Genomic DNA, 72,089 nt, shown 5'->3' on the forward strand with positions numbered 1-72,089 from the left:
ATATAAAAAACTTTACATTAAAGGAATTGCTTAATTAATAACTTTGAATGAACAATTATACAATGTAGTAATAAATAATGTAACAGGTTAAGGTCATCATTGTCTGAGTAGGGATAAGAAATCAATTAACTATATGATTATTACGTAAACTTGTAATCACATGATTAAAACTTGTAACCATATGAACTATATGATTGATGATGAAAATTGTACACTCCTGTAACCAAGGAAATGATCTCAGCTTGCTTGAAACATACATGATTCTGAAGTTAGAAAAATAAATCCAAGCAGCTGACAGTCAACCTGCTCCTGCCCATACCCACTTGTTGACTCAACTCATTTCACAGACTCTGTCCCTCCTGTCAGGTTGCAAGAACCCCGCGGAGGCTGGACCCCGGCAACCAAGATGTCAAGAACTGCCAGCGAGACTATTTTCTGGTGTTCTTTGGTCTATCTTTTTTGCTTTTATTTTTCTTCCAATTACCTGAGAAATGGTAATTATCAAAATCAATGACTTCATTTTTTTAATTTCACCTATTTCCTATTTTTTTTTTTTAGGATTTTCCAAGGCAAATGGGGTTAAGTGGCTTGCCCAAGGCCACACAGCTAGGTCATTATGCAGTGTCTGAGACCGGATTGGAACCCTGGTACTCTTGACTCCAGGGCTGGTGCTTTATCCACTACGCCACCTAGCCACCCCTATTTCCTCTTTCTTTCTTTCAGAAGAAGAAGATTATGTTAAAAAGTCTGATTAGAACTTTTGCATTATGCAGTTATCTTCTCATTTTTTTCTCCTTGTTCATGTGGTTTTGCTGATTAATTTCTATCTAGTTCATCAATTATCTCACTTCGTATCCATTCTTTTCCTAACTTTGCAGCTGACTCTTTGGACTTAGCTAGCATGTTTCAGCTTCTTTCTCAGCATGGAACAGCTCTCAGTCCTGGGGAATTTCTCACTTTGAAATATCTATCTGTACCGATGCCCTGTATTAGGAAATTCCACAATTCTTTTAGGACTGCCTTTTATGCAAGGATCAGGACAACAATCCTTCAGTAATCTCCAAACTCTGCTTCTAACTTTTTTAGACTGCATTTACCCTGGAACTTCTCTCAGGAATCTGTCCTTCTCATCCACCTTTAAGACTCCCTTTTCCTATTGTCAATACCCTGACCATGCCTTCATTTTAGGGAAAGAAATGGGTCCTTTTCTTCATCCCCTTTATGACTCTACCACTAAATCTCTGGACTTTATCACCATGTCCTCTCATGGACATCTTCTCTCTCTCCCCAATTTTCAGTTTTGTTCTCTCATGAGAGTTTAAACTCCTTGAGGGCATGAGTGGCCTTAATTTTGCATGCAGTAGTATTCTCAGAACCTACCATCCTGTTTGGCATACAGGAAGTGCCTAATACATTTTATTGTGTGGCTACCTAAACAGGTTATTAAGTAAATAATATAAATATAAATAATATAAAGTAAAAATTATATAATGATTCCTATGCTGCTTCCTGGTTGTTGCCTATATTTTGGAATACAAATTTCATTTTTTTCTGTTGTCATTCAATGCTAGTGACAGCCAATCCTTTATGAATCCCTTCCAAATAATATATTAGTAACTTACAGATATAAGATTTATAAGTAATTTACTGGACTTTGCCTTTTTTCATTTACTAACTGTATTTTCCACTATCTCTTTGATCATGGTACCCAGTAACCATGATCACATTGAAGTCCCTAAATCTGACAAAGCTGCAATCAAATGATTGTACATTTGTAATATGGAAGAAAAATTAGCTTTTTTTTCTCATTTGATCTATAGGAAAGAAATGGGTACAATGTCTGGAAATTGAGGAGAAAGTTTTGAGCTAAACTTCAACAAATGTTTCTAATACTTAGAAAGCCTTACAAACAAAGTGGACTAGGGGAACAGGTGGTACAGTGGATAGAGCACTGGTACTGAAGTCAGGAGGATCTGAGTTCAAATCCAGCCTCAGACACTTAATTGCCTATCTGTTTGACCTTAGACAAGTCACTTAAACCCCATTGTCTTGCAAAAAAAATGAAGTGGACTTCCTCAGAACTTGTCATAGAAAGAAATGATTTTCCCAAAATTGCTACATGCCTAAAAGAAATTACCAAAAAATTATCATTAAAGAGTACAATATTTATTGATACATATGCTTTAAGGGCTTACTAGAAATGTATTAGCCAAATATCTAGAAATACATGGTCAGGTTACCAAAAAATTAAGCAAGAGTAATACTTAAACTAAATAATATTAAATCCCTGCACTGCAAACATATATGTTTATGTTAGAATTTGCAAAAAAAAAAATTTAGCAGAAGCAGTGCAACAATTAAAGGCATAAATAATGCCCATGGGCAGCTAGGGGGCATAGTGGATAAAGCACCAGCCTTGAAGTCAGTAGTACCTGGGTTCAAATTCAGTTTCAGACACTTAATAATTACCTAGCTGTGTGGCCTTGGGCAAGCCACATAACCCCCACTGCCTTGAAAAAACCTAAAAAGAAAAAAAGGTTAAAATAAAAGAAATTAAAAGGGGAAATTAAGGAAGAGCAATAAACCTAGCCATATCTAACACCTATATAGGGCTTTGATGTTTGAAGCATAATTAATATTTAGGCTATCCTGAGGATTCTTTCATTATGAAACTCCCGCTTTCCCTTTTCTCAAACCATTTTGAGTTCTTATTCATGAAGTTTTCATTAAGTATTCACATTCTACAGTAGATTATGTTTGTAACTGAACCTAATGGAATGTTAAGAACAGTGATTTAGACTGCCAGTGAAGGAACAGTTGAGAAATGTCTATCAATTGCTTCTACCTATGAAGTCATGGAGAACTTTTATGTTTTACCTGCTATCTACAAGGTTTCATAACCAATTTGTGGAGAAGCCTGTGCAAAGCACTATTTTGTGAAACTTTCCCTTCATCAGGACTGTTCTAAGGAATGCATTATGTCATAAGTAAAATGTAATAAAAGGGTAAACTGTCACAATTCTCAGATAAAGATAGCATTTATCAATAGGGTATGCTGCCTATTAAATAGATGCATCCGTGTATTGCTTCCATTCCTGTCAAAGTTCCAAAGCCAAAGTTTTGTTTCTTTTACATAGATCTTGGACAATATATAACAAAGAACAGAGCAGGGGAGCTGACATTATTTGGTTGTGGGTAAGAGGACTGAGTGCAGAGCTGTGGTCCAGGTAACAGCATAGAGGCTAGTAACACCCCTTCTTCTCTCCTCAGATTCCATATGCAAGGTAACCAACCAGATATCCTTAAAAGTTAGAAGTTAAAAGGAGTAGTTCATGTCCATGTTTCAACATTAAAGATATGAGTAAAGATCATTAAAAATGAGTTTCATGGATGAACTTCCTGTTGTGAAGTAAAAAAAAGTCATTGTCCCCTGTCTCTAGTCCAGAACTCTCATCCACTTTCATGCCGCAAGTAGAGGAACATCACTTGGAGGTTTGGCCTATTAATAGGCACTCAAAGGTTAAAATAACCCCTCGTTTGACAAATGATTGACCTGCCTTCAAAATGGGAAATTCCTGTGTATTAAGCTCCATTCAGGCAATGAATGAAATTCCTTCCTAATCAGGGGGAGTTTGTCAATCTTTATATTGTCCAAATAAGAATGAATGACAAACTTCGATAATCACAATTCCCTTGCTATCCATTTCCACATCCATATCTATATTCACATCCATATTCATAAAAACAGTCAGTTGTTACCTGCATCACCCATTGATTGACTCCTCCTAAAAGTCTCTTCTTCCTCTGTCCCTTGGAATCTACTCAGGAACTATCAGATTTTAGGGCAGAGCTCTGGGCTTCTAGCCTGGATATGCAGAACAATCTGGGCCAGATTGTTGGTTGGAAATGAAAAAGCCTGGATGGCTAAGTTGGATGGCAAAGAAGCTGAATTAGAAGAATCTTTAGAGATTAAATTCATCTCCTCTGATCACACAATTCATAAAATACAGAGTAAATATTTAAACCCATCTGTGGTCATTCCAGACTAATGGACCATTCGACCTTTACTATGACATATCTCAGACAACCATCTTTAGCCAATTCTATTGAAAGTCAATTGAGACTTCAGCTAGATGCCTTAGTCAGTTTCAGGGCTGGAATTCAGAACTAAATTTTCAGACCATTGATCCTTCCAAATTCAGGAATCTTTCCATTGATGATGTCTCCATGAAAAGGAAAAATTGTTAGAGATGGAATGGCTTTCTTCTTCCTTTCACATCCTATAATCCAAGGTTTCATTTTGTTGGTGGTGCTTTTTTGGTATGTGTATGTGCAATAAGAGGTTCTGAAAACTGAGAAATTTGAGTCGAAATTTGCGTGGGCAGGTGACACCAGCATCTTTAATGACATTGACCCTATAAAGGTGGAACTAGCCAGTAACTAAACTGGGAGGACAGGGACTGACAAAAAGGCAGAAGCTCAGGAAAAGCGGAAAAATCCAGGCCAACCTCAGAGAAAGCCTGAAGTTCCGTAATTTGAACTTCAGAGATCCCCTCACCTTCATCCCTCAGAGATCTTGTACGTTTGTCATATTCACATCTCCCTTCAAACCTACAAAAGTTTCTCTCTCAAGCTGTTCCCAGATGTATTTTTGTAAATCTTTTTTTGTCCACATTCATTCATAACAAATAATTATGAATGGGTATTAACCATCTGCTACTAATTTTCACCTGGGATCAAGTTCAAACTTAGAGTGACACTTCTGAGATCCTATGTAGTAAATACCTTACAAGATAATTGTATCTCTGGAGACAAGGAGAATCTTGCATCTATAACTATCTCCCCCACCCCCCCACATACATAACCTGAGGGGCAGAGTCCAGACTGGTAAGTGTCTTCCCTGATTCTTTCCAAGGCAGGTACTGGGAGGCAGAGCATTATTTCTCCTCTTGGAAGTGGTGGTGCAGGGGTAGACAAATATTGTATCTGCTGATGAAGGTTCTGACATTTCCCCTCAAAATCCTGGTGTAGCAAGGTCTTTGAGGAAGTCTTCCTTGCTATTCAAGTCCCTGTTGCATCCCATGTAAGCTATTGCAGAGTGCCCAGTGAATTTTCCTGATTGGAAAGCCCCCTGTAGCCTCTTCTACCCATTCTATTAAGAACACTTTTAATTCCCAACCCAATTTTCTTCATAGCTGTGCCCTTTTATTTCATAGATTCATAGATCTTAGAGTCAGGAAGCAATCCTACTAGAAATTCTAGTTGCTTGATAGTTGTGGAATGGGATGTGATCTGAGAAGTCATCTAGCCAAACCCCCAGAAGGAAAACAAAAGCAATGCAGGTAGCCTCCATCACTTCAGTAAAATGCAATGGAAAATACCTTCTACCTTGCCATCCTTAGACTGCATCTATATGAATTTTAATTTTTAGAAGTTCACGTCCTTTTTCTTTCCTTGAACTTGCTTTTGTGAACTTTCCTTGTGTTATTTTCCAGTGCTATTGATTTTCTGAGGACTAATCATATGGCACAAATTCCTTCCTCTTCCTTCATTTTTCCTCCTTTGAAAAAGATTAATGTTGAAATAAATTCTCTGTATAATACTGCCCATTAACTGAGATCTAAAATTTACTTAGATACAGATTCTTGGACTGGAAAGCCACTTTCCAGGGAGTGGCATTCAAATTTGTTTCATATTCATTTAATCTCTAAAGTTATTTACTTTCTGTTAAGAGATGAAGCTATTGGGGGAGATTCCCATTGGAACCATGTTAACATTTCTCAATCAATTTAGAAATGAGATGAGTGCAACTCTTCTGAGGTCACAGAGAGATGGAAATGAAACCAGTATGTCAGAGGAAAACCACCTAGGTAAGATTTCTTATCCCTGTCAGACTTTCCTGCTTTTATTCAAAACTTTTTGTCTTCCTGAGTAGTTTTATTTTCTTTTATAATGTCTTGTTTTACATGCTGTTATGTTAATTTTTTAATTCAAAATGATATCCAACACATTAAAGAAAAAAATTTAAGAAATGTGCTCGAATAGGTGAGTATGGGACAGTGATTATTTACTGAAAGAATGTATCCAGGTACTTGGGAGAAAGTGTGGAGTTGATTTTCTTTTGGAATGCATTCTTTTGATCCTTTAAAGTGGCCCTGATATGGTGACTCCAGTCTGTATCAAAGATAGATTAGCCAGAGGTTAAGGTGGCTGTAAGAGACAAACACCTGACCAAGATCTCAGAACCCTCATAACTGAACCAAAAAAGGATCCTTTTATTAAAGCATCCTTAAGGATGGATTTCCATAATAGAAATGGACACATGTGTCAGAAGAAATCAGGGCTTTTTAATCTCCTGTCTAAATAAACACAAGTCCCTCCCAATTCCTTATTTGACTTGGTATTGCCAAGGTCAAAGGACTGTCTGAAGTACCCAATTCTCTCCCCATGTGAGTTCAAATTCCTTATCCAGTATTTGATAACCAATCTGATTATTTGGTCTGACTACCAGCTTCCCCATAATCTGGTAGTCAGACTTTGAAAGGGATAAAACAGATGTATGAATCTGGCTCGTATGCCCCACTGCTTTCACTAATTCTATGGTCCCTTGTTTTCTTCTTTCCTCTCCGTAGAGAGACTCCTTGTTCTCAGTAAGATGAAAATTAGCTTGCTTTATATCTGTTAACCAATATTCCTCTGATTCTATCACTATAGCTTCTTTTCTTCATCTTTCCTAGCAATTTTGCTCTAAGATATAAACTACTTTCCTCAGTTTCCCACAACTAATGTAGAAATGAAAACTAATCACATAACCCAATCCCTCCTTTTTTTTTCATATAAAATTTTATTTCTACACTTTTCTTCAATTTCTCAAATGTGGAAAACAATTTTTCACTTTCTTTCTTTCTCATACATGTCTATATTCTTTCTCTATATTTCATCAAGTAATAAAGCTTTTCTGCTTATACTGTTCTGGTAATGTGTAAATCACAAACATGAAGTCTATCATCTATCTATAGGGAGGAGCATAAGGATGAGTGACATATTTACAGAATCAAGGGGAAGGTTACAGAACTTAAAAGCGGACAGTGCCCAGTGATAAACTGTACTATTAAACACCAGATATGTTAAAATATAACATCAACTTCTGGTCCACTTTTCTTTCTTCTGGTGACTTCTGATGTCCTGCATTTTCTTAGTCTATTCCCAGGAAGTCTTCTCCAGTTCAGGCGTCTTGTTGAGACCTTCTTTTCTGATAAAGGAGCTTTTTAATATAATGTTTTAATCTGATCACTACTCATCTTTTCATCACTAGACACTAAGATTCTGGAGCTTATTAGAAGGGGACACTTTATATTTTGACATGTCCACTGTCATGCTGATAAACACAGAAAGTTTAATTACGAATGGGAGTTAACCTAGCTTTGCTTTATCATATTTCTTTTAATCTCCCATTTGGAGGATGCTACTTCACTCTAACAGAATAAACTTCCATAATTATTTCACTACACAAGCCAGATTAATTTGAGTTGGTAACATATACATTTGACAATCATCTTAATTCAAAAAGATATCCAGCAAGGGACTTACAAAAAAGAGTCTTAATTTTGCTCTCGTCACAATAATGACTCAAACATCCTTAGCCAAAATGAATTTTTTTCTCCCCAATTTCCAGATATACTATAGATGTTCCTTTTTCTAATATACTTAGTTAACTCCTATTGCTTTCCATAAGCTAGAACTTGAAACTATTGTACAGGAGCATCTCTCTCTGTCCTAAAACTTCCCATTCGTTTTACCTAAATATCCCCTCTAACATAAAAATTAAGGGATCTTAATCTTTATCTAAACATATAGCTGACAGCAGGTTCCAGAATAACCCATTTAATCTATTTTTCTATTATATCTAATTGACCTAAAACTTCTTTATCAAGTTTGCTAAAATTGCCTTATTATAAAGATCCAAGACATCAAAGAAAAATTCCTTTATAGATAAAATTTTTGAATGTCAATGTTCAGGCAGAGGTCATGTGGGTAATCAAATATCTTAAACCAGATTTAATCTACTAGGTGAGACATCCAAATGTCACATTTAGGAAATCAAGTCAGAAAGGGTCCAACCTCAGATCACACTGAAAAGCCACTGCCTCAATGTATCATCCCTGTCACTGGTAGCCTTAAGGCCTTCAGTGGGCTTCCTGGTTCCAGAAAGACATGGAAACACCAACAATTCCTTTTGCTGACCAGTCCTGGTATCAGAACAGGAAGCCAATTTTGAAAGCCCCATATAAAATAATAATTTTACTTAATTAGAACTTTATGAGAGTCCAGTTTACAAGGATTAAATATCAGTTATAATCATAATGGAGTTTCAATTAATAACCCCCAACCAAATGTTCATATCTGCTCTGAGTGTCCCTCCTGGGTCGTTGCTAAAACCAGGAATTCTAACTCTGATTAGCCCTACACTCCCTGTATCCCATCTCTGACCCAAGTCCTTTGATCTCCAGGTTTTGTTTTTTGTTTTCAGATCTTATGCAAAGAAAGTTCTTCCAGCATCTGGAGCATTAAAAACACCTCCCTTTCTCAGGCTTATGCCCAAAACGCAACCAAAAGGTCTGTATTTCTGCTGGCTCTAGCTTATGATCTCCAGACCCTCATCCATTTGTTTGAAAACTTATCTCTTCTGTGCCTTCCTCCTCTTTTCCTATACAAAGATGGTTAAAGACCCCCCTGCACAGGCTTTCTGTATTTGACAATAACAAAACACCTCCTTTGACTAGGAGATTGCCCATCATCTCCAGACTTCTCACATAGCAATTAGCTAGAGATTGCCACAGAGAAATTTCAAATTATCACCATTATTTTATCTTTCTCATATTACGTCGATGTTTTGACTTCATAGTAAGCAACCACAGTTTTAGGATATATATATATATATATGTGTGTGTATATATATATACACATATATATATATATATACACATACATATATATATGTGTGTGTGTTTGTGTGTGTTTGTACATCCAAAATAATCCCAGTTTACATACATAACTAGAAAACTTCTATAAAGACAACTTTCATTAAACCTCTTTAAACTACCAGCCATACTCACAATACAAATACTACTTTCAGAATTCTTTCCTTGAACCATTAGAATATTTTAGATGCCTTTACACCTTCAACTTGTGTATTAATTCCAATGTAACAAATCAGAAATGAGAATACCACATTAATCACTAGATTTTACAAAACAATCTTTCTATTATTTCATGATACATAACCCCACAGATCTATAACAAGTTCCAACATATAGATCCAACACATTGTTTAACAATTTCAAGGATCCCAGAAGAGATCATCATTTTTGATTCTCCACTTATTACCCATCCAAAGCATTAAATCGTCAATTCTATATTTTGACATATTAAATAATTCTAAGTATAATATCTCTGCTACAAAAGTCTATCACATAACTGATAAAGATTTCTCCACATTTTACTTATAGGAGGCTATATAATTTTTTTAATTACCCAATCATACTTCAGACTCCCTCCATACCAGCAGAAAGAATCCTCAGCTCAGGACATGTTTTCCAGTGTCCTGTTCACTAAACCTCTAAGTCTGCAGTTACCATGAGGGAAGGAGTCCACATTCTTATGCTAACATCTGATTCTCTTAGAAAAACAAACAATAAAAAGATTTCCTCTTCTTAAGGTAAACTTTATAACCTCAATATCTTTTTCATTTTGTTTTATATGGTTAATTGCCTCTATCCCAATTATACTTCTATTTTTCAAAAATAAATTGAGATTTTCCAAGAACACAATCTCATATATCTGATAATTTTTAAAAATCCAATTAATTCTTATTTGTGCTATGGATGCTAGGCAATGTTACATTTACATCAAACACGATTTCAAATTCACGTATTTTCTTATTTTTCAAATAGCAGGTGTTAAGTAGATTTTACTTTAGTCTTATGTATACATATTCCCTTCCATAAACATGTGATGAGGGACAAAATTATTACCAACTTTCTTCTTTCACCAACCAAAAATCCTTGTGAAACTGTTGACAATGTATTATCATTATTGGTTTAGCAAATTACGCCCAGCTTAGAAATTCCTAAATCCACTACGTAAATGCCTTTTACAACACCTTTTCTCTTCTAACAGAGTCGCTCTTCCCCCCCCAAAATCAGCAAATATTCCTGATAACCTAATAATTATTTTTCAATAGCATATAGTGATCCCCAATGTGATAAATGCCCATTCCCATAAAACTCCTGAGTCTCACTTCTCTTGAATGCAAGGTGGGTCCACAGGGACACAGTCTCAGTTATTTTCTTACTAAATTACTCTTCAATTTAGCAGGTTTCCCCTTAAACAGGAGCAAGAGGGGGTGTTGGTGGTGGTGCTGCTAGTGGTGGTACTTTTCCTTTCAAAAAGCCTCTAGTCCCATCTTTTCACAGAGGGGCTTCTAATATGGATGCAATGTGCTTTACTATGAGTGAAAGTAATCTGTGGGTGTTTGGGTTCCACAAGAATTTGAAGGGAGAATTGTTAGTTTACATTACAAATACTGGGCTCTGCCAATAATCCTGCCTATGGGCAGCCCCAATCTGATCCAAAAAATGAGATTAAGATGGGTGTGCCCCACCTTTCTTAGTTAATTTACCTTAGAAAGGAATGAACAAAGCTGACTGATAGTCCTCCAGTCCCAGAATCCTGAAAACCTTAGAAAGCTAAACTTGGTGAAGGAGAGCAGGTACTGATGATTTTAAATGCACCCACCCAACCCAGTCATCCCTTCAGGTATTCTTCCCTGCATCCTCCTTGCTTCTGAATTTTCTTTTTATCCTTTCCCTAGTGCATCTAGCACTAACTCCAAATCCTCAGGGGTTCCTTTTACCTTCCCCTGATGTCCTGGTACCAAACACTTTTCCCCATTCTGCCTTGGTAAAAGACTCCAAGTGCTCTTGTGGCCTCAAGACATTCACACCCTCAGTTTCTAATCCCTGTGGCATTCTTAATAATTCAGATAGTACTTGCCAGTCCACCTTGCCTTTCTTATCTTGAATTCTTAACCTACTAGGCAACACAAGGCAGCTCACTGATCTTACCATGGATTTTATGCACAAAGATTGCTTTTTTCCCCCCACTATTCCTTTGGTCAGCTCCTGGCAGTATTTACTCCATGTGGTCCTAGGATCTTTGACCAAGCAGGGAAACCCACTGGCAACATAGAGGACCTTGGAAATCATGGGTTGTGAATTCTGTCTTTGTCAGCTGTCCTCCCTGATTCAGGATGTCTGGATTCTGAATCAAACTCCAAACTGTAAGAAACAATTACCTCACCAAGAACTCATAATCACCATGAGTAGACCAAAGTGGATCCTTTTATTAAAGCATTCTTATAGAGGGTGTCCATTATAGAGACGGGCACACATGTCACTTGAAAGTAGTGCCTACTCTAGAAAAACAATTCCCTCCCAAATCCCCAGTTGGTTAGGTATTGCCAAGGTCAAAGTTTTAGCCAAAGGGTCCAAATTCCTTACCAAACCTCCCCTTGCCCACAATCTAGTAGTCAGACTTTGAAAGGGCTAACACAGATGTGTGAATCTGACAACTAGGTGCCCCTGCCTTAACTAATTCTAAGATCCCTAGTTTTCCTGGGCCCTTCATTCCCCCTTTCCTCTCTGTAGAAAAAAGAGATTCCTGACTCTCAGTAAGATGTAAATTAGCTGGATTTACATCTGTTAACTAACATTCCTCAGATGCTCTTACTATAGCTTCTTTTCCTCATCTTCCCTAGCAGGTTCTCTGTGTGATAAAGCTTCTTTCCTCAATTTCCCCATAACTAATGTAGAAAAGCAATCGAATCACTTATCACAGTGACCTTTTTAGAGACTGATTTTCTCTGAGGATAAATTCAACAGTGATCAAGCCAGAGAATAAGCCAAAGACTTAATAAGAATTATCTATAAGTATCTAATCTTTCATCCAATATACCCTGTTAAGAAATATGGTTGATGATTTCATTTAATCCTGGAAAGCTGTAAAAATTATTTGAATTGGATCAGTTGACCTATTGTTTTGTTTTGAAAGGAATGTGGTCAACCAAAAGACTCATAGTTAATTTAGAAGAAGAAACTGTTTCTCAGTTCACTATATTCCCTACTATATGATCCTAAACCAGAATCAGAAAACTTTTTTTTATAAAAGTTCCAGTATAACAAAGATTCATTGATGGATGCCACATTAAGTTGTACCCAATAGCTCAAGATTGGTATAAGCAAATGTACTGAATAAACATTTTAAACTGTACATGTCTAATAAATAATTTGCAACAATTTTTTTTATTTTACCTTTAGCCATGTTTAGAATGAACAAAATTTCCAAGTGAAGAATGGATCTTTCCTTTAAAGCAGTTAAAAATAGATCAAGGAGGCATTATTCTAATATAAGCAGCCATGTTGATATTACTTTTTCCTTAAGGGAACTTGTTTTGTTGTTGTATTTTGCAAGGCAGTGGGGTTAAGTGACTTGCCCAAGGCCAAAGAGCTAGGTCATTAAGTGTCTGAGACTAGATTTGAACTCAGGTACTCCTGACTCCAGGACTGGTGCTCTATCCACTGTACCACCTAGCCATGTCAAGGCAACTTGCTGCAATAAAGAATCAGATCCCATGTTAAATAAAATGCCAAGACTAAATACTTGCCAATTATTAAAGATTTAGCAGAAAAAGTTCCAGTGCCTCACTCTGATACTTATTTATACTGGCATGATTATGGCAATTTGCTATTAAAGAGCAGAGAGGGACACCAGGACATGTTCCCTTATGTATTATATGTCTTTTACAGGCAGAGGTTCCAGACAATCCTTTTCAGTGAGCCAGGTTCTGGGTCTGCCAGGTTAGTGCTTCCTTTACCAGAATTCTACCACAACCAAGGCTGAAATCATTCTCTCCAAAGGCCACTCACTCCCTCTGTAGTATTAAAGGCAAACCGCATAGGTTATTTGGCTTCACTGGCATGTTGTTGTCTTTCTGTTTTAACCCAGCTGATGTCAGTCAGATCAATTATCAATATATTATAATAACTGTAATATTGTAATTATAAATATATTATAAAATATTGTACTATCCATAACTAGATATTTAGGTGACTTGAGCACTAAAAAAATCAGAGTGTGCCAGGCTGTAATTTAGTTTACAAGATCCAGAGAAAAATCATAATTCATCTGTTGCTCATGTACCTAAGGACAGTGAAGTAAAGAAAATACAATAAGCAGAATTTGAGATGTAAAAATACAATAATCCTTATTGACATTTAGAACTGAACTTTTATATAGAAAGAAGTTTTGGCAATGAACCCACTTAGTTATTAACTGTGTTTAAAATGACAACATCTCCTTTGGCTAGGAGGTTGCCCATCATCTCCAAACTTCTCACATAATAATTAGTTAGAGATGACCACAGAGAAATCTCAAATTATCACTATTATTTTATCTTTTTCACATTATATTGATCCTCTTCCCTCAAAGAAAACAGCCACAGTTTTAGGGTATACATATATATATACATATATTATACATATTCAGAATAGTCCCAGTTTACATATATAACTAAAAACTTCTATAAAGACTACTGCATATTAATCTTGCTTAACTGCCAGCCGTATTCAAAATGTAAATTATTTCTTTCAGAATTTTTTAAAACCATTCGAACATCTTAGGTGACTTTAAATTTCCAACATGTCTTATTAATTCCCATGTAATATAACAATTATAAGAACAATCAGATATTCCAATCAATTAACTCATGTATTTCTCAATAAGAAAATTAAATTCTCTTAACAGATTCTCCACTAATTCTCCATTAATCGAATGTACCTTATTTCTTCCTCTTCGTGTTCATACTTGCCTTAAAATCAGCAGTTATGCTTCCACATAAAATCTTTGGAGATCTATTGATGAATTAAATGTTTTCCCTGTTTTTTCTGCTGACATGACTAGTCTCATCCACAACAGCATCAAGACCAGCAAAATCACCCCAACCAATAAAAGCAGCAAGCAACAGCTATGATAGTTATGCTGAAAATAGTAATAGTAGCAGGAGCATTACTAGCTGATGTAGAACACATAGTCATAGCAGTCACAGCATTGGCATTTTCTTTGATCTAAGTGCTGTTCTTTGTCTCAGTCTGAGATTTCTTTAGTATAAATGTGATGCTTCCTTTACCACCATAGAACAGAATTTTTTATGAAACTTTGAAGCTGAGTAACATGGCAAGCGTGTGAATGATTTGGCCCAGGATTACTGACACTATATCACAGGTCACATTCGAAGATAATTTGGTTTTGAGGCAGTCGCTAGTCACTGCCACCTATGTCCTTTTAATACATATTACTGAATGACATTTTTACAGGCTTAGTAAAAGATAGAGTGCTTACAGTTCCATTGTCTCTAAATTTTCTTTATATTATGTTCAGTTTTCATAGCAATTTTAATATGGCTTTATTGATCAAATAGATTAAAATTTTTTGAATACTCCTGAAGTCAATATACATAAATTAATCCAGGAACTTCATTAAGCTTTATCAATTTTAGGATTAGCTGGCAGATGTTATTTGCTTCTTGGAATAGTAATTTTCATATTTAGAAACTCTAAAACTATGAAATGGATTTAAACTCTCCAATTTCATGGAATAATTAGTGAAAATATTTATTGTTTTTCTTTTTGTTGTTTTTTGTAAGACAATGGGTTAAGTGACTTGTCCAAGATCACACAGCTAGGTAATTATTAAGTGTCTGAGGTTGGATTTGAACTCAGGTACTCCTGACTCCAGGGCGGGTGCTCTATCTACTGTGCCACCTAGCCACCACGAGTTCCCCTTTTTAAAATCAAAAAATTTTTATATTTACCTTTTATTTTATGCAGTTCTTTTCTTAAGCAGTTCATGTTTTCATTTTGTTTATCTTATTTATCTTATTTGCTTAATTTTTTGTCTTATCTATTCTCCATTTTCTGTGGGTACATCATCCTTTTTAACAACTAATTCATATTTAAGTTTTGTGTTAACATGGCTTTTCAATGTGATAAATTTTAATCAATTTTATATTTTAAAAAACAAAGATTTTCACCTATAGTAATGTGTTGCTGAAGTATGATGTGACATGATCCTTTTAATCATTCCACTTTTATCATCACATTTCTGTAGTGCGTTAAAAAATTTCAATATGAATATATTTTTATTAAATTGAATCACATAAATGATGGATCTAAGTTTGAACTAAAGGATAAGCATAGAATTCTTGTATTACTAAATATATTCACTTGCTTTTGTTCCAGCACATGAATAATGCATAATATTCTACCATGTCTACTTAACTCATTAAACTTTCATTTCCTAGAGTTTAAATTTGCTTTATTTAATAATGTATTCAGTTTTGTTATTTTCCTTTTTATTGAATTTTAGCTTATTTCAGTTTTGAATTGTCTTAACTCTCTTTGCATTGTGGATTTTTGCATTAAAATTGAGCATTCATTTTCCCAGACACGTCAATTCCTTTCACTGACTGAAAAGAACAATCCTGTTGGCCTGATGAAACTGTGGTGTTTCACTTATAGTACTTCCTAAAATTTGCGTTATCTACCATCTCCATTATCGGTGAAAAAATCAGAAATACAAATCAGGTTGAGGATTACATGCTTTATGCTTATCCTTAGTAAATGCTCTCTAGGAAAGTTTGGAAGCTGTATTCTTCCTCCCTCCTTTCCTCCTTTCCTCCTGTCCTACTTACTTACTTTTCTTTCTTTCTTTCTTTCTTTCTTTCTTTCTTTCTTTCTTTCTTTCTTTTTCTTCCTTCCTTCCTTCCTTCCTCTCTTTCTTTCTCTCTTTCTCTTTCTCTATTTCTTCTTTCATTCATTCTTGTTTGCTTGCTTTTCTTCCTTTCTCTCTCTCCTTTCTCTCTCCCCTTTTCTTTTTTTCTTTCTTTCTTTCTTTCTTTCTTTCTTTTTCTTTCTTTCCTTCCTTCCTTCCTTCCTTCCTTCCTTCCTTCCTTCCTTCCTTCCTTCCTTTCTTTCTTTCTTTCTTTCTTTCTTTCTTTCTTTCTTTCTTTCTTTCTTTCTCTCCTTCTCTTTCTTCCTCCCTACCTTTACTTCTCTCTTTCTTTCTTTTTTCTTTTTCTCTTTCTTCTTTCTTTCTTTCTTTCTTTCTTTCTTTCTTTCTTTCTTTCTTCATTTATCTATCTATCTCTCTCTTTCTTTCTCTTTCTCTTTCACTTTCTCTAATTTCTTTTTTTTTAGTTTAAATTTATTTTTATTAAAGATATTATTTGAGTTTTACATTTTCCCCCAATCTTGCTTCCCTCCCCCCTCCCCTCCCCCCACGGGAAGCACTCTGTCAATCTTTACTTTGTTTCCATGTTGTACCTTGATCCAAATTGGGTATGATGAGAGAGAAATCATATCCTTAAAGAGAAGTCTAAGAGGTAACAAGATCAGACAATAAGCTATTTGGGTTTTTTTTCTAAATTAAAGGGAATAGTCCTTGCACTTTGTTGAAACTCCACAGCTCCTTATCTGGATACAGATGGAACTCTCCTTTGCAGACAGCCCAAAACTGTTCCCGATTGTTGCCCTGATGGAATGAGCAAGTCCTTCAAGGTTGAACATCACTCCCATGTTGCTGTTAGGGTGTACAGTGTTTTTCTGGTTCTGCTCATCTCACTCAGCATCAGTACATGCAAATCCCTCCAGGTTTCCCTGAAATCCGGTCCCTCCTGGTTTCTAATAAAACAATAGTGTTCCATGACATACATATACCACAGTTTGCTAAGCCATTCCCCAATTGAAGGACATTTACTGGATTTCCAATTCTTTGCCACCACAAACAGGGCTGCTATAGATATTTTTGTACAAGTAATGTTTTTACCCTTTTTTCCTCATCTCTTCAGGGTATAGACCCAGTAGTGGTATTGCTGGGTCAAAGGGTATGCACATTTTTGTTGCCCTTTGGGCATAGTTCCAAATAGCTCTCCAGAAGGGTTGGATGAGTTCACAGCTCCACCAACAGTGTAATAGTGTCCCAGATTTCCCACATCCCTTCCAACAATGATCATTATCCTTCCTGGTCATACTGGCCAATCTGAGAGGTGTGAGGTGGTACCTCAGAGAAGCTTTAATTTGCATTTCTCTAATAATTAATGATTTAGAGCATTTTTTCATATGGATATAGATTACTTTGATCTCCTCATCTGTAAATTGCCTTTGCATATCCTTTGACCATTTGTCAATTGGGGAGTGCCTTTTTGCTTTAAAAATATGACTCAGTTCGATGTATATTTTAGAAATGAGTCCTTTGTCAGAATCATTAGTTGTAAAGATTGTTTCCCAATTTACTACATTTCTTTTGATCTTGGTTACATTGGTTTTATCTGTGAAAACGCTTTTTAATTTAATGTAATTGAAATCATCTAATTGGTTTTTAGTGATGTTCTCCAACTCTTCCTTAGTCATAAACTGTTCCCCTTTCCATAGATCTGACAGGTAGACTAGTCCTTGATCTTCTAATTTGCTTACAGTATTGTTTTTTATGTCTATGTCCTGTATCCATTAGGATCTTATCTTGGTAAAGGGTGTGAGGTGTTGGTCTAATCTATCACTTTCTCTAATTTCTTCTTTGCTTCATACTTGTTTGCTTGCTTGCTTGCTTGCTTTTCTTCTTTCCTTTCTCTCTCTCCTTCCTCCTGCTTTCTTTCTTCCTTTCTCTCTCTCCCTTTCTTTCTTTCTTTCTTTCTTTCTTTCTTTCTTTCTTCCTTTCTTTCTGCCTGTCTTTCTTTATCTCTCTTTCTCTTTCTTCCTTCCTGCCTTTCCTTCTCTCTTTCTTTTTATTTTTCTTTCTCTCTCTCTCTCTCTCTCTCTCTCTCTCTCTCTCTCTCTCTCTCTCTCTCTCCTTCCTTCCTTCCTTCCTTCCTTCCTTCCTTCCTTCCTGTTCTTTTTCTGATGTTGGGAACAAGCCCTAAGAGAATTTTTTTCCTTGACTAGTTTTAGGTATTGTCTTCTTCATACAGACAGGAGCTGGTCTACTGGGAAACATCTTCCTCCTTTGCCATTGTGCCTCCACTTCCCTAAGTAGGAGCAGGATGAGGGCCAAAGAGTCCATTTTTTTCCACTTGGCCTTGGCCAACTCCATAGTGCTTCTTGCCAAGGGGGTCCCTCATACATTGTTTGGGTTTGGACTGAAATATTTCCTGAGTCGTATTGGGTGTAGACTTACTGCTTTCTTCCACCGTGTGGGCCGGAGTATTTCTCTCAACAACACCTGTCTTCTGAGTGGTTTTCAGATAATCACTCTTAATTCTTTTACCAGTTCCACATTATCAGGACTCAAAACCCATGTCTCAGTGTACCTTTTCCGATTCTGTCTTTTCTGCTGGATTCTTCACATTCTGATAAATACCTATATGCTTGTGCATCTCAAGAACATTATATTCATTAACAACACAAGGATATGGAATCTAGGATTCTGTTATGACTATAGCCCAGCCTCGTTCAAAGACATACAATTTATAATTTTGTACTCTATTCCTGATTTCCTGTGTGTGGGATTTATGGTCATGGTCAATGGCTACCTGGTGCTTCTCCTTCATCGACATCATCAACAAGTCCAACATCTTCACAACTCCAGCCAATTGTCAAGAAAATCACCTGAGATTAGAGCCACCTACACCATCTTGGTGTTGGTGAGTAACTATGTCTTCTTCTATTCAGTCAGTTCCATTTTGGCACTGTATTTTGTTCAGGTTAGCACACACTATCAGTTATTGATGCCCACAGCAGCTTTCTTGGATGCATGTTACCCAAGCATCAGCCCATTTGTGCTGATCAGTTCTGATTCCCAAATTCTACATTTTGTAATCCATTCTGTCCAAAGAAAAGATCATAAGATTCTCTTTTCCCTGAATGTTTCACTGCCCCAATCTCTATTTCCAATTTTTCAAAAAGATATTTATCAGTAGCTGACGAGAGCAGGTCAGAAAACAAGAGAATTAAAGAATTTTAGGTCTTCGAAACTAGAAGACATTAGTTGTCACGGTAATTATCATATTGAGTATTTGAATAAAGTTTGAAAGTTTGAAAAAAAGACTTCACATTTAGCCTATCTAAATGTACTTTTATTCTTTATATACTTGTTTCCCTTTCTTAAGACCATTTTAAACTCTCAATCCTGAATTATTTCTTGAGTTTCTCATTCTGTGTTAGAATTTTGACATAGAATTGAATGAGATGCTGAGAACAGCATTCTGTAGGAAATGTCTCTCCATTGCTTCTATATATAATAAAAAAGGAGAAATGTTACATTTTGCCTTTGAATCTCAAGGACACAAATATATCTGTACAAAACAAAGATTTTTATAAAGCTTGCTATTCATAAGGACTGATATTAGTGATGTATTATGTTGTACCTGAAACTCAGCAAATTATTGATTTGAGGCAATTTGCAGAGAATGAAAACAGTTTTAAAGAGGTCCATCCACCCTGTCTGTAAAGATCCAGCATAAAAAGTAAATTCTGCTTTGTAGTTTTTAGAGGAGTACAGAAGAAGGAGAACATGATTGAAGACTTCATGTGACTGGGCGCAATATGATAGTGTTTTGGGCTGAAGCTCAAGGAACATGTTTGGTTGGTAGTTTGGTAATAGGAGCTAGAAACCACCCCTCCTTCCCTTCTGAGGGTCTAGGTACACGAAACCCAACCAAATATCTCTGAAGGACAATTTTATGCCTGACTTCCTTGCTGTTCATACTCAACTCCTAAGAACAACTAAGTATTTTGATGCAAGAATAGATGAATGAATGACAGTAAATAATTTGTCCATTATAAGCCAGCTGAATTCTGTTCAAAACTTAGAAACAGAGAACCATGACTTACAATGTTATGCAGCAAAAGCAGTTATAGAACAAAGTCAATAACTTCCTATTAGGATCAACAGGAAAATAACAGAGAATTACCTTGATCATTTTAATTTAATTTCCCCCCGGTGAACCACACTAGATACATGTGTCTCACAGAACATTTATATAGAGAGCCAAATTCTGTAAGAATCTTTAAAAGAATCATTAATATAGGGTGTACTTACACAATAATGTACTTTTATTTTCTAATAAATATTCAAAACCATTTTGAACAGTAAATCATGTTAAGTTTTTAAATCATCAAATTAGCTAAAATGCAAGCCATTAAAAATATCTAAAGCCATCAATTTGATTTAGAAGAGACATTTTCATCTCAAGGCAAGTGAGAAAACCTAAAGTAAAAGGCCAAAATTGTACAATAATGAACAACATTAAATCTTCTTGTATCCCAATAACACACTCCCAATATCCATTTAATCAGCATATTTGTTCTTGAGTTCCAGGTACCTCGTTAGGTGACTGTCTATTACAATTTTCTTGAAAATCTTCAAATTAGTCTCATCCTAAGTGTAACTTTGAAGACGTCTTCTTCACAAGAGTTGTTTCTCTGGTTCAATGTGTCTTACAGATTAATAGAAGTTCTGGCCACAGCCTTTTATCAAATAGCTCTCAGGGTAATTTAGCATATCCTCTTAAATCTCCCATAATAACCAGTTCAAATCAACTCAGATTTTGTGGTTTGGTGTTACCCATTTTAGAATTATAAGAAAATATTTGACTTGGTGAATTATAGTTCACCTGAACCTTCAGAGAATTTAAGTTCTCAAATACCCCTTTCTGTTTCTATCTTTTTCCAAACTCTTTGGTTGATATAAATGTGCTAAAAATGATAAAATATGAATACTAAAAAATAAAATCAACAAAAATAAAAACTATGAGAACCTAATGTGTAAAATGAATCCTTCTTTTTGCCTTGTTAAATTATCAGAGACTTCATTATAAGTTTCTTTCAGCAAAGTAAATTATCAAAATGTCATATTTTAAGAAATTTGAATAATATCCAAAGAATTCAATACTAAATGTTTTGAAATTCCAGAGAAATGACAACTCTGGAAAATATTTTAAATTACATATGATTGATATCTTTTGTTGTTTTCTTAAAATATTATATTTAATTTTTTGCTGCAATTATTTAGTACTCTAAATTTTTAAATAAATACAATGTTTTTTCTTTTCTTTTTGACCTCCAATTCATTCCCATATATTTGCCTTCTTATATTATTGTATAATTGCCTCAAAATTTACCTTCAGTGAAACATTCAAAGTTCCTTCAAACAAAGACTCCAACATGAATTCCGAAGAAAAAGAATGGGGAAGTCCATATTGATTAATAGTTTAATAATCAATCTGGGATACTTACATTGGATCTGTCTGAGGAGTCTGTGTCAACATATTGAATCCTCTTGCAAAAATCCACTTCCATCCTGTTGGGAGCCAGGGTCTCTAAGCTGTTTGACACAGTCGCAGCAAGAAGACAAGGCAGTCACACTGCCTGGTGGAACAACATTTCCTTCTTCAATATATATAGGGATTACATGCATACCAATATTTATAGGTTTATTATTGATTACAATATTTACTCACCCTAATACTAGAATGACTATAAAGGAAGGATTTCAGAAAAATTCCTTGAATAAAACATTGAAACTCTGTCTAAATTTAACAGGACTGCCTCTCCCTCTGAGGCATACAAAAGGCATCATCCTTATGAAATCTATGGAAAATCCAGCACTGGGAATTCCAAGTAGATACCAGAATATATAGAGGGAAAACAGATACGAGATGGGTCAGATAGAATTCCAGGGAAATTAATAGTTTTGCTTCCCTTGCATATACAGGAATATATGGAAAAGATGGTGAGAAAATAGTACAGGTGACTGATATGTGAACTCCAGCAGCCTTAGTTTCATGGGAAAGAATAAAAAAGTCACAAAAACTGGTTTCTACCAACTAGGGCAGAAAGAACAATTGGTTATTGTAAGAGTTAATGGATGGATGCACAAGCGTAAACACCCTCACTACAGACTGTTAAGGAAGTGTATCGAAAAACATTACCTACATGAAAAATATAAAAAACTTCCCATTAAAAGAATTGCTTAATTAATACTCCCAAATGAATTAACAATTATACAATGTAGTAATAAATATGGTAACAGACAGGTTAAGGTCATTGTGGTCCAAGTAGGGATAAGAAATTAATTAACTATATGATTATTACTTAAACTTGCAATCACATGATTAAAACTTGTAACCATATGAACTATATGATTGTTGATGAAATTTGTACACTCTTGTACCCAAGGAAATGATCTCAGCTTGCTTCCTTGCTTGAAACATACATGATTCTGAAACTATAAAAATAAATTCAAGCAGCTGACAGTCAGTCAACCTGCTCCTGCCTATATCCACTTGTTGACTCATTTTCCCGACTCTATCCCTCCTGTCAGGTTCCAAGAACCCCGTGGAGGCTGGACCTCCGCACCTTCCCAAACTATGTTAGGGTGACAGCACTGCATTTTTACCCCAGACACTTGCATTTTGTTATTGCCTTTTGGGCTAGAGACCCTGACATATGAGACTATTGACTGAAAATATAACAGTGATGCTCTGGTTTTTCTTGGTTAGTGTGATTTCTTTTAACTTTCATTAATCTTGGTTGAATAATATTATTCATGGTTTTCTTAGAGAAGGACACAATTTTATTTTTGATGGCTTTCACCAATAGAAACTTTTGCTAGGAAAAGCAAATAATTCATGACATTTATAGCTTAACGGTTTCACATTATGGTTTTTACTTGTAGGAAACCCAAAGGAGGAGTAGAAGTTGTTAAGGATCTAAGTCTTATATGAAAAACAAAAGCTTTTTATTTAAAAATGATATTTAATATACATTGAACAAGTTTAAAATTTCTAAATTGTTTTGCTTGTTTTCACAAGAGTCCAAATGACTAATTCCAAATTTATACAATTTATCAGTGTATGTATCTGTTAGCTGAATCTAAACTTCAGGACATGCCTTACAAATGGATGTTTATCTCACATTAGATAAAAAACCCAAACAAAAATGAACTTTTCCATCAAGGAAACATGTTTCATAAATTATTCTTCTCTATGAGAATATAGATTGCATTGAAATTCTTTTTATTAAGGGCAATCTGAAGAATTTCTGGTTTCAACTTGGAGTAATTAATGATTTAGATTTTGGTCCAACTAACTTTTGCATCATTGTGTCATGATGTAGCTGCTGATTTGTTTCTTGGGTTCAGTTCTGCCCTGTGAAGAATCTCAAATCAGACTCAGGAATGCAGGTGTGGGAAAGAAGATAGAGTATTATTACAGGAAGTGATAGCATATTAACAAATGGATAGAAAAGTTGGAAAGAGTTTAAGACAAGACCACATGGATTGCTGATTGAATTTTGGGCAGGTCAGCTGGCCAGGGTTCCACAAGAGACTGGAAGATCAAAGAGGCTGCCTCCTCCCTCAGACTTCCTTAAATTTTCTCCCACAGTTAATGTTTCCATATTTAAATTATCCACTTTCAAGGAATAATTATTGAACAATTTCCATTTTTAATCTCCCAAATTCCACTTTCAAGATTTGGATGTTTTGCATTTCCTTTTTTTAAAGAAAAAATATTTTTATAATATTTTGAAATTTATATGATTTTTGGAAATTCTTTACTTGATCATTTCATGCTTTTATTTAAATTACTTTATCATCTTATTTGCTTAATTACTATTGCTGACTTGTGTATTCTCTCCTGCATCATTCTTATTTGAAATGTTAAGAACAGGGGAGGATGCACAGTGGATAGAGCACCAGCCCTGGAGTCAGGAGTTCCTGAGTTCAAATCTGGCCTCAGATGCTTAATAATTACCTAGCTGTGTGGCCTTGGGCAAGCCACTTAACCCCATTTGCCTGGCAAAAACCTAAAAAAAAGTTAAGAACAGATTCATCTTTAAATTTGTTGTTGACATGGGTTTCCATTGTGAAAAATGTTATCCAATTTTACATTTTAACAGCATTCTAGAGATTTTTACATATGGTGTGTTGCTGAATTCTGATGAAATCCAATACTTTTTCCTCATTCACCTTTTATTGTGACATTTCTGTTGTACATTTAAAACATTTTAATATGAATTTATATTTATTATATTTAAATTCATTATTTGTTAAAAATTAAGCATAGGGTTACTCTGTTTCTAAATATATATACACATATTTTTGCATAGTATATGAGTAATGTATCAAATTTCCAGGTTTACTTGAATAATGAATTTTCTTTCCAGTAAGCTTTCTTTCTATAATTCCAAATTAAATCTGATTTATTTAATTAGTTTATTAAGCTCTATTATTTTCCATTTCATTGAATTTAACCTTATTTCATTAATGAATGGTCTTAACTCTCCTTGTATTCTGATGTTGTGGTGTTAAAATTGAGCATTCATTTTCCAGAATCATCAATCTCTCTCATTGACTGAAAAGTACACACCTGTTAGACTGGTGAAATTATGGTATTTCACTTATCTTTTCTTTGTAAAAATTGTATATCTGCCATCTGCACATTACCAATGGGGAAAAAAAATCAGAAAATAATGATCAGGTTGAACATCACATGCCTTATGCATATTATTACTAAATATTCTTTAGGAAAATTTGAAAATTACTTTCCTTCCTCCCTCCCTTCCTTCTCTCTCCTCTCTCTCTGTCTCTCTCTCTCTGTCTCTCTCTCCCTCCCTCCCTCCCTCCCTCCTCCCTCCCTCCCTCCCTCCTTCCTTCCTTCCTTCCTTCCTTCCTTCCTTTCATTGCATTTCTGATTCTGAGAACAGCTTCACTTCACTCAGTGAAATAGTATTTTTTCTTTGACAATGATAGGTATTGTCTTCTTCATGGAGACAGGAGCTGGTCTACTGGAAAATCCTTCCTTCTTTGCAATTATGCCTCCACTTTCCTAGGTGGCAGCAGGATGAGGCCCATAAACACTGTTTATTCCCACTTGGCCTGGGCCAGTCCGTAGTGCTTATTTCCAAGGGAGTCCCTCAGACATTGCTTGGTTTGGGGCTGCAAAATTTCCTGAATTGTGTTGGGTGTAGGCTTATTGCTTTCCTGCATCAAGTGAGTTGCAGTCTTTCTGTCAACAATACTTGCCTTCTGAGCGGTGTTCAGATTATCACGATCAGTCCCTTTACCTTTTCCATATTGTCAGAATTCGAAGCCCATGCCTCAATGTACATTTTCCCATTCTGTCTTTTCTGCTGGATTCTTCACATTCTAATACTTGTTCTTTTGCTTTTGAATATCAAGAACATTATTTTCATTAACAACACAAGGTTATGGAATCTAGGATTCTGTTATGACTATGGTTCAACCTCATTTAAACACTTGGCATTTATAATTGTGTACTCTATTCCTGATTTCCTGTGCGTGGGATTTATGGTCCTGGCCAGTGGCTACCTGATGCTTCTCCTGCATGGACACCATCAACAAGTCCAACATCTTCACAGCTCCAGCCAATTATCAAGAAATTCACTTGAGATTAGAGCCACCTACACCATCTTGGTCTTGGTGGGTATCTATATCTCCTATTCAGGCAATTCCATTTTCACACTTTATCCCTTTTCGGTTAGTAAACATTATTAGTGGTTGATACCCCCATCAGTTTTCTTGAATGCATGTTACCCAGCCATTAGCCTGTCTGTGCTGATCAGCTCTGATTCTCAAATTCTCCATTTCTTTTGTTCATTCTTTCAAAAGAATTGATCACAAGATTCTCTTTCCCTGGATTCACTGGCCAAATTCTATTTTCACATTTGCAAAAAAGATATTTTTCAGTAAGTGATGAAAAGAAGGTCAGAAAACAAAAGAATCATAGAATTCTAGGGCTCAAAAGCTAGAAGATCTATTAGTTATCACAGTAATCATCATATTGTGTTTGAATAGAGCATTAATGGTTGAAAAGACTATATATATTTACATTTAGCCTATCTGGATATTTTTTTATTCTGAACATCCTTGTCTCCCTTAAGACCACTTTGAACTCTCAATCCTGAAATGTTTATTTAGTTTTCTCTTTCTGTGTTAGAAAATGATTTTGTCATAGAATTAAATTGGAGACTAAGAACAGCATTCTCTCCTATCAGTGAAGAAAACAGTTGAGAAATCTCTATCAATTTCTTCTACAAGTAAATGAGAAAATTTATATTTTGCCTGTAATCTCCAAGGATGAATAGCGATATCTGTAGAAAACAGAGAAGTGTTTTGTAAAGCTTGCCTCTCATAAGAATGAAAAAAGTGATCCATTGTGTTGCAAGTGAAACTTAAAAACATGAATTGAGAACATTCTCAGAGAAAGGTAACATTTTTTTTAAAAGGGACATGCTGTCTGTTGAGAAGGATTCAGTAAAAAAGAAACCTTTGCTTTTGTTGATTTTGGAGCTGTACAGAAGAAAGAATGAGAGAGTCCAAAATAAGTTAGCACATGTATAATAATAAAACACACCTCAGGCCCATTTGATTTCTGATAAGAATGGAAAAGATAGTCAAGTTTATGACAGGACACTGTAAACTGGCTTAGAATTAAACAGGTGAAAATATTTCTTTTATGGGAAATGAAGTTAAGAGAATCTTCACCTAACCTTCCCCACTTCACCATCCCTACCTTTTCTTTGTGGACAAAGATCCACTGGTCCTTTTCCCATTAAGCTGTTGACATTTTTCTAGAAATGGTGAAACATTGACTCAAAGCCACAACAAACCTGAAAACAATATTCAGAATTTTAGATTAAAATTCCCTAAAATTTTTTTCTCTCATATTCATCAGTAAGCTTGAATGTACCTATTTTCAATATGCTAATGTAATTGTCATGAAATAGCTAGTAAATAAAAGCCATCCATTCTTATAAAATTGCAGGAAATACTTCCTTTTACTTGCCTTTTTTTTTATTATGTCACTGCCTCAAATACAGTTTCAAATGAATTCTGAGGTAAAATTCAGTCAAAAGAATTTAGCAAAGCAATTATTTTGCATAAATTCACAAAGTGAATATCTGGTGGTTTTCTAATCCTTTTAAAAACAAAAAAAGGTCCATTATGGATTCTATTCTATCATGACTAAGTTAAGCTCAATATGTAAATTCAGCACAGAATAATCCATAATTATCATAAACCCAAATCATCACATAAAACAATTTGAAGTGGGGGCAGCTAGGTGGCGCTCAAGTCCTGGAGTCGGGAGGACCTGAGTTCAAATTTGACCTCACACACTTAATAATTTCCTAGTTGTGTGGCCTTGGGCAAGCCACTTAAACCCATTTGCCTTGCAAAACAAAATCATTCAGGTTACAAATTTTCAGATTCATGAGTTTACCCAACCTTTAGCTATAACCAAATTGGACAACAAATTCTTATCTATTAGGAGAGACACATTTCACATAAAAAGAATGCCAGAATGAAATTTGTTATTCTTGGATCTATATTCCAAATGTTATAATATAATAGTTAAAATTATAACTTTAGTTATGTGATATTTTATATTCACGGGTCAATGATTACAAGCATTTTACATTATAGATTCCACTCTTTCTGGATCATTCACGGACAAAGAGGTAAAAGTAGCAGCCTTTGTTTAGGTTTTAAATTATTATTCCACTGAAAAATAATTTTAATTTAGTTGGAATCTGGGTTCTACAATCTCAGATGGAATTCATTGCTATCTGTTTGCTCATTATTCTCTATAAATTTTCTTTAGTAACTTTCAAATCAAGGTGCAACTGTTACTTCAGTTCCCATAAAGTAAACATACAAGGTTCATCACGTATTTCTCCTTTGAACAAAGTCAAAACTTTCCTCAAATATTTTTGTCAACACACGTAAGTCTTCAGTTCTTTTATACACATCTCTCAAGTGTTCTCAAAAACCATACTTTTTAATTTTCTTTCTTATCCTTTATTCCTAAGCTGTCATCAGCATCCATAGTTTTATTTTGGTCTCAAATACTCCATACTACCTCAGTTTCCTTATGTATAAGATGATGCTATCAGGCTATAAGACTAGAAAGATCCTTTCTATCTCCTACATTCTATGTCCCTATGATCATTGTTCTTTATGCATATATATCTACCTAATTTAACTCTTTTCTCTGACATCCATATGACTCAATTCTTCATCTATTCTCTTCAACTTCATTAGTTTCTCCTCTCTGTTACACTGCTTTGGGCCTTAGTTCTTTGCCAAATCAAATTGATTTGATTTGATATGCTGAAAAGCCTTAAAACTGTGTTAACCTTCTAACCCAACAATGCCACTATAAGGTCTATCACCCAAAGAGATCATAAAAAAGGGAAATTAACCTACATGCCCAAATATTTTTTGGGGGGTGTGGCAAAGAATCAGAAGCTGAAGGGATGCCTATCAATTGAGGAATGACTGAACAGTTTGTGGTATAAGAATGTTTTGAAATACTATTGTTATATAAGAAATCATGAGCAGGTAAATTACAGGAAAACCCTGGAACCACTTACAAGTAGTGATGCTGATTAAAGTGAGAAGAACCAGAACATTGTACCCAACAAAAGCAACATTCTGTGATTATCAACTATGATAGATTTAGCTCTTCACAAAAATACAGTGATCAAAGACAATTCCCAAACTTCTTGGGATGCAAATGTTATCCATATGCAGAGAAAGAACTTTGGAGTTTGATTACAGATCAAAGCATACAGCTTTTAATTTTGGGGGTTGTTTTTTTTCCTTTCTCATGCTTTTCCTTTTTTGCTCTGATGCTGATATGGAACTACGTTTGGCATGAATGTACATTAATAACTTATATCAGATCATATGTTTTCTTGGCAAGTGGGGATTAAATATAAGTAAGGAGAAAAATATGAGATTCAAAATCTTACAAAGAATGATTTGAAAGTTTTCTTTCATATAATTGGAAAAATGAATCAAACAAGAAAAGAAATGTTCTTATCTTCTATATTTTGACATTCTCTCATTTCTGAAATTTATTTGATTGAAATTAAATTGTGGTGGGGAGGCTAGGTAGAACAGTGGATAGAGCACTGGCCCTGGAGTCAGGAGGACGTGAGTTCAAATTTGGGCTCAGATACTTAATAATTACCTAGCTGTGTGGCTTTGGGCAAGCCACTTAACCCCATTTGCCTTACAAAAACCTTAAAAAAAGAAATTAAACAGGACCTTGAGGGGCAGCTAGGTGGAACAGTGGATAGAGCACTGGCTCTGTAGTCAGAAAGACCTGAGTTCAAATCAGTCATCAGATATTTAATAATTACCTAGCTATGTGACCTTGGGCAAGTCACTTAATCCCATTGCTCCTTAAATGATTTAGTTAAATGTATGTAAGATCTGTTTTTATGGCTAACCACGCAACAGTTGAATGCTTGTACTTTTCTCTGCTTATACTATATCTGAGTCTTTTCTTTTGCACCCCCAATGAATCCAGAAGAATTGTAGCATAAGTTGTTTCAGGTTTGGACTAATCAGATCTTTGAAAATCAGAAAAGCATTTAAAAATCATTTTCAATATTCTATTATGCATTGTAGACTGATACTATTGCTTTCTGTGGAGACTTTCAACATTAACTTTTGTGAAGAAAATAATGATTTATGTTAATGAAGGAAAATGAAATTAATGAAGGAAAATTCCATGTTCAGACATGTACATCATTTCTGGCTGAAGACCCAACCAGCTTCATGTTCTTTCAAATTCATTGACCAGTGAAAGAACTTCCCAGTTATTTTCATGAAGTTCTGGCCTGTGGACTTCTCTATAGACCACTTGAAAGTGGAATTCTTTATCAATTTACACACTATTCAATTCATTTAAGCCTTACATGAATTAAATATATATTTACATATCTCTCTATGTATATATCTATATACATATATACATATATATGTATATATATATATATATATTTATATGTATATATACACATATCTCTAATCACTGTGAGACCTTTCTCTGAAGTGTTTGATAATCTTCAATATAAATAATCTTGTTGTGTCATATGTGTTCCAGGCTAAGAGCTATGAAAGGTTAATACAAAAATAGTTATGTGCTTTAACGAGCAAGATGTACTTATATAAGGGAGTATCTGCATGTCTGAGCTAACAAGGTGTATTCCCAGGCTCATATAGATAGGGCATTCTGAGATAATTACCTTCTGCACTCTGTTTATCAAATCACTGTTTGGTTCTCAAAACAATCTTCACTCTGTTTATCAAAACACTGTTTGGTTCTCAAAACAATCACCTAAGACATACACAAGGTATGCATGTGAAAAAAAAAATGCTTGCTAAAATGCTTATGTAATTGGTTACGTAAATGTAGAGTATAAAAGTACTTATCCTGTAATCAAAAAACGAACCAGCTTATGCATCATATTGATGTCGGCCTGAGTTCCCTCCACGGGACTCAACATCTGGTGACCCCGACCTGATGGAAGTGAGTCGAATGGGTAGAAGACATCCTGGTATGGGTTGGTATGGAAGTGTTGGACACCCCCTCACTCGGCACTAGAAGAAAAGCAGATTTAAGTGGCCACAGCTGACCTGTGAGTCAGGGAATTTGGGATGGGAATGGCTGCATCAGCCACGGAGCGCATCCGCTCAATACCTTAGAGGACTTATTGAAAAAATATGACCTGCCTGTTAAGAGATCAAAAATTTCCTGGGTATTACACTGGGGAAGAGATAAGGGCATAATTACCAAGACTGAAGAACTCTTCTCCTTGGAAAAAATGGGATAAGCTGGGAAAAAGCTTATGGGAAGCAGTCCAAACTAAGAACAAGGAAGCCCAGAGACTGGTAGAACCATATGGCACACTGTGCAGAATTGTCTATGATGACATTAAAAGTTTGTGGGCTTGCCCTGCTGTGACTGATGCTGAAAGGACCGCTATTGGAGGAAGTTCGGATGTGCCTCCTCTAGCAGAAAAAGAGTTAATTAATCCCCGCTGCCACCTGGCCGGGAAGAGGGCGGGCGGGTGGGCAGCCCCAGAGCCTTCCCGCTGCCACCTTTGTCTCTCGCAGGCTTTTCAGATCAGGGGCCCGGTCCGCCTGCACCCCGGCCTGGGCAGGGGAGACCGAGGGGAGGAAAGCCGATCCTGTTCTCCCCCTCCGCCCTCCGGCAGTTGGGCGCTCATGCGAGCACAGAGCCCCGCCTGCTTCCCGAGGCTTCCAGCCTGCCGTGCCCACTCCCTCCCGCTGCTGCACCCTGCTCATCTCAGCCAAGGCTTTGGAGAAAACCTTCAACCTGCCCCTGACACAGACGAGAATGATTGTTGCCTCCTGCCCTGACTGCAGTACAACGACTCTCCTGCTTAATGAGGATTTGACTCGGCAGCCGCTGTGAATCATCCCTGGGCTGGCAGAGGAGGGAGGAGGATTCAACCCCCTCCCGCCCTGCTTCATGTCTGTGTCTCATTCACCTCGGTCTGCCTGGCAGGACCGCCGATGACAGGGCTCGTCAGGATGTTAAGAAATACTTAGCCTTGTTTTTAAAAGAAAAGAGGGAGGTTGGGGGATCACCGCATAACATAGTGAGCAAAGTGATTTATGTTTTGAACTGGCTTAACCCTAAGCACTCCATCTCAGATAACAAGCCTCTTTACTTTCACTTTTCAAAGAACGCAGAACACTTTGCCGATGTTGACATTTCTGTCTCTGTTTTTGATCCTAAGACTGACCAATGGGACAATTCCTATCAGTTACTAACCTGTGGGCAAGGGTAAGCATGTGTTGTTTCAGGTTCATCGAAACCACAGTGGGTTCCTGCAAAGTGGGTAAAACCTCACCTGAAAAATGATACTTCTGCTGGCGCTTGCATCCTGCCCTGCCACGGCTCTTGTGACTCATCTGATTTCTAAGTATCTACAGCATCAAATGTGTATCTCCCTGAAATCAGCTGGTGATCCCTTCAAGACATGCTTCATAGGGATCCCCCTGGAACCAGAGAACATCAAACAGAGACTGAAAGGGTACTATGGACAGTTAAGGGGAACATGTAGGATTTTTCAGCAGTATAGGTCTTGTGCATGTTATGTGTGATAAGCAGCTAAATTATACCTGGCCATCCCTGAAAAATAGTTGTAGATTAAGAGATATATTGGAGGCTTTAAATAAACCAACTACACAGGAACCACAGGAAATAAATCTCTTGTAGAGTGTTCCCCCTGGAATAAAAGAGAATATCACTCATCTCCCAAATTGTAGTCTTGTGAGCTCCCCACAACTTTATAATGCTACAGGAGCTTTTATATTTAGAGGTTTAGAGTATTTTAAAGAAAACGCACTTTGGGATTCCCCTAAGTGGGAACGATTCACTAATGTATCAGGGCATTCTCATTATTGGAATTTATCAAAAACAGAATGGGGGCCCCTTGAAGTACAAATTGAGTGAGCAAAGTCATTACCCCCTGGAGTAGTCTTGATATGTGAAGACAAAGATACAGCTCTATCCCATGGCATCCTATAGGAGGACCTTGTTACCTAGGCCAATTAGCACTAGTGTCCACACCATACCTTAATTTCTCCAGAAACCCTAGGAAAACAAGGAGCATTCCTCTGGCTTCCAACTGTAATAAAAATGTTAATTTTCTATCACTATCAGAAACAGTAGCCACATCCCTTTTTCACACCAGGGGTAATGGCATCTATTAATTATAATACCAAAAAAAAATCTTGCATGTTGGGCAAAAGCTCAGGCTGACATTATGTCCATGGCTTTAATGGATATAATTACAGATGTACAGAGCATTCGCAAGGCTACACTACAAAATAGAGCTGCAATAGATTTCTTGCTTTTATTACATAATCATGGTTGTGAGGAATTTGAAGGCATGTGTTACTTTAATATTTCATATAATAGTGCTTCAATCTACGCTAAAATCAAAAAGTTACAAGAAAATCTTGATAAAATAACTGTATATGAAGATTTCTTTAAGGATTGGTTAAAATCTTTAGGATTACCTGCTTGGCTTTTGGCAATTGTAAAACCTATAATTGTAATTTGCTTAATACTTGTTATATTCTTGTTATTTGGACCATGCATCCTTTTGTGTTGTCAGAGTTCTCTAGAAAACATGCTCTCCCAGGCCTTTAAATGAAAAGGGGGAGATGTTGTGTCATATGTGTTCGAGGCTAAGAGCTATAAAGGGTTAATACAGAAATAGTTATGTGCTTTAACGAGCAAGATGTACTTCAGAGCTTAGATAAGGGAGTAGCTGCATGTATGAGCTAACAAGGTGTATTCCCAGGCTCAGATAGATAGCGCATTCTGAGATAATTACCTTCTGCACTCTGTTTATCAAATCACTGTTTGGTTCTCAAAACAATCACCTAAGACATACACAAGGTATACATGTGAAAAAAATGCTTGCTAAAACGCTTATGTAATTAGTTACGTAAATGTAGAGTATAAAAGTACTTATCCTGTAATCAATAAACGAACCAGTTTATGCATCATATTGATGTCGGCCTGAGTTCCCTCCACCAGACTCAACATAATCTGGCACAAAAAAGGAGGATATAGTGAATAGATCTACATTTTTATTTTTTGTTAGGTGAGAACCTAGTTTGGAATGAAACTTCTTGAACTTCAGTGTCTTCAGTTGAGCTTGTTATTCAAGTCCTCATTCATTAGCCTCTCTCAGTAGAGGATTGATTAAACTCTTATCCTGATGTGGTTGTTGTTGATGATGATGATGATGATGATGATGATGATGATGATGTTTGTCCTTCTTTCTAGAAGATGACCATGATATTGAGGAGGTGAGGCCATGACAATCACATGAATTGGAATTGAATGAACAGGGCTATGCTAAGGTCACCAACCTCACTGGCTCCTCCAGATTCATCTGGGTCCTGTGGCCAGATAAGAATCAGGAAGACTGGAGATGGCCCTGGATGCAAGGCAGTCAGGGTTAAGTGACTTGCCCAAGGGCACACAGCTAGTAGTTTCAAATATCTAAGATTGAATTCGCACTCCTGTCATCCCGATTGTAAGGCCAATGATCTATTCACTGTTCTTGTCATTGCCATTTTCTGCACTTCTCATACCTAAAACTATTCACTAATTCTTCCTGACTAACAAGAATACATGATCTGGGGGAGGGATTATTTTTCACTATAATCCTCAGAAAAGGTTTGGAGACTAGAAGATAATTTCTCTATTTTCTTCAGAGAAGCCACCATGCTGCAGAATGTCTTAATTAACATTTGATGGAGGAAACGGAGGGATGAGACAGGATCTGGTTTGGTCTATAGTAAATTCTCTTTCCCAGATGCATTATATCAACATACTCTCCTTTACTGCCCTTATAAATTCAGTTCTTTGGCCATTCAATGTTCTCACAGTGAGATGCTGATACATGAGATTATGGAAATTTGTAACAAGTAGAAAACAGTAGTGAGTGAGACGAACTATGAGTTACTTTAAAGAGGCCATTTCGACAGAAACATAAGGACTGTACATTCTCAAGAGTAGAATGTGGGATTTTTAACCTGAGAGAGATGATGAACTAACACAAATATCTCACTATTGACTGTTTTATTTATTATTAGGTATCAATGGATGTTCAGATCAGTCCTGCCTATCACAATTGGCACCCCTTGAATATGGATTAACATGAACCTTTACTATAAGGCAGTCAGGTTCCTGAGATCGAATTCCTACTTCCCTGTGATTGACATCCTAAAGGAGCTTCAAATAAACTCCTTCAGTTAGTCTTTGAAATTATTCACTTCCTTAGCAGATTGACTCAATGAGTGAGATTCACCTTTCTTTATAATTGACCTATAGTTACAATTTGCCCCACAAATTATTTATTTCTATATAGCCCTTTTGTACCTTTATTAAGAGCTCTACCTTTATTTTCAAAGATGATCAATTAAGTACTTTCTATAAAACAAGGGCTGGGTTAAACTCCAGTAGTAGAAACAAATATAAAACACAGGTCCTGCCATAAACTTAAAAAGGGATAATTGCAGCACCTTTGAGGACTCATATAGATGAAAATGAACCCAGGCCATTAGAGGTGAATCACATAGATAAGGTTTCTTATCCCTGCCAGACTTCCCTGTTTCAGTTCAAGTCTTTTTTGTCCTTTAGAGTATAAAATATCATTTTCTTTAAATCTCTTTTCTTGCTTAATGCTTCACAATTTTTAGAAGAAAATTAAAGAAAAATGATTAAGGGAAAATTATAGAAATGTGCACAAATGAGTGGATGGGAGAGGTGAGTATTTACTGGAAGCATCCTACCATGTTCCTTGGGAGAAAGTCTAAGGATAGAGATTTTAGGGGAACTTATTTTCATGCCTTCAAGATGATGCTGACATGGTGGTTCCCAGATACATGAAGGTTAGATCAGACTAAGGTTAAAGTAAGATTTCAATACAGAACCTCTGGTTTAGTCTCAGAACAAGTAGACCTGGAGCAAACTCCACAAGAAGCTCACCACTGAGAACACGTTGAACTTGTGCTGAATTATTTTATGGTTTGCCTGGGTGGAACAATCGGGATTGCCTATAAAATTCTAAATTGTTTTTTTCTGTCCTATATGATTTAAGAATACTGTGAATTGCATCACTTAGCAATAGAAAGGTAAAGGGTCATTTGAGTTGGATAAATTGACCTTTGACAGGACTTTTAAAATGATGATGGCAAGTCACAGAGATGGATAGTTCATTTAGAGAGATCTCTTGTTTTGAGGTAAATATTTCTCCATTTACTGTTATCGTTTTGTTGTTTTAGTTTTTTTTTCTCTTTGGTTTATATCGAAATTTCCATACTGGACAAAGGAATTTAGGAACTTATCACATGATCACATGATCTCTATCATGAATCTCTAGGAAGAGAGAAAGAAATCAAGACTTTGATGCTCTTTCATTTGTATTTTTTTTGAATTAGTATAAGATACCAATGATATCTAATTATATTGTATATTGGTAATGATGGCAGGCATCCTTCCACTTGTATTCCAAACGTCATTCAAACACAAAAAGGTGGAAAGAATGCCACAAGTAGTAAGTGTTAAGTGTCTGAGGTTGGATTTGAACTCAGTTTCTTCTGACTTCAGAGTCAGTGCTCTTTGTCTGTGATACCTACCTAGTTGCTGTAAAATGCCATATTACTCATGTTGTGAAAGAAGAAATTGAACAAAAAGGGAAAATGATGACAGAGAGAAAAATAAAATATAAAACAAATTTTAAAACTTGAAAATAATATATGCTGGTGCTCTATCCATGGCACCTCTTAATTGCCCCACCAGTTACTTTAAATGCAATTTCTCTTTCTACCTCTTGCTGTTGGGTTTTATGGGTATTATATAGAAATTCTGATGATGTATGGGGATTTATTTTATATCCTGTAGCTTTCCTTAAATTGCTCATTGTTTGAAATAATTTTTAAGTTGATTTTCTAGGGTTCTATATGTATAACATCATATCATCTACAAAGAATGAGTTTTCCTCCATCGTTGCCTATCCCATTCCTTCAATTTCATGCCCTATACCAAAATAAGGTCAGAATGAGTATCGGATTTAGACATAAAAGGTAATATCAAAGATCAATTATCAGGTCAGGGAATGCACTATCAGTCAGATTTGTGCAAAGGAGAGAAATTTATGATCAAGAAAGAACCAGAGTACATTATACAGTTGCAAAATGGATGATTTGGACTCTATTAAATTAACAGGATTTTGTGCTAATCAAACCAATTCTGCTAAGATTAGAAGGAAAGTAGAAAACCAGGGAAAAAATTTCACAGATAAGGGATCTGATAAAAGTCTCATTTCTAAAATATATAGAGAACTGAATGAAATTTATAAGATTTCAAGTCATTCCCCAACTGATAAATGGTCAAAGGATATGAATGAAGAGATTAAAGCTATATATATAATCAAATGAAAAAAGTGCTCCAAATGATCACCGATTAGAGAAATGCAAATTAAAACAACTATGAGGCATTATTTCATACCTATCAGATTGATTAAGATGACACAAGGGAAAATAATCAACGTTGTGGGAGAATTGGGACATTAATGCTCTCTTGGTGGTGTTAGGACCTGATCCATACCATTCTGGAGAGTATTATGGAATTATGCCCAAAGGGCAATAAAACTGATCATACCCTTTGATCCAGCATTACCAATGCCAGAAGAAATCATAAAAAAATCGGAAAAGTCCTTCATGTTCCAAAATATTCATGTAATGTAGTTTTTATGGAAAGATTGTTGAATTTTTGGTTGCTAGACTTTTTATCCTGGTTCTTTAATAGTTATGTGATTTTTAGGGATAGACCTGTTAGTGTCTCCACAGGATTTAACCTATCTCAAATTGTCTTTTATAATTCTACAATCTTCCTGCCCAGAATGAACCAGGCATCAAGATACCAGGAACTCTTACTGACTTCCCTGACCCTATGTAAAAGGGTATAAAGGACAACCACATTACCAGTGTCTCTCATTTTAACTCTTAATTTCATGACCTACAGTGGAAAAAGTCATATGGGCCAGTCAAAGCATAGAATGTAAAACCAGAGGTTTGTGTTTAGAGAAAAGCAGCTCAATTAGAAAATCCTTAGGAATATTTAAAAAGCAGTTCCCAAACATTCCTGCTGAGCTTAGATGAACAACCAGAGTCAAAGCAAAGTCAAAAATGTTAAGACAACAAAATTTAATATCTAAGGCCAGGGAAGCTACCCCTAAGCTAATAAAAGGCAAGAGAATGAATCCACTCTATTCCAAAAACTGTCACAGATAAACACTGAGGTGAAAGGGAGCAGAGAAGTCCAAAACATCAAAGTTAGAAAATCCTAGGGGTGGCTAGGTGGTACAGTGGATAAAGCACAGGCCTTGGAGTCAGGAGTACCTGGGTTCAAATCAGTCTCAGACACTTAATAATGACCTAGCTGTGAGGCCTTGGGCAAGCCACTTAACCCCATTTGCCTTTCCAAAAACCTAAAAAAAATATCCCTTCAGGCTTCCCTGAATTCCTGTCTCTCCTGGTTTCTAATAGAACATAGTGTTTGATGACATACACATACCACAGTTTGCTAAGCCATTCCCCAATTGAAGGACATTGACTTGATTTCCATTTCTTTGCCAACACAAACAGGGCTGCTATGGATATTTTTGTACAAGTGATGTTTTTACCCTTTTTCATCATCTCTTCAGGGTACAGACCCAGTAGTGGTATTTGCTGGGTCAAAGAGTATGCTCATTTTTGTTGCCCTTTGAATGTAGTTCCAAATTTCTCTCCAGAAAGGTTGGATGAGTTCGAAGCTCCACCAACAGTGTACTAGTGTCCCAGATTTCCCACAACCCTTCCAACAATGATCATTATCCTTTCTGATCATATTGGCCAATCTGAGAGGTGTGAGGTGGTACCTCAGAGAAATTTTGATTCGCATTTCTCTAATAATTAATGAGTTAGAGCAATTTTTTCATGTGGCTATGGATTGCTTTGATCTCCTCATTTGTAAATTGCATTTGCATATCATTTGTCAATTGAGGAATGGCTTTTCTTTTTTAAAAAAATACGACTCAATTCTCTGTATATTTTAGAAATGAGTCCTTTGTCAGATTCATTAGTTGTAAAGATTGTTTCCCAATTTACTACATTTCTTTTGATCTTGGTTACAGTGGTTTTATCTGTGCAAAAGCTTTTTAATTTAATGTAATAGAAATCATCTAGTTTGTTTTTAGTGATGTTCTCCATCTCTTCCTTCATCATAAACCGTTCCCGTTTCCATAGATCTGACAGGTAAATTAGTCCTTGATCTTCTAATTTGCTTATAGTATTGTTTTTTATGTCTAAATCCTGTAACCATTTGGATCTTATCTGGGTAAAGGGTGTGAGGTGTTGGTCTAATCTAAGTTTCTTCCATACTAACTTCCAATTTTCCCAGCAGTTTTTATCAAGGAGAGAATTTTAATCCCAATAGCTGAACTCTTTGGGTTTATCAAACAGTAGATTACTATAATCATTTCCTGCTATTGCACTTAATCTATTCCACTGGTCCACCACTCTGTTTCTTAGCCAATACCAAACAGTTTTGATGACTGATGCTTTATAATATAATTTTAGATCAGGTAGGGCTAAGCCCCCTTCTTTTGTAGTTTATTCATTAAATTCCTGGAAATTCTTGACTTTTTATTTCTCCATATGCATTTACTTACAATTTTTTCTAACTCATTAAAGTAATGTTTTGGAATTTTGATCGCTAGGGCACTAAACAGGGAGTTTGGCTTTGGTAGAATTGTCATTTTTATTCTATTAGCTCTACATATCTGTGAGCAGTTGATATTTGCCCAGTTATTTAAATCTGATTTAATTTGTGTGAGAAGTGTTTTATATTTGTTTTCATAAAGTTTCTGAGTCTGTCTTGGCAAATAGACTCCCAGGTATTTTATATTGTCTGAGGTTACTTTGAATGGGATTTCTCTTTCTAGCTCTTCCTGCTGTATCTTGCTAGTCATATATAGAAAAGTTGAGGATTTATCAGGTTTTATTTTATAACCTGCAACTTTGCTAATTGTCTCCAGTAGTTTTTTGGATGATTTCTTGGGATTCTCTAGGCAGACCATCATGTCATGTACAAAATCTACAAAGAGTTAGTTTTGTCTCTTCCTTTTGAAGGCAAGATCCTCCACAGGTAAAGTTCAAGGATTGAATTTCTAGGTCAATTCAAGAAAAACCTGAAGGTGCCCTCACATAAGCATAGTGTAGGTATAATGTTCCTCTCATCTCCATCTTTCATTAACCTTGTTGAACTTTGACATTCCTCTTTCTTTGGGAACCTGCAAAAAGTTTCTCTTTGAAGCTGCTCCCAGCTATTTTTTTTTAATGACTGCAATCATAATTAATGAGTTCATTGGTGATAGGTGAATTATCATTAATCAGCAAAATTAATTGATACTGATTTTCACCTGGGACAAAATTCAGGCCTTTGGTGGCCCTTCTGAGATCCCATGAAATCAATCCTCTTTTTCTTGCAGCTGACAAGATAATCGCATCTCTGGAGGCTGAGAGGATCTTGAGTCTATAACTAATTTCTCCTACTCCCTGCCCTCCCATCTCCATCTTCTGAGTTACAAGGTCAGGTCTACACCACAGCAGGAGAAACCAGCTTTGTGAGTGTCTCACTGCATCTGATCCTTAAAGGCCTTAGAAGGAGAACACACCTCTCTCCCTGTAAGTAAAAAGGGAGGCAGGGTGGGGCAAATCATTTATTTGCTGGTACTAAGGAAGGCATTCTGAAGATGCTTATGGCATTTCAGCTCAAAATACCAAGGAGACTTGTCTTTTTGTAGGCCTTTTCTCCTAATTCAAGTCCCCATTGCATTCAGTCTTAACCAGTGTTCCTCAGATTAGTCTTGTCAGCTCTTGTAAATATTCTGAATGTATATTTTGGATCCCCAAACCCCCTTCATCCTATGCCCTTTTATTTCATAGATCTAAAATTCATAAGTTTAGGAAGAAATGTTTCTTATAACTATTTGTAATTCTTCTTCATTAGAAACTATAGAGTGGCAATTGATCTGAGAAGTCATCTACCCCAACCCTCAAAAGTGACAAAAGAGACAATTAGCATCTATCTTTTTGAAATGACTGCATCTGCAGTAGGTGAGTTGGACCCACCTGTTCTAAAGGTTCAAATTTTCTTTTCTGTCCTTGAACTTACATTGCTTTACTTCTCATTTAAATTTGTTTTCCTTGCTAAATACCAAATGGCAGACTAAGATTCTGCCTTTTCCTTTAGGGATCCAGGTCCTTTTATTTATTTAAGGTTTTGGTTTCTTTTTGTTTGTTTGTTTCTTTGTTGCAAGGCAATGGGGTTAAGTGGCTTGCCCAAGGCCACACAGCTAGGTAATTATGAAGTGTCTGAGGCTGGATTTGAACTCAGATACTCCTGACTCCAGGGCCGGTGCTCTATCCACTGCGCCACCTAGCCTCCCCGATCCAGGTCCTTTTAATATTTTGCTACAATCTTTGAATAATACTTCACATGGCCTGTGTATTTTTTCCAGAAAGGGATGGATATTGGGATCCAAATTCTTGGATTGAAGAGTCACTTTACAGAGGGTGGCAACCTAAAGCTCAAATGAACTCGTATCCTTTTCAATTAGTTTCTGAGATTATTCACTTTCAATACAGAAATCAGGTAGGTAGCTGAGATTCCTTCTGGAGTCTCCTGGCACTTATGTTAAAACTTCCTCAAAACTTTAGAAATTATATGACTGCCACTCCTCTGAGCCCACATAGGAATGAAAATGAAACTGGCACATTGGAAGGGAACCATCTAGGTAAGATTTCTTAAACTTACCAGCTCTCCCTGCTTCAGTTCAAGCCTTTTTGTCCTCTCAATAAGTTATCATTTTTCCCTTTAAAATCTCTTTATTTGAATGTTGCTGCTTCAAAAATCCAAAATTATATCAAAAGTGATGAAGACAAAATTATAAAAATCTATCTGAAGTGAGTTGGTGGGTATGAACAATGATTATTTACAGGAAAAAAGTCTTCCAGATTCGTAGGGAGAAGCCTAGTGATCGGTTTTCTACTGGGACTTTTTCTTTTGTTCTTTTCAAGGTCACTCTATAATCTGGTGGCTCTAGTCAATAGCAAGGGTGGACTAGGCTAAGCTTAAGGTGACCCTTTCAGATAGAGATTCTGAGAATAAACTAGACAATGGGCAATACATAGAATAACCACAGTCCTGGTAATACTTTGAAATTTATACTGAAACATTCTACGATCAGTCTGAATGAGTCAATTAGGATTATTTATAAAAATCTTAATCCTTGGTCATATTTGGCTTAGGAATACATGTATGTCTTCATTTAGTAATAAAACGTTGTTGGGTCATTTGAATCATATAACTGATTTATTTCCAGAATTTTTTAAATGAGGATGGCCAACCAAAGAGATGAATTATTCATTTGGAGATATGTTTTATTTGAAGCACTGACTCTATTCACTATTATCTCCTTTCCCCCTTAAATTCCTTTTAGTACCTTAATAAAATACTTTCCAGCAGAGCATCTAGGAAGAGTGAAAGAGATGAAAACTTTGTTTCTTTTCAATTAATTTAATTTAATTTAGCATACAGTATATTCTTTCAGCTATACATATACATATTAAATATATATTTATATATAATATGCATATATATAATATATTTGTATTTTGAATTGATCACATTGACAGTCTTCCTAAATGAAAACTCTTCTAATGAAAGGTTTAAGGATTTTAAAAGATATAATTATATCTCTATTTTTACTTCTGAGAGTGAGAAGACAGAGAGACATAAACAGTGCAATTATGTGGTGAAGTGGATAGAGCCCTGGAGTCAGGAGGGTATGTGTTCAAAGCCAACTTTGGACACTTAATAATTACCTAGCTGTGTGAACTTGGGCAAGTCACTTAACTCCATTGTCTTAAAAATAAAAATAAAAAAGAGAGAGAGAGAGAGATACAAGCAGAGAAAGTCTCTTTTCCCTTCTACAGAAATTTCTGACAATATAAACTAGTGACTCTGTGATTCAAAGTATTATTTATTCCATATGAGTTTTCAAATTATAACTCTGATTACATTTTGACTGTTCTCACAAACAAAAATATATTATTATATTTTTAATTCAGCAATTCTTTTTTCTAGTAATATAAAAAAACCAAGAGTGTGGAATAAATACACACATACAAATAGAAACGCAAATACATACAGATATGTGAGTATGTACAAATATCTATAGAGATTTTATTCTTTTTGTCCTCTATCTTGCTTCATACATTTAGGAATTTGATAGATCAACTATATCACTATTTATATGAGTATATTTGCACACAATTTTAAAAAATTAAATGCTATTTTTCTGAAACTTTGGTGTTTGATAAATAAGATGATTTCCCCCATGAAACTAACTAAATCAAGTATATTATAGGCATAATGGAAACAGCAAAGCCCTTCATATTTTATTCTCTAAGCTATCTACTTTCCCCATCACTTATAATTTAATAATAATTTTGAGTTAGATTAACAAGACTATCTTAGAGATAGTCTAATTAGATTGTTACATTAATCTAACATGATTAATATGACTATCTATGAGAATAGTCACATCCACCTTTCCTGGTGGTTTCTACATAAAATATACTGAAATGCCCTGTCTGGCTTCATTCCAATAACTAGAAGACTGGAGGGGGTGGCTAGGTGGCACAATGGATAGAGCACTGGCCCTGGAGTCAGGAGTACCTGAGTTCAAATCCAGCCTCAGACACTTAATAATGACCTAACAGTGTGGCCTTGGGCAACCCACTTAACCCCATTGCCTGGCAAAAAAACAAAACAAAAAAGTAGTAGAAGCAACAGCAGTATAGTCTTAATAACAGTAATCATTGTAGTAGTTGTAGTAGAAATCATAGTAGTGCTATTTGTCTCTACAAATTTTTGGTATCAGGAATTCCCTGGGAAGAATTGGATTTTTACCACCACAGTACCTTCCCTGGACCTTTGAGTCCAAGAGTCTAGGAAGGTGAGAAGGTGAGTGCCTTGCTTAGTGTCAGAGAGCCAGAATGTTAGAAGTAAAATTGAATTTATTCTGTTCCCAATGCCTACAGAGGCATTCTTTACAGGACGTCTTATTATGCCAGGAATTGTTTTATTACATGCTGTTGTGTTACATTTTTGCAGACTTGGGAAAACAAATATTGCCTCTCAATTTCCATGTTATCTGTACTTTATTAATATTTTTGTGCATTTTATAGGAATATTAATATAATGTCTGAATGTTATGAAAGTTATTGCTTTTAATCATAATTGCTTTATGATCAATTAGCTTTATGTAATCTATTTCTTGTCATGCAAATTTTGGCATGCTAAATTTCTAAAAGTCATATTTATTTAAATTCTGAAATTTTATGGAATCTTTATTTGATCATTTTCATTTTAACTGCTCTAACATCCATTATTTGTTCCATTTTATTAAAGAAAATATTTTTGAAATGATTGCCTTTCATTTCATTTTTTTGTTTTCTTAATCGGCTCTAGCTTTCATTTGCAATGTTTTATTATTTTGTTTTTACTTAATTTCCATTGTTGTCAGGTCTTTTGCTTATATTTTCTTTTGGTCCTTCATTCTGTCTAACATTTAAACATACTCATTATTAAATTTCCTATTTTTATAGATTTTCAGTTATTCAAAAAATACAAATCAGGTTGAGCAAAATATATTAATTCAATTAATGTATTTGTAAATGAAAGAAAACACATTAACACAATAACACAATAATCACAATAACAAATGGCATCCAGGAGTGTTGAAAAGTTTTCCTTCTTTCTTTTTTCCTCTTCTCTATTTCTGGTTGCAAGAATAATTACACTTCCATCAGGGAAAGACTTATTTTTCTTGATTTAGTTCTAGGTATTATCTTCTTCGTGCAAACAGGAGCTGGTGTCCTGGGAAACGTCTTCCTCCTTTGCCATTGTACCTTTACTTTCCTAATGGGCAGAAGACTGAAACCCATAGAAATGATTTTTTCCCACTTGGTCTTGGCCAATTCCATAGTTCTTATTTCCAAGGGATTTCCTCAAACAATGGCTAGTCTGGGGATGAAAATGTTCCTGAACCAAGCTGGGTGTAGACTTACTGCTTTTCTCCACAGAGTTGCCCGTAGTCTTTCCATCAGCATCACTTGCCTTCTGAGTGGTTTTCAGGTTATCACCATCAGTTCCTTTAACTGTTCCCAGTGGTCAAAACTTATTGCCTCAAGGTACATTTTCTCCTTCTGTCATTTCTTCTGGATCTTACACATCCTGATAAATATCACTATGTTTATGAAGAATGTTATGAAAGGTAGAAATAATACAAAAATATGGAATATGGGATTCTGTTCTGATGTTTCTTCTGCCACATTCAAAGTCTCTTTATTTGTAATTATCTATGCTATTTATGATTTTCTGTGTGTGGTATTTATGGTAATGACCAGTGGTTACCTGATACTTTTCTTACAAAGGCATCACCACCAAGTGCAGCATATTCACAGTTCCAGACTTTTGTCAAGGACTTCTGCTGAAATTAGAGCCACCTACACCATCTTGGTGTTGGTTAGCACATACGTCTTCTTCTACTCCGTCAATTCCATTTTGTCATTATATCACGTCCAATTTGATAAATATTATCATTGGTTAATGCCCACATCAACTCTCTTAGTGGCATGCTACCCAACCATTAGCCCATTTGTGCTTATTAGCTCTGATTCCCAAATTCTCCATTTGTTCTATTCCCTCTGGCACAAAAAGTGATCCATGAAGCTTTCTTCTCTATGTGTTTGTATTGTGATTTTAGAAATGACACTCTCGCTGACACTCATGAGAATGAAAATATTTTAATTACACAACACAAGGAATAGATTGATTACATTAACATCCAATAGAGCAACTAATACATTAAAGACAATGGGTTAGTAATACTATAATCAAAGTAGAAAAAAAAAGATAAAGATAACATCACCAATTCAGAGGAGCACCAACTCTGAACAATCCCTGGCTGGGGGAATCCCATGTTCTTTTCAGACTTTCTGTTAAGGCCCGATTGGGAAAGAGAGGAAGAATGAAAAGAAAGAGAAAAAGAAAGAAAGAAAGAAAAAGAGAGAGAGAGAGAGAGAGAGAGAGAGAGAGAGAAAGAGAGAAAGAGAGAAAGAGAAAGAGAGAAAGAGAGAAAGAGAGAAAGAAAGAAAGAAAGAAAGAAAGAAAGAAAGAAAGAAAGAAAGAAAGAAAGAAAGAAAGAAAGAAAGAAAGAAAGAAAGAAGAGTCCCAGGCAGAATCAATTCTCCATGGGTGAGATTCCCACCAATGCTTGGAGCTCAGAGTATTTATCAGTGGAGAACAAAGAAGGCTAGTTGCTAATTTAGTTGGGAGGGATTCCTGAATTCCTTTAACAGAAATATGGGAAAAGTCTACAAGTCTAGCAGTTTGAAGATTTCAAGTAAATGCCATAGGGGGCCGGAAGATTTTACTTTGAATAAGGTCAATACTGTGAGAATAGCCAGTTCTCCCCAGTACTACCTGTGTATTCCAAGGAGTGGCTGGCTCCTGGAGTCTTTGGAATGCGGCCAAATCACCTACGGAATGTCCAGAGAGGGGGGGAAGGTAAATTCACGAGGAAGGCACATCCTCATATAGGCTCCAGAGAACTTACTTACGAGAAAACTTCATTTTCTTATTCAGTAGTCCATTGACCGACATTCTAGTTTTACCCTTACTAAAATATATCTTTAAGAAGTGGGTTGGGTGGCGGGGTGGCTAGGTTGCACAATGGATAGAGCACTGGCCCTGGAGTTCAAATCTGACTTCAGACACTTAATAAGTACCTAGTTGTGTGGCCTTGGGCAAGCCACTTAACCCCATTGCCTTGCAAAAAGTATAAAAAATAAGAAGTGGGTCAACAAACAAAGGAATCTAAAAATCTAGAATTTAACAACTTTAAAGAATTTTAATGTTTGTAATTATAATATCTAGTTTTTGGTTAGAGCTTCAATGTTTGAAAAAATTTTATATACACTTTACATTTAGCCTATCCTAGTGTTCTTTTCTTCCGAATTTTCCTATCTCATTTTAAGAATATTTTGAGCTCCAATTCCAAAAATAATTATGAAATTTTCTCATTCTACATTAGAGTTTTGTCATAGAATAGGAGTTCAAAAATTTCATTCTGTACGGACAGTCAAGCACAGTGGAGAAATATCCAGCAATTGCTTCTACATAGGAAGTAATGGGAAAAAAGTGTATGTTTTACCTGTGATTTGCAAAGTAGATAAATTATGTCTGAGAATATAGAAAAAGAAAAAAAGTTTTGTGAAACTTGTCCCTCATCAAGAATGGTATAAAGAGCTCTTTATGTTATAAGTGAAATTTATTAAAAGGATTCATTGAAACAATTCTCTGAGCAATATATTATTTATTCATAGGGTCAATGAATGGCCTCTATGTGAAAGACCCAGAGCAATAGGAGAATTTGGGGTCTTTTTTTGCTTGTTTATGTATTTTTATGGGGTTGGAAGATTCCAGAACAAAGAACAGAATAGGTTAGGTCACAACCTAAGGTTGAAGGCAACATGATCGCTTATAGTTATAAGAGGAGGAAACAAGATTCGGTGGAATTTAGACCCGCAACAACCTTCTTCTTCGCTCCTGAGAGCCCAGCTGCAAGCCAGCTCAGACATCCAAGCAGGGTAGATTGGTGGTATACAGACACTAGAGCCTACTTCTTTGTGTATCCACAAATCCCCTAAGTGATTAGCAGACCAGATTTGCTATTGTATTTCTACAAAGAATCCATTATAGACCAGCTGAACTTTCATGACAAAGAACCAAAAATTTTAAGAGTTACAGAACAAAAGCAACTGTAAGACAAAATTGTTTACACAATCTTCGTCATGAGAGTCAGAGCCAACATGTCTTTGGGTGTCACCTCTATCTTGATTTGAAGGCATCAGATGTGTCCAAGGAAAGGAAGGATGTGTCCAACGAAAGCATTTCCTTTTTAACACTTGGGGAGAGAACTCAATTTTAAATTGCATTTTGGGCATGACTGGCCACATTTTGTCAAGTAACCTTCCAACATTATTCTAATCCTTATATCATCTTAGAGAGCTAGAATTCACTGCAAGTCAAGTTCCAAATTTTGCTAGTATTTATATTCTCCAAGTAACTAGCCTGAGATCCTGATTGTTTTCTTTCACATATGAGCACATTTCAAATTATTTGGCCTTCATCTGCTTAGTAAAACCTATTTCCTATGAACACTAGATTCTTTTCTTAAACTACTATTCCAAAGTTATCACGCAGAACTTCATGCGAAGTGACAGTTATAACTTAGGTGAAACCAACTGCTTACTGGATTTTTGAGGGAGAATCATTTACAATCCTCTACTGTGGACTCCCAACATGAAATTAAAAAAAATAGCAAAATTACTATGGAAACAGAATAATGTTCATGGTAGACAATATATAATCTTTTCCCTCAATATTGGGAAGTTATTGGCTTAATTCAAACCCCAATACGAGTTTGTAAAACCATTAGTTTTCATGGATTCATAGGAATGTCTACACTGATGATTCTCTAATATATTTTTCCATCCTAACCAATCATCTGACTGCTAATCATGATTCTCTAATTGCCTGTTTGACATTACTAGCTCAATGTTCTGTATGTTTGTTCAATTTAATAGGTACACAATAAAATTATTTTTGACCCCCAAACCCTCTTCCTCACTTTCTTCTTCCTATTGAAGGTATTACCATCTACTTCTTTTCTTTTCACAATTAAGATGTCCTGCTCCACTATATATTCTCAATTTTCATTTCCAATTTGATACTAAGGCTTCTCTATTTTATTTTCATGCCTTCCGCTATCAGGTTTCATTGCTGTTGTCCTCAGACAGATCTTATTAGCTCAACCATGAGCCATTCTAGTAGGATATTGGCTAATCTTGCCAGAGATCTCTCCTTTCTCCATCCATCATTCCTTAAGTGCTCAACTTGATCTTCCAAAAAGCCGCTTCTGGCCATTTCACTCTTTTGCAGAGTGAAATCTAATGGTTTCCTGACACTTGCAGAATCAAACATAAATTCATCTTTGTGTTTCATTGATCTGCATAAACTACTCCCTTTTCTGGTCTTAGTTATTACATCCCTTTCCACACACTCTGGCCTTAAATGCAGGAGGATGGGAATTTGAATCCAGCCTCAGTCCCTCGCCACTTACTTAACTAGGTCACTTTGGATAAGTCTGGTATTGACTCTGAGGTCTAACATTTCAGAAAACAAAAATGAATGACATGATGGCACAGACACAGAGTGGGATATTTCTTTGTTTTAAACAATGATTTATGTGATGAAAACAAAGAATCATGCAAAATAGCATATTTACAATGGTTTTCATAATGACCATTGCAAAAAAAAAAGTCCAGCAAAAACAATCAAATATAATTTTAAAAAAGAAAGTGTTGAAATTTCAAATGATAAGTACATGGCCCAAATAAATAGATATGAGAAGAAATTCACAACCTGCTTTTTTGGCAGAGAGAGGACTTCAAACATTTTCTGATTTATTATTTTGGTATTGGTTTTATTGAATTTTCTTTTTATTATTTTTTCATTAGTTGAGTATATTATTGTTTGTTTGTTAGCTTGTTTTTAATTTTTTTGTTTTTTGAAGGGAACGGGGTTAAGTGACATGCCCAGTGTTACACAGCTAGGTAATTTTTAAGTGTCTGAGGACAAATTTGAACTCAGGTTCTCCTGACTCCAGGGCTGATGCTCTAAACTGTGCCACCTAGCTGTGCTTTGTTTTTAATTATTGAATAAGACCTTGATATCAGGGATGTGATGCGATGATATGCAAGAGAATTGGATTTAAGTGAGAGAATAATGTGCAAAGACAACAGCCTCACTTTCTCTTCTGGAGAAATCTGAGTCCAGTGACCAAATATGGGTCACAAAGACTGCAGATGACCCTGGATGCAGTGGCAGGCATGACCTTTTAAAGCTAGGTCATTTCCAGACAGTACCTAGGCAGTCATTAAGTTTAGATAATAGGTGAGAAGAGGTCAAAAACAGCAAAATATTTCCTAGAGTATAAGAACCTCTTTTTTTTTTATTTTACCTTGGAAATTAACCTTGTTATATTGTTTGAGCCTCTGGTGAGAATGTGATAGATAATGGGATAAATTTGGTTAGTGAATGAATAAAAGATATCAATACATATTGAAAAAATGGATTTTCAGGTTTATAAAGTAGTTTATTACATACTTCCACAGCAAGTCTCTCTCTCTCTCTCTCTCTCTCTCTCTCTCTCTCTCTCTCTCTCTCTCTCTCTCTCTCTCTCTCTTTCTCTAAATGTATGGATACATCTATATGTCTGCTTGCATGTTTGTTTTCTTCACTTTGGATGGAAAATTCTGCATAAATGTTTATTGTTTGCATTTATGTTGGATTTATATTTTCATCTTTCTTCTAAGTCAGCCCACTGAGCATCACAACCAGAAACATACATAAAAGGCATTCATTTTTTATTTCTTATTTTCAGGTACCTATTTCCAATATTGTGCTGACTTGGCCCACTTTGTGCTCTCAGTCTAGTGGTCTCTATGTCTGGTAATTTTACATTAGTGTCCCCACATTTGTGTCAGGTAATTTGTTTACACCTTTCGAATTTGTTCTGGGACTGTTCTGAAATCTGGATTCATGAGTTTTTTATTTTTATCAAAGATATGAAGGATATGTTTCTCTGTACAAACTTACCAGTCCAGTTAGAAATCTCCCCCTCTGGGCAGAGGATACAGTCAAAGCAACAGATGGGCACTCCCTCATGGACAGATTTCTGAAATCCAGAGCCCCAGCTCTTATTGCCTGCAGTCTGGGGAGTCTGAACAAGGAGGAGATTCTTTGAAGGAGAATGGAAAGACCACATAGCAGTTTAGTAATTGCTGATGTTGTGAGGTTATAAATATAGAATGTCTAGGGTTTTAATCAAGTAATTAACAAGCATTTTTGAATGACTTTATGTGTATTGGATATTGTGCTTTATTCTAGGAAATAGTAAGTGAATGGAATGTTATTATATCCTTAAAAAATATTCAGCAAGTCAAGTAACAAGTAATCAAAATATCCCCATATGAATTTAAACTACAGACTTGCTTATATAAACAATACGCATATGTCACATTTGTGCATATAGGTATTTGCGTATGTGTATATCTCAATATATAAGTGCAGGATGATTTGTCTGATGAAAGACTTATTTTGAAATGGTTCCATCAAGAGACAGAGCTAGGAATCTACTGACACTGCCTGCTTTAAAATAGTTATATCTACCTAATAATAAACAATTCACAAATAAATCCAGGTCCATATGGATTCTTTTAAAATAATACAAATTTTAATGAGTTTTATATAGCACTCCAAAGTTTGCAATTTGCTTGTCAAAAATAAACTCATTTTATGCTCACAATAAACTTGACAGTTAAGTGCTATTGTTTTCATTTTCCAGATAAAGCCATAATGTCGAAGAGGCAAAGTTTGGCAGCAGCACATGGATATTAATAATCTGAGATTATATATGAACCCAGATCAATCAAATTTGTGCTCTAACACTCTAAAACTGTCTTAACTAGTTTCCTAAATTTCTGAAAAGGCAAGCAATGTAATAAACTTTGAGAAACTAATGATATGTTTAACGATTCCCCAATTGGTGGGCATCCCCTCAATTTCCAATTCTTTTATACTACAAAAGAAGCTGCTATGAATAGTTTGAACATGTGGGACTTTTCCCATTTTTTCCTATTTCTCCTAGATATAGGGATAAAATTGGAATTGCTAGGTCAAAGAGAATAAAGAGCTTCGTTATTCTTTTGGCAAAATTCCATATTGCTCTTCAGAATTGTTGGATCATTTCATAATTACACGATGCATGCATCAATGTCCAAATCCTCCCACAACCTCTCCATTATAGATCATTTTCCCTTTTTCTCATCTTAACCAATCTGATAGGCATAAGGTGATATTTCAGAATTATTAATTTATATTTCTCTAATCAATAATGATATGGAGCATTTTTTCATATGATCATATATAGAATTAATTTCTTCATTTGAAAACTGTCTATTAATATCCTTTAAACATTTCTCAATTGGGTAATGACTTCTAACCTTACAAATTTCATGTAATTCCTCAATATATTTAAGAAATTATACTTTTATCAGAACTCCTACTTGTGAAAATTGTTTCCCAGATTTCTGCTTTCCTTCTGATTTTGGCAGTATTTATTTTATTAATGCCAAAATTGTTTAATACATTCAAAAAAGCTTGAAAAAACATGATTTAATTTGTTCTCAGAGATTTTATTGCTTCTCTCTTTGGATATTCCCACTACTTTTTCATTATGAATTCTTTGGAATTGTCTTGGATCATTTTTTTGATTATAGTAGAAGAATATTTCATAGATGATTACCATTTTCACATTAACATCACATTATCATTTAAAATAACATTAACATTTTTTGCATAATAATTCCCTGGTTCTTCTCACTTTTCTTTGCATCATTTTAGATATTCTTGTAATTTTTTCCTCATCATTTTTTAGGATACAGAAATTCTACTTCACAATTATAAGCCACAAGTTGTTTGGTCATTCCCCAATTTATGAGCATTCCTTTGATTTCCATATCCTTGACATCACAAAAAGAAAAACAAAAAACAAAAACTGGTATGAACATATTTATACATAGCAGCCCTTTTCCTTTGTCTTTGACAGCTTCAGAATGTAGATTTAGTGATGATATTGCTAGGTATGCAGCTCAGACTTCTAGAAGATGAAGGCTCCCTGAACCATGCCCATTTCTCCCAGATTAGACATTGGACTATTAATTAATCTTCTGACATTACCCTTCTCTTGCCCTTGGGAATTTGGAGAGAAATGGTATTTGTGTGAATTGAAGCAATTGACTAGATGCCGTTACTGTAGCACCCCGGTTTTGCATGGTTCAGACCCCAGAGGACCCCATGGGTTATTTTGTGTGGTTCAAATTCTCAAGGCCCACTTGTGTATTGTATAGAGCTTCCCCTTTTTCTTAGAGTGGCAATGTTGAGTATAGAGGTTCCCCTCTTTCCTCCTCTAGGTGCAGTGATGTTGCAGTTGCCCCCTTGGAAGACTAGTAGAAGTCCTCTCCTCCTTTTTTCTATACTGTGGCAGGAGAATGCTTGTAAAAAGGATTTTTGTTCTCTTAAGAAATATGGATTTTTAAGGAATTGGTTTTTTTCTAATCTCTCCCTTTTTTCCCTAGAATTACTTATACTTGTTTTCTTCTACCTTGAATTGGTTAATCTGTTCTGCCTTCACTTTTCCTCTTTTGGTGTCCTGCATTCCGGGCATCATGGATTGCATTATACAGCTACTGCAGCTTTGAGTAGAGTTTCTTGGTCATGCTCTTTCAATCTGAGTCTGTTTTGCTTCTCTTGCCTTTCTCTCTCTCTCTCTGAGAGAGGAGAAATGGAGTTGTTCTTTTAACAAAGTTCCCTCCTTCCCGCTGTCACATCAACCCCTCTCTGTGATGATGGCACAGAAGGGAGGATAAGGGTCCATGCCCCAGGACCCCAGAAGATACTAATAATTGATCCAGCTGAAGAGACATCCTGGTTGCACTTCTCCAAGACCTAGGGTAAGTTCTTCAAGCCAGTTCTAAAACTCATGCTTGATTGACAGAATGGTTCATACCTTCTCCCTGGTTTGGGGGTTGCAGCCTTTCCCAGGCCTACTTATGTGTCGCTCAACCCCAATTCCCATCACTAAGACTTTACATAAAACCTGCTCACATGTCTAGAAGCTCAAGCTGGAGGACAATCCACCCATGGGGGCAATCAGAATGGCATGCCAGAAAGGGTTTCAATAAGTTAATGACTTGACATTATTTGACTGAAAAAGTAAATTCTGTTTTGAAAGTTTTTCTAACTTCATTATTTTAATGAATGAAAAGAACTATATGGAAACTGATTATTCAGAGTTAATTTATGGACTCTTCCTGGGAATGGGGAATCCAGATTTGACCTTTATTAAGTTATGTTCTAATAATAAAAGGATTAAAGCTAAATCCTAACACCAGATTACCACCTTTGCAAATTCTAGCTGTGAACTATAGAAGTAAAATAAACGTTTTAAAATGTGAATCAATGAAATATTTGCTACATGAATATTCACATTTTTAGATAATTGAATTTGATCTTCTGTTCAAGGTAACTTAAGGATGCCTTTAATTGCAACAAGAATTTTAAAATACTGATTGTGTAAAATTTCATTATACCATCTGAAGCTTCAAGAAATTATAATTGATCCTAAAATTATTTTCTGACCACTCATAATTATCACAATTTAAAAGTAAAAAATAATAATAATACTATACATGTGTGTCTGTGTATGTATATATGTGTATATATGAAGAAATATTTTAAATCCGACGTCTCTGTGTGATGCCTCTCCACTAGTCTGGAGAACTGAGAAGAACTCCCTGGGCATTCCTGAAGTTGAGGGACAAATCAGAGCCCCTAAAATCTTGCTACTCAAGTAAACCTATGTGCAATCTTTGGTACACTCACAATTTTGTGTGTGTGTGTGTGTGTGTGTGTGTGTGTGTGTGTGTGTGTTAATTAAAACATAATTACTGAAATCTTTGTGGGTATCTTTTGATGTTCATTAGCTTTTGTCAGTTGTGTTTTCAACATTTGTACCTGCCTTAATTTCCTTGATTTACCGAAGATTCATTTATTTATCTACAATTTATCTACAATTATTTATCTTTTGAAAAATTATAAGCTATTTGGAGCTTCTGTAATAATTCTAAAGTCTGAATTTGGTAATTGGTTACTCTGTGGGGATAATGAGGGGAACTATCAAAAGTCATAGCTCCTCTCTGATCCTGGAAATTTCTAACCAATGTAAAAACTTTGCTATAGTTCCATAGTCCTATGTATAATATAATAATGAAAAAATTTTGCTTAATGAATTCTAACTCTACTTTGGAAATCTGGTTGTTTCTACTACTGTTTTGTTCCATTTGGAATTAATAACAGATGGTGATAATTTAAAGTCACCTAAGATGTTCTGTTTTAAAAGAATTCTGAAAGCAATGATATGTATTGCTATTTTAAGCATGGTTAACATCTTAAAAGTTTTACTGTAAAAAGTTGGGTTTTTTATAAAAAATTTAGTTAAAATGTGATTTCAGATTATTTTATTTTTATTCCCAAGTTTTGTTTATTATATTTCATTTGTAGCATAGTCTTTAGATGCATATGTATAGTGATTGATAAAATTGGTTATAATTTTTCTCTGGATCTCTTTGATGATACTGATCATATTCACAGCCTGGCATGCTCTGATTGTATATTACAATGTGTATTTCTACTTATTGGTCGGTCTAAAATTGGGCAAAAAGACAGAAATATGCCAATAAGGCCCTAGCCCTACAGGGTGTTTAATACTGCATGTGGAGTGAGCTTTGAGGGAATGGCCATCAACATTAATTGAGTAAGGGATTCCCTTAAAAATGCCTCACCTGGCTGATCTGGCACATGGTTCATTGCAAAGGATTGTCTATATGACTGTTGACTGGAACAGACTTCTAAATAAGGAAATATGTCCTTTCATGTCTTTGTATGATCTCTATAGCAAATTACTTTAATCAAGTATTGATTAGAAGATCTACCATTCTCTAAATCCTTAAAGTCAGGAAGTATGTAATCGTGGCCTCTAAGATTTGTGACTTCAGGATAAGATGCATCATAAGTCTTTTTTTAAGGAAAAGAAATATCAGCATGACTAGTTATATTGGAAGGCAGACCTTCAGTCTGAATTAAAAAGAAATCCATTCTTCAGACAGAGATTTTTTGTTCATCCTAATCATGGCTAAAATTAAAACAGGAAAAAATTAATTATTGGACATGTGCTATTCTAAAATGATTATCCAATCTTTTGTATACTGTCCTTGAGCTTTGAGTTGTAACTCCATTTGATGTGATAACCATCAATGAATCCATGTTGTATTGGAATCCATGTTCTTAAGAAAGTATCAAAAAACTGTTATCAATAAACCTCCTGACTTTTTTTCCTTACCGGACCTCTGTTAATTGGCAAACTTTCAGTTTATTTGCTTCATCACTTTGAGAAGCTTGTCTCCCCCAGGCTACATACTAGTTGGGCATCTCAGATGGTGGCCTCACAATCAACAACGTTTAGAAGATGCTCTCCCAGATAGCTCCTCTTACCCTACATCCATGTCCAAAATCAGGACCCTATCTGTTAAAAATAACTGGACCTGATGTCTAGTCCCATGCCAGGAGGGGCATATTCTGGTTTCCCCTGTGAACACTGTCCCTGAGTAGAAGGTTCTAGAAACCAGGTTAACTGGTTCAACTTGCTCCAGCATTTGCTTTTTGCTGAATCAGGAGAATTTTTCTGGAGGCATTTGCACTTGAAGAGGGCTAAACCTTTGGCCTTGGAGATCAGTTCCATTTTAAGGTCCTCCTAGGTTGTCTTAGGAGAGACATTTTTCCAGGACTTAAAAATATTTTTTGAAGCTCAAAGTAGACTTTGAGACAAAATTTTGCCTTCTTTGGAGAAGAATTTTGGAGAGTCCAGTATTATCTGTTTAATTCCACCATCTTTTCTTTATTTTAAAAATGTCAACTTAAAAACAGGAAAAAAATAAGCTAGAATTAAGTTTCATCCAACTCTTCCTTGCTTCTCTGAGTTAACCAAAGGTCTTACAAATTATTTAAAGCAAGATAAGTAGCATTTCTAAAGCTCCTACCAAATATTTTATCAATAGAAATGGGAAGATATTCCAAGTCCTAGGAGTTAACTTTTCCCTTCTTAATATGACTGGGACAGGAGTTTGAAATGAGAGAGAAACAAGCATAAATATGAAGAGCTCCTGAGGGGAAAAAAAATAAGCTCCCTTTTGGTTTCCTAATTTTGGCATAACTAAAAAAGATGGACTTCTTTAGCCTTCTAGATTCCTCTAACCTACAGAACATATCCCTCTTGAGATTTTAGAATTGAAATCCCCCTCAAAAAGTCCTCTCTTAACCTAAGGTCAAGAGGAAACTTCATAGAATATAAATCCTCTAAAGTTTAAAAACTCCTTCCTGGCAAAAACAAACAAACTGGAGCCTCCAAGGGAATAGAAAAAAAAACAATCTATGTTTTGAGATTGGTAATAAGATATCTTCTAACTAAACAACCCAGAAGAAAAACTGATGCAGTCATATAATTAAAGCAGAATAAAATCAGTTAAATTAAAAGTGAACTAGAGAAATACTTTGCTATTTTCACTAGACATTTTGAAGGACAATGGAGCCAAGATATAGAAGCCAGGGAATTCCATAGGTCTTCCCAGTTTCCTTCAGAATCACTGAGGCAAGTCTTTAGGCAGATTTTTGGAGTGATAGAAACACAAAATGACGGAGAGTACAATTTTCCAGCTTAAGACATCTTAGAAGGATTTAGAAAAGATCTGCATGATTTGGATCCAAGTGACGTGTAGCCCAATCCTGGGGTGCAGGCAAACCTGCAAGAAACTCTTTCAACAAAGATAAAAAAACTGAAGGCCCTTGGTCTAGGCTTAGGAAGTTAGTTACAAGGCAGATCATCTCTGTGGCCTCCAGGAGAAGGCAAATTGTGAACCCTGGAATATTTGCGCAACAGTCAGAATGAGACTAGTCATGCCAGTAAGCAAATTTCTAGCACCTAAGGTCCAGTGCAACAAACCAGTGACCAGGTCCCTGTCATCCCAAAAAGCTTGGGAAAATGTTCCCTATTACCCAGAATCAGAGCCCCACTTTAAAAGGGGAGCAAAAAAAATTGAGATAAGCAAAAAAAAACCCTGCCAATAGAAAATTACTATGGAATCAAAGATCAAACCAAAAACCCAAAAGTCAATAGCAGTGGCAAAATGCCTACATGTGAAAGCTTGAAGGAGAATATGAATTGGTCTGAAGCCTCAAAAGTCTTCTTGGATGAACTAAAAATGACTTTAAAAAACCAAGTAGGAGAGGCAAAAGAAAAACTGGGGGGGAAACATAAAAAATATGCATGAGAATTAGAAAAAAAGAGTGTTCACCTTAGAAAAGGAATCACAAAATACCACTCCTTATTGGCCAATTGAGAGAAAAATCAACTAAAGAAGCTCCTTTAATACTGACCAAATTTTTAAGGAGATACAACAGCTAATTGAAGAAAATAATCAGTTAAAAATCAGAATTGGGCAATACATAAGATCTCACAATTCGGGGAAACACAATCACAAGAATTAAAAAAATAGAAGAAAGTGTAAAAGAACTCATTGGAAAACAACTGACCTGGAAAATAGATCCAAGAGAGAGAGAGAGCAATAAAAAAATAATTGGATAAACTAAAAGCTACAGTCAAGAATCTGGACAACATCTTTCAATAAATTATCATGGAAACTCACCATAATATCCTAGAACCAGGGGCTGCAATAGTTTTATTTGTGCAAAAGATTTTTTATTGAATATAGTCAAAATCATCCACTTTGCAATTTATAACATTCCCTATTTCTTGTTTGGGCATAAACATCTACCCTCCCCTTAGATCTAAGAAGTAGAATATTTCTTGGACTTTTAATTGGTAAATAATATCACCCTTTATGTCTAAAGTCTATGGTCATTTCTATCTTATATTTGGTAAAGGGTATGAGATGTGGGTCTATGTTTAGGTTCGCCATACTAATTTTCATTTTTTCAACCTGTTTTATTGAATAGTGAATATTTGAATATTGAATAGTTCTTACCCTAGAAGCTACTTCTCAAAGAGTGCATTAGTGTAGTCATTTACTACTGTTTCTTTTGTGCCTATTATAATCCACTGTTCTATTATTCTGTCTCTTAACCAGTACAAGGAATTTTGATGGCTACCACTTTGTAATATAGTTTTAGATATAGAATGACTAGGCCACCTTGCTTTACATTTTTTTTTCATCAATTTCCTTCATATTATCGAACAGTTGGAGCTGCAGATGACTTTTATTTCTATTTTTCCTAGCTCTGTAAAATAGGTTTTTGGTAGCTTGATTGTTCTGGTACTGAATAAAACATTCAATTTGGGTAGAATTGTCATTGAATTCAGCCTAACCATCAACAACTGGCATTTTTACCAATTTTAGATCTAACATTTTTTGCATGAAGAGTATTTTGCAATTGTGTTCATATAGCTTCTGGGTTTGTCTTGGGAAGTAGATTCCCAAGTATTTTATATCGTTCATCATTACTTTAAATACAATTTCTCTTTCTATCTCTTACCCTTGAGCGTAATTCACCAATTATTATAGAATTGCCAACGAGGAAACAAAGCTTTCAGTCTTTGTAGATGATATGATGTTATGCTAAGAGAAAGCTAGAAAATCAACTAAAAAACTATGTGGAACAATTCACAGCCTCAGCAAAGTAGCAGGATATAAAATGAACCCACAGAAATCATTGGCGTTTCTAATTCCTTCAGTTTCTCTTTTTTTACTCTTATTGCTAAAGTTAACATTTCTAATACGATTTTGAATAGGAGGCCCCTGAATGATAATGGACATTCTTGTTTCATCGCAATCTTACCGGGAATGCTCCCAGCTAATGCCTATTTCATATAATGCTTGGTGATGCTTTCAGATAGATTGCTTACTATTGCTATTTATTACTACTGCTTATTTTTGTTTTTGTTTTTTTCTTTTTGCAAGGCAATGGAATTAAGTGACTTGTCCAAGGTCACATAGCTAAATCATTGTTAAGCGACTAAGGATGGATTTGAACTCCAGGTCCTCCCGACTCCAAGGTCGGTGCTCTATCCACTGTGCCACCAAACTGCCCCCTAGGGACTGTAGTTTGTCAAAAAATGTTTCCTGCAAATATTAAGATAATCATTTGATTTCCTAGATTTGTTATCGATATGGTGTGTTATACTGATTGTCTCCCTAATATTGAACCATTCCTGAGAGTCTGGGTATTAATTCTGCTGGATCAGGTTGTATTACCCTAGAAATTACATGTAATGTCTCCAGAAATTCTATTTAACAGCATTGTATCAATATTCATTAAGGAGATTAGTCTATAATTTTCTTTCTCTGTTTTCATTAGGTTCAGGTATCAATACTATAGTCATGTCATGAAAGGAATTTGGTAGAACTCTTTCTTCTATTTTTGAATAATTTATGTAGATTTGGGCTTAATTGTTCCTTAAATTTTGGTAGAACTGCCTTGTAAATTTATGTTGTCATGGAGATTTTTTTTCTTACTGTGATTACTAATGAATACTTCAAATTCTTTTTTTCTGAATCGGTGTTATTTTAGTATTTTTATTTCCTCTTCTGTTAATCTGGGTGATGCAGGTAATATGGAATAGGAAATAATGTGATTGGAAACGAATTTTTAAATCTTTTGTACTGTTAAAATTCTGTAAAATACTTCCTCTTGCCTTTCACTGTGACCTTAGCCCAAGCTTACACAGGCAGGACAGTTATCTTGAGCCATGCAAAAATGTTTTGGGCTTGAAAGGGAAAGAAAGGACATATGCATCCTTGTGTCAACCTTGTGAAATGAATGCTGTCTTGGTCTCTCTTTGGAGGACTGCTCCACTGTAGTTGGCATACCTGGAGCCACGTGCTAAACCACTCACCAAAAACCACCCTTGTCCAGCACACCATGAACATTCATTTTAATGCAGGACCCTGAAAAGAAGCTTTTGCCTGCCTGCCTTCCTGCCTGCCTTCCTTCCTTCCTTCCTTCCTTCCTTCCTTCCTTCCTTCCTTCCTTCCTTCCTTCCTTCCTGCTATTTTTCTGAGCTAGATTGGCTTACTAAAGAACTCTGAGTTTCTATTCTCTCTCTCTCTCTCTCTCTCTCTCTCTCTCTCTCTCTCTCTCTCTCTCTCTGTCTCTCATTCTCTCTCTCTGTCATTCTCTCTCTCATTCTCTCTCATTCTCTCACTCTGTCTCATTCTCTCTCTCTCTCTCTGTCTCTGTCTCTCATTCTCTCTCTCTGTCATTCTCTTTGTCATTCTCTCTCATTCTCTCTCATTCTCTCACTCTGTCTCATTCTCTCTCTCTCTCTCTCTGTCTCTCATTCTCTCTCTCTGTCATTCTCTTTGTCATTCTCTCTCATTCTCTCTCATTCTCTCACTCTGTCTCATTCTCTCTCTCTCTCTCTCTCTCTCTCTCTCTCTCTCTCTCTCTCTCTCTTTCTCTCTCTCTATCTCTATCTCTATCTCTTCCCTTAGGCACTTGGCCTAGTCTTTTGTTATTCACCCTATCCTCCATCAGTTTTGTGACCAGCTAACTGACTCTTTAGAAAAAGATTTTCATCTGTAAACATGGCAGGCTTATGAAATAAATTCTGAGTTTTTTCAATTCCCATGTCAGTTCTCAATTCCTTCATTTCCAGCAACTCTCACTCTTAATGGTAGCATAAATTTTTCTGGCAAAATAGGTAGCCTATATTTTTGTAAATATTCATCTATTTCATTTAGATTTTCAAATTTGTTGACTGGAAAAAATAGTTCCAAATTGTTACTTTAATTTCCTCATCATCAGTAGCCAGCGTTTTCATTTTTTATACTTTCATTAGTTTTTCTTTTTTAAAAAAATTGAGATTAATTAAATATTTATCTATTTCCTTGGTTTAACGAAAAAATACACAGAAAATTCTACTCTCAAGAGATTTGGGCCAAAGATGGAATAATATAAATTCCTAACTAGAATTTTAAAAATATATTTAGAACGATATCATACCCTACAGGAAAGTAAGGGGAGAAAAGGAAGAAAGGGGGTGGAAAGAGAGAAGGGGGGGGGAAGAGGAAAAGACACTGAAATGAGGATGGGCAAAAGTAAAAGTGAATGGAAATGTAACACTAAAGTTGAAGCTAAAAAAAAGGTATAGGGGAAAGGGAGAAGGAAAAGAAAAGGGCCGATAGGAAAAAAGAACTGGTCCAGAGGCAGCATTAAGAAGCAAAATGTTGTTAAAGGGGGAGATGGATAAAGGAAAGAAAAAAAGTGTAAAACTGGAAGATAGCATGGAGTCAAATATAAAGTCAGTAATCCTATTTGTAAGTGTGAATGTGATGGTCTCTATCATACAGTGGAAGCAGAGATACACCTGTGTTAATAAAGAAAATGCCAGAGCAAAATATATTATGCTTCAGTGGAAGTAAAAACAATCTGGGAGGCAATACTGATAAACTGAGCAAAAGCTGAAATAGATCTTTTAAAAGGGATAGAAGGAAAATATTTCCTCTTAAAAGGTTTTCCAGTATTTTTTTAAAGGAAATGGATGCTGCATTTTTTCAAAAGCTTTTTCAGCATGTATTGAAATAATCAAATTATTTCCATTAGTATTGTTATTGCTATGATTCATTATGCTGATGGCTTTCCTAATATTGAAACAGTCCTGCTTCCCTAGTATAAATCTAATTTAATTATAGTGTATTATGCTAGTGATAATTCCTATGATATCTTTGCTATTATTTTATTTTAAATTCTGTGTCAATATTCATTAAGGAAATTGTTCTATAATTTTCTTTCTCTGTTTTGATTACTCTTTTTTTTAGATTTTTTTGGGGCAAGGCAATGGGGTTGAGTGGCTTGCCCAAGGCCACATGGCTAAGTAATTATTAAGTGTCTGAGGCTGGATTTGAACTCAGGTCCTCCTGACTCCAGGGCCCATACTCTATCCACTGCACCACCTAGCCACCCTGTTTTGAACACTCTTGTTTTAGGTATCAGCACTATATTAGTATCATAGAAGGAATTTGCTAAAACTCCCTCTTTACCTACTTTTTCAAATAACTTGTTCGAATTGAAATTATTTGTTTTTATTCTTTTTTTTTAAGGCAGTGGGGTTAAATGACTTGTCCAAGGACACACAGGTAGGTCATTATTAAGTGTCTGAGGCTGGATTTGAACTCAGGTACTCCTGACTCCAGGGCCAGTGCTCTATCCACTGTGCAACTTAGCCGCCCCAGAATTGAAATTATTTGTGCTTTAAATGTTTGGTAGAATTCACTTGTAAATGCATCTTTGTATAAAGAAACAATTGGTGGTCAATTTTAATGATTACAGATTAGGAAATGAAGTAAATAGAGTACATGAATCCTAGAAAGATGGAGAGGGATAATCTAGAAAGGGTTTTAAAAGTCAAAGAAAATATTTTGTATTTAACCATGTAGGTGATAGGGACACATTGGATTTTATGGAATATTGTGTGTGAGCAGATGACTTGGTCAGATTGGCAATTTAATACTATCATATTCAAAACTGAATGGAGGATCATTAGAAGCCCAGGGAGACTCATCAGCAGGCCATTTCATTACTCTTATTGTAAGAGTCTTAAGGCTAACACCTGCATTTTGTTAGTGTTATATGATAGAAGACAGATGGATAAGACAAAGGATACGAGGAGCAAATGAAGGGAATTGCTGGCAAATTAAGTACTGGAATGATAGGAAATGAGAATTTCAGGTTGGCGGCTAAGATTCAAGCACAGGCATCAATAGGGTGCTATATTACATTTCTTTACTGAATGGAATGGGACTGATTCTCAATGGGAGTTTAATGCAAGTCTAACTACATTTCTAAATTCCTCCAGTGTGCAAGGCACTGAGGTGGGCACTTAGGCTACAAGGACAAAAATTCTTTAAAAAGCTGGTCTTAATCTGAGTGATCACAGCTCCAATGGCATCATGATAAAGAATGAAGGAAACTGAGAAGAGCTGATTGTTTCTACCAGTAATTCAATAGGAGTTGAAGAGAGTCAGAATCGAATTCATTGCTAAGAAATGTGTGAAGGACCATGCCTGGCACAAAGGAAATTTGACTATAAATGGATGAAGAATGTCAAAATATGTCAAAATGACAGTCAAAATATTAATTAGTAAATGATGATGCAGTTGGTAAAGGGTGGTGGTAACTGCAGGTGTAAAAGGAGAGTCATAAAAAGAACTCCTACAGATGAGGTGATAATGGAGTCTCATGTCTGAACAGATATCTAACATCAAATATGACTTAGGCTTTTTTTTTTACCTTTTACACATAATATTGCTAAGAGGCCCGAGAAAATGCTTTAGACTGATTCTGTCCCTCACTATGGGATTTATGATTTACCCATTCCTGGGTGTTCCACTGTGGCCTCAGAAGAATGACATAGCATTTTGGAATGAAGATGCAGACAAGTAAGCCACCACTGGAGCTCAAGATGGAGAAGATTTCCACAGCTACCATAGTTTTTCCCCGGGTGCTCTGATAGGTGGGTAAAAACAAGATCCAGACACTACAGAATACAAGCAAGCTGAAGGTAATAAATTTGGTTTCATTAAAGATGTCAGGGAGATTTCTTGCCAAAAAAGCCACAATGAAGGTCCCCAGGGCCAATAAACCCATGTAGCCCAAGATAAAGTAGAAGGCAATGAATGAACCCTCATTGCACTTAAGGATGATGTGCTTAGGTTCTGAGTGTGGGTCTGCATCTGGGAATGGGGGAGAAACCAACATCCAGATACCACAAAGGATCACTTGGAGCAGAGAACAAATAAGAATAATAGAAAAGGGTGTTTTCGGGTCTATCCATTTTCTGACCCTACTATTTGGTCTTATGGCTTTGAAGGCTAGAACTACTGTGGTGGTTTTAGCCAAAATGGAGGAGATGGCCATTGTGAATGCAATTCCAAATATTGTCTGTTGAAGGAGACATGTGGCTGAGGTAGGCTTTCCAATGAAGAGCAGTGAAGACAGGAAGCATTGGCTTAGGGAGAGGAGCAAGGTGTAGCTGATGGTTCTATTGTTTGCTTTCACAATGGGAGTGTCTTGATGCTTAATAAAGACCCCAGTGATTAGAACTGTCAGGAGACTGAAGACCAGAGATATGCAGGTCAGAGTCATGGCCAAAGGTTCTTCATAGGCCAGAAAGGTCACCACCTTGTGCAGGCAGAGATTTCTCTCCTTGTTTGAATATTCATCTTCATGACATGGGATGCACTGGTCCATATCTAGAGAGAATAAAACATTCTCAATATTTCAACTTCAATCAAACTTCATTAATCCTAATTACACATTAAGAGAATTACTTAAATTAGACTTCTTAACTACTTAATGATTTTGTTTCCTTCTACAAGGAATATCAGTCTCTCACATAATGAGAATCTCTATTTGTTACCAATAATTCTGTCACTTAGTTTCCTTGAGGTCTGAAATAGCCAGATTTTTAAAAGGATTCTGTTTTGTTTTGTTTTTAGGTTTTTGCAAGGCAAATGGGGTTAAGTGGCTTGCCCAAGGCCACACAGCTAGGTAATTAGTAAGTGTCTGAGACCAGATTTGAACCCAGGTAGTCCTGACTCCAAGGCCAGTGCTTTATCCACTATGCCACCTAGCCTCCCCTTTAAAAGGATTCTCATGGATTTCATGGCTACAAGGACAGTGATATCTGTTAAAATGAACATGTTTTGATCATAGGTCACCAACAAATATTTATTAAGTACTTCCTTGGGAACCAATGTGGAAAAAAACTAAACATACATTTACAAACAATTATATGAAAAATTTTCCTTCAAAGTATTCAATGTGGAGGGGGAAGATCACAAAATAGATTGTGGTGGAGGGAAAATAAAGGCACAAGGTCTCATGATGTCATCCTACCTCTTGGTGATATGGTGTCAAAGTAGGGAGAGTCACAAGCAAAACCCTAAGCAGAAGGAAGTATGGATACCTAAGATACAAGTTGAGATCATGTAAGCAATTCACATAGGAGGGCATGTGGTTAGTTTGCAAAAAGGATATTCCAAATGGATCCAAATACTATAAGTATAAAGGACTGTGTCAGTATAAGACTATCATCTTATCTTGATGGCAAATTTCAGAGAAGAGATGTAGTAAATATCAATGATACTCATTGACACATATATCTCAGTAACTGCTTTGGGATTCGGCAGACATGTAGATCATACAATGATGAAGATGAAGGGCTGGATGTTTTCTTCTGATTTACTCAAATTCATACACATCTCCAAGTAATATTTGTTTAAAAGGGAAAAAATCATTTCCACTCTATTTACACTCAAAAATAGATATCCTCAAAAAAGCAGCAATTTTTTTCAGTGCAGCCTAAACCAGATAAACATGTTTAGCAAAAGAAAAAAATATATAATACAACATTGATAATGCAAATATATGTATATGCATTTATAGATAGATAGATAATTCTAAAATTAAATAGCCAACACAAAAGTATGTTTTTAAATCAATTAGAAACAATTGGTCTGGGGTGGCTAGGTAGTGCAGTGAATAGAACACTGGCCCTGGAACCAGGAGTACCTGAGTTCAAATACAACCTCAAGACACTTAATAATTACCTAGCTGTGTGGCCTTGGGCAAGCCACTTAACCCCATTAACTTGCAAAGGAAAAGAAGCAATTGTGGTCTAAAATATTACAAAGTTCAACAAATCTGTAATCTCAGGAATTAAGATTAAGGAAGAAAACATGCTTCCTTCCAAATATTTTGTCTTAGCCTCCAAGAAGTAGGAGAGGAAAGTGCAATGAAAACGGGGAAAGGAGCTAATATAAGGATGAGCAGAATTAGGAGGGGAAATGGTGGAATATTTATAAAATTATAAACTGCTCAGTTAATATAAGGGTCAATCATATACCAAAATAACCCCATTTCAGATAAAGAAATTTTAAAAGCTCCGCAGTTAATTCCCTTAGAAAAGTTCTCCCTGGCCACTAGTGAATTCTATCAAACATTGAAAGAGCAATTAAGTACAATCCTACAAATTTTATTTTGCAAAAGTAAATGAAGAAAGGGTCTGCAAATGACTTTTATGATTCCTATATGATGCCGACAGACACTCAAACCTCAAAGAGCCAAAACAGAGAAAGGAAATATAGACCAATAATCCTAATGAACATTGATGCCAACATTTTAATGAAATGTTAACAAAGATAGTATGGAAAGTTATTAATAGGACACTAGATGCTAATCACTTAGGATTTATACCAGAAACACATGACTGATTTAATATTAGGAAAGCTATCAGCAGAATTGGCCATGTCAACATTGAAACTGACAAAAATCCTAATAAAAATCTCAATAAATGTTAAAATACCTTTTGATAAAATACAGCATTTGATTAAAAGCACTAGGGAGCAAAAGAATAAATGAAGTATTCCTTAAAATTAAAAGTGTCTATCCACATCTTACACCCCTTACTACAATAAAGTCAAAATTGGTACAGATCTAGACAGAAAGGGTGACATTATAGATAGACCAAAAAATAGTCTATCAGATCCATGGAAAAGGGATAAATTTTTGACCAAGCAATATTTAGAGTATAGTACAAATTGCAAACTGGAAGATTTTGACTATATTAAATTAAAAAACTTTTGCACTAATAAAATCAATGCTGCCAAAATTAGAAGGAAAGCACAAAAACTGGGAAACCATCTTCACTACGAGATGTTGTGATAAAGGTATCATTTCTAAAATATGGAGAGAACTACATCAAATTTAGAAGGTTACAAGCCATTCCACAATTGATAAATGGTCAAAGGATATGAACAGGTAGTTTTCAAATGAAGAACTTAAAGCTATATATAATCATATGAAAAATGCTCCAAATCATTATTGATTAGAGAAATGCAAATTAAAACAACAATGAGGTATCATCTCTAACCTATCAGATAAATGATCAGTATGGGAGAGGTTGTGGAAGGATTGGGACATTGATGCATTGCTGGTGGAGTTGTGAATGGATCCAACCATTCTGGAGAATAATAAGGAACTATGCCCAAAGAATAATAAAACTCTTTATACCCTTTGACCCAGCAATTCCAATTCTAGGTCTATATCCTGGAAAAAATTATAAAATTTGGGAAAGTTCTACATGTTCCAAAATATTCATAGCAGGTCTTTTTGTAGTGACAAAGAATTGGAAATTAAAGGGATGCCCATCAATTGGGGAATGGCTAAACAAGTTATTGTACATAAATACTATGGAATCTTATTGTCCTATCCGAAATCATAAATGATTGGGCTCTAGAGAAGCATTGTTTGAGTTATGGCATCTGATGGTGAGTGAAGGGAGGAGAACCAGGATACAATGTACACATTAACAACAGACTTGTGAGATGAACACCTTTGATGGAAACAGCTCCCCTCAGCAGTTCAGAGATCTAGGACAGTCATATTAGACCAGCTATGGGCAATGTCATCCCCATCTATAGGAAGAAAAGCAAACCAAAAGAAAACAAACTAAAAACCCAATCCTTCAGAATCTGATGAACACTCTATAAAAATTTTCTCTTATGAATCTCTTTCCCTTAATCCTAATTCCTCATACTGAAAATGACTAAAATGTAAACATGTTTATCAAAAATATGTTTGGATAATGCTAATCTGACTTCTCCCATGAAGGGAGGGAGGTGGGAAGGAGGGATGGAAATTTTGTAACTTTAAAATATACATATACATATGGATAAAAATAAAAAATAAAAAAATTGACAAAAAGAAGTGTCTATCCAAAACCATTTGAAAACATTAATTACATACAATTGGGGTAAGCTAAAAGCATTCCCAATAAGATCAAGAGTGTAGCAATTTGTCATTACTATTAAACAATATTTTAATAGAAATTTAACTATAACAATAAGAGAAGGAAAACAAACTGAAGGAATTATAATTTGCAATGAGGAAACAAAACTCTAATGCTTTGTAAATGATATGAGGGTTACCTAGAAAATCCCAGAAAATTACCTGAAAAAGAAGTTAAAAAGAAATTTTTTAAGTTTTATAAGTAAAGTTTTATTCTCAGATCTTACCATAAACCCATGGGTATAAAGCATCCTTACAGAAGAAAATGAAAAATCAATATTTTTAGAATTTAAGCAAAGAATCATAAAATTTGACAGCTGACCAATCAGATTGCACATCTTATATAGAAGTGTCATAATTTTTTAACTTGATATTCATTTTTCCAAATATGTGTTAAAAGTTTTTCAACATTCCTTCATATGCCTATGTATGTTTTTAAGTCACAAAATTTCCTTCCAACCTCCCTTCCCACCCCCCTCCCCTCAGTGGTGAGCAGTCAAGTTAACATTGTATATACATATTTTTAATAAACATGTTTACAATTTAGTCATTTTTGGTATGAAGAATTAAGATTAAGGGAAAGAGATACACAAGAGATAATGTTTATAAAGTGTTCCTCAGATTCTGAAGGGTTCCTTTTTTGAAGAAGCTAAAAGAAATTAATATCTTTTGCAGTTACAGGATTAAAATAAACCCACATTAATCATTATATTCTATATATTATCAATAAAGTCCAATAGCAAGAGACAGAAAGAGAAATCGCATTCAAAATATATGTAGACAATGTAAAACATCTGGAACCCTACCTGCCAAGAGAAATTGAGGAACTCTAAATAGAATCATAAAAATCATAAAACATTTTTCACAAATACACTCACATCTAAAGAAGTGGAAAAACATCATTTGCTCTCGAGGACAAAATGATATAATACAAATGATGTTTCAGCCTATAAATCCTATTTAACCAGTGGCATGCCAATCAAACTATCAGCAGTAATTTTATAGAGACGAAAAAATAATAAAATTATCTGGCAAAAACAGAAGTTAAAGACTATCAAGAGAATTTATGGAAAAATGCAAACTAAAGTGGCCTAGCTATGGTGGATCTAATGCTAAATTATAAAACGTCAATTATTACAACCATTTGCTACTTTTTAAGTGGTAGATCAGTGGATTAGATTAGATTCACACCAAACAGCGGTAAATGACTGTAACATCCACTGTTTGATGAAACTAAAGATTTCCGTTTGTAGAATAAGAACTCACTATTTGACAAAAATTGCTGGAAAAGCAGGAAAGTAGCAAGGTAGGAACTAGGAATAGACCAGCTTTCCATACCCTATACTAAAATTAGATCAATTTGAATTTGATTTAGTTATAAAGGATGATAATATTTGCCAATCAGAAGAGCAATGAATCATTTACCTCACCTCTATGAACAGTGGAAGAATATCTGACCAAAAGTGTGATAAGGATTATGGTGAATGAGAAAATTATAATTTCAATTATATTAAGTCAGAAACAATTCAAAAACTCTTTTGATGGAAAATATTAAAGCATAATATTATCAAAACAAAATTGACAAAATATATTTTAAGAACATAAATTGTCCATATCTCTAATGAGAGAAATTGTGAAATGAAATGAAAACATTCCTGAGTTTTCTCAGTCTTTCCCGCTTTTCTGGAACACTCTCTCTGTTCTACCTACAGCTCTCTAGTTTTCTGTAAGTGTCAAATAAAATCCCACCTTCTACAGACTGTTTTCTTTATTTCCCTCATAATTCCAACGCTTTTCCCTTTTTGCTTTTTCCAGAAATATTGTGAATATAACTTGCTCTGTGTATATTTAGTGACTTTTTTCCTCCTCACAAAATATTAAGGGATATAAGTATTTGTGGACTATTTGTTTTGAGTAATGATGCATGTGATGAATTAATATAAAAGTTTGTAAAGATTATCTGAAAGGATAGAGAACAATGCAATATGAGAGAAAAATAGAATATGCACAATGATTACCACAATGACAATTACAAAACAAAAAACAGAAAAATATAATTTTAAAAATGAGTGTTCAAAATTTTTAAATTAACAAGTATATTGCCCTAACAAAGATTTAAGAGAAAAAATCTACCACTTGTTTTTTGGCAAAGGGGGAGCCCAGAGATTTATAGCATTGCACACTAAATAAATTTCTGATTTATATGATATATTGATTTGCTTTTACTTTACTGATAATGCTCTACTTTTCTTTTCTTTTATTTCCTTTACCTCAAATAATAATCTTGTTATATTGTTTGGCCCCCTGGAAGTGAAGAATGTGATACATAATGAAAGGAAGTTGGTTAATATTTAAATAAAACATTTCAATACTTATTAAAAATGCATTTTCAACTTTTAGAATGTGTTATCCACTTACCTGGTAAATCTTATATATACAATGTGTATATGAAATTCACCAGGTAAATGGGAAATTATGCATATATTTATAGATATAGTATATATCTTTATATAATATCTATACACAAGCATATATATATTTCACTTTGAAAAATTAACTTTTTTCTATATATATATAAATATATGTGTATGTATACATACATTTATGTACTATTTTTATTTGTTTTAGTTATTAGTATCATCATCTTTCCCCTAAGTTCCTCCCGGAGTATCACAGTCAAAAATATACACAAAAGGTATTAATTTTATTTTTAATAACTTTAAATTTCAACTTTGTGCTGAAACTGTCCAGTTTGTGATTCTGTGCTGGTTGTCGCCAACTCTGACATTTTTTCCTCATCCACTTTCTCATTTTCCGCACATTCCTATCCACTTATTTCCTTAATCACTTCCAGAGTTTTGCTTCCACAGCATATGTATGACCTCAAGAATCTATTCCAGTTCAGCTCCCAGGCCTCTAGGAATGACTCTGTTTTATGGGATAGGGAGGAAGGTTTGTGCCTCTGTGCATACTCACCAGTCTGATTGGAAATCTCCCCCTCTGGGCAGGGGACACAATCAAAGCAACAGATGGGTTCTCCTTCACGGACTGATTTCTGAAATCCAGAGCCACAGCTCTCACTGCACACAGAGCGGGGAGTCTGGAAAAGAAGGAAATTCTTTGAAGGGATTTGGTTTTCAAGCAGTCTAGAATGTCCCTTTTTGTTTGGGAATTCAGGATATTGTCAGGTGACACAGAAGTAATGCTGGGGTTCCTGTTCAAGATGGAGAAGAGAAACCAGGATTTCTAGTTAATGTTCCAGGGTTTTCCTCAGACCAAAAAAATCAAGCTTTTTAACTGTTCCCTGACTGCTATAAAACTAGCTATATCTAACCAGTAACAAACAAGTGACAAGCAAGTCCAAGTCCACAATGATTCTTTTTAAATAATGCTAATGGATCTAATTTTATATAGCACTAGAAAATGTGCAAAATGCTCTTCAATCATTAATTCACAGTATCCTTAATTCACAGTAAATAATATTCTCATTTTACAGATGATCGCTGACAATGTAAGAGAGTCAAAGTGTAAGTGAATTTGGCAACAACATGCAAATATTAGGGATTTAAGGGAATACAGAAACTCAGGGCATCTGGACTCCATGTCCTACATTCTATCTAATTATTACAAACTAACTTTTTAATCTTTCTGCATAGAGCTAAAACAATTCTCAGAACAAAGTTTATAGTTTTGAAAAAGTTATCTTGAAAATGGAGGCAGCATAATGAATAACCAATGACAGAAGGTATATGGTCACAAAAATATGTCCTACACTGAGATAGATGTAGTATAAATGGTTCTTCTGTGACATATTTGATTTCACATTGGTAATCATCTATATATTTTGTGCTTTGGATCAATTTTTTGTTGATATATACATATATACATTCAT

General features: G+C 35.3%; 1 protein-coding gene and 3 pseudogenes across 1 annotated transcript; 3 read left to right on the forward strand and 1 right to left on the reverse strand.

Moving 5' to 3' along the window:
* Positions 1 to 3,920: 3,920 nt before the first annotated feature.
* On the forward strand, positions 3,921 to 19,071 carry LOC141508891 (vomeronasal type-1 receptor 3-like; annotated as a pseudogene).
* Positions 19,072 to 24,875: 5,804 nt separating this feature from the next.
* On the forward strand, positions 24,876 to 25,746 carry LOC141508899 (vomeronasal type-1 receptor 1-like; annotated as a pseudogene).
* A 6,066-nt stretch (positions 25,747 to 31,812) lies between these two features.
* LOC141508905 (vomeronasal type-1 receptor 3-like) lies at positions 31,813 to 45,313 on the forward strand. Its single transcript, XM_074217968.1, has 4 exons — positions 31,813 to 31,988; positions 40,532 to 40,638; positions 41,043 to 41,176; positions 44,381 to 45,313. The coding sequence occupies exons 1-4, from the start codon at positions 31,813 to 31,815 to the stop codon at positions 45,311 to 45,313; spliced, it is 1,350 nt and encodes a 449-aa protein (XP_074074069.1).
* Positions 45,314 to 63,655: 18,342 nt separating this feature from the next.
* Positions 63,656 to 72,089, reverse strand: part of LOC141492431 (vomeronasal type-2 receptor 26-like) — a 61,786-nt pseudogene continuing 53,352 nt past the window's right edge.

The sequence above is a fragment of the Macrotis lagotis genome, chromosome 1 (genome assembly GCF_037893015.1).
Source record: "Macrotis lagotis isolate mMagLag1 chromosome 1, bilby.v1.9.chrom.fasta, whole genome shotgun sequence".
In the NCBI taxonomy this organism is placed as follows: Eukaryota; Metazoa; Chordata; class Mammalia; order Peramelemorphia; family Peramelidae; genus Macrotis; species Macrotis lagotis.

Bases quoted from the DNA above. Each gene is read 5' to 3' on its own strand.
- LOC141508905 (XM_074217968.1), top strand. From the start codon at position 31,813: ATGATACTTCTGCTGGCGCTTGCATCCTGCCCTGCCACGGCTCTTGTG. The intron at 40,639-41,042 runs GTGAGTTGGACC...TATTTTTTCCAG, and splicing joins AATGACTGCATCTGCAGTAG to AAAGGGATGGATATTGGGAT. The intron at 41,177-44,380 runs GTAGGTAGCTGA...TCTGGTTGCAAG, and splicing joins ACTTTCAATACAGAAATCAG to AATAATTACACTTCCATCAG.